Source organism: Gigantopelta aegis, chromosome 1 (genome assembly GCF_016097555.1).
Source record: "Gigantopelta aegis isolate Gae_Host chromosome 1, Gae_host_genome, whole genome shotgun sequence".
NCBI classification, from domain to species: domain Eukaryota; kingdom Metazoa; phylum Mollusca; class Gastropoda; order Neomphalida; family Peltospiridae; genus Gigantopelta; species Gigantopelta aegis.
In genome coordinates, this window is record NC_054699.1 from 36,798,724 (window position 1) to 36,859,671 (window position 60,948).

General features: G+C 37.9%; 2 protein-coding genes across 3 annotated transcripts; both read left to right on the forward strand.

Moving 5' to 3' along the window:
* The first annotated feature begins 14,594 nt into the window (after positions 1–14,594).
* LOC121374458 (leukocyte elastase inhibitor-like) lies at positions 14,595–54,696 on the forward strand. 2 transcript variants are annotated; one of them, XM_041501564.1, is made up of 5 exons: positions 14,595–15,002; positions 30,872–31,695; positions 36,278–36,430; positions 37,115–37,308; positions 54,502–54,696. In XM_041501564.1, the coding sequence occupies exons 1-5, from the start codon at positions 14,915–14,917 to the stop codon at positions 54,560–54,562; spliced, it is 1,320 nt and encodes a 439-aa protein (XP_041357498.1). In that variant the 5' UTR covers positions 14,595–14,914; the 3' UTR covers positions 54,563–54,696. The 2 variants fall into 2 exon arrangements, with proteins under 2 accessions (XP_041357498.1, XP_041357502.1); XM_041501568.1 differs by having other exon boundaries at positions 37,115–37,299.
* Positions 54,675–55,700, forward strand: LOC121378553 (leukocyte elastase inhibitor C-like). The gene has a single exon (XM_041506823.1). The coding sequence runs from the start codon at positions 54,675–54,677 to the stop codon at positions 55,698–55,700; it is 1,026 nt and encodes a 341-aa protein (XP_041362757.1).
* Positions 55,701–60,948: the final 5,248 nt, after the last annotated feature.

A 60,948-nucleotide genomic window follows, 5' to 3' on the forward strand; every position in this document is an offset into this window, starting at 1 on the left:
ATTCGTGCACCAGCGAACACGTAAATGTCGATGTTGACGTCGCAGGACGGGGCCAACATACGGTCTCCTAGCCCGTAAACCAGCTTCTCGAAGTCGGTTCCGAATGGTTTGTGCAGATACCCTTCTCAAACCAGGTATGCGTCCAGCAGTGTTCGTTGCTGTGGCAGTTCGGTGACGCAAGCGCAGAACCCGGATGTAACGCTCTTGTGCTGCAGTTGTTATGCGAGGTCTTCCACTTCTGGGCCGGTCTTCAGCTGATTGAAACTGCTGGTACCTGTCCCAGAGACGTGAAATGGTACTCTGATGGACGTTCATGTGACGTGCGACTGCTGACTGCGATTCACCTAACTGGAGGCGGCCTATTGCAATGTTTCGATTCGGCAAGTTTAGTCTTGGCATCTTGTAACTCGTCTACGTCGAAATGGAAATGAGGCATCATTGCAAGCATTGCAGCTTTAAATTCCCAACATTTCCCCAATTTTTTCCCTCCCCGAGTTTCACGTGCATTCGCCAAAATCCGACCATTTCACGCCGATTTCCTGCAATTGTCGCACAGCGTGCCACAACGTGCGTTAAATTTGTTTTAGGGTGCATTTGGGCATGCTGTTCCATTCCAGGAACATTAACAAACATAGTCGTTCAGCAACATTGTACAAAAAACGATACTTTGTAAAATAAAACACTTTTCTTCTTTCCCTATCACCTATGCGTTTCTTTCTTGACAGAGTATATTTGATTGGTTCCCGACTTGGCCATTTGGATTGCCGTGAAGCACAAAAACCAGTCAGCGGACGTTTTTCTACTCAGCCCAGGAGTGACTGTATGGATAGCAAGGAAATAAATCATATTTTACATAAAGAAAGAAAAAAATGATTTATTTAACGACGCACTCAACACATTTTATTTACGGTTATATGGTGTCAGACATATGGTTAATGACCACACAGATTTTGAGAGGAAACCCGCTGTCGCCACTACATGAGCTACTCTTTCAGATTAGCAGCAAGGGATCTTTTATTTGCGCTTCCATGGCCTTTGTTGAACCAGTTATGGATCACTGATCGGTGCAAGTGGTTTACACCTACCCATTGAGCCTTGCGGAGCACTCACTCAGGGTTTGGAGTCGGTATCTGGATTAAAAATATCATACCTCGACTGGGATCCGAACCCAGTACCTACCAGCCTGTAGACCGATGGCCTAACCACGACGCCGATCATATTTTACATAAATGCAAAACAATGGAGAATCAAATACATCATGCATGGTGGTACATTAATTAACAACCAGTCCATATTTTATGCTTTAAAGGTATCAGAACTATATTCTATAGTCCTTCCCACAGGGATCGCCTTTTTCATACTATGGAATTTACTACAAGTTATTTATTTTTGCACACAATATTTTTATTTTTATTTTTATTTTTTTCCTAATCACTTTTCTTTTTCACGTCAAACCAAACTGGTGTTATTTACGAAAACATTGTTTGTAGGATGCGATAGGCCTAGGTGTTATCAACGATAGATGTGCTCGTAATGGAAAGAAAGAAATGTTTTATTTAACGACGCACTCAACACATTTTATTTACGGTTATATGGCGTCATACATATGGTTAAGGACCACACAGATTTTGAGAGGAAACCCGCTCTCGCCACTACATGGGCAACTCTTTCCGATTAGCAGCAAGGGATCTTTTATTTGCGCTTCCCATATAACCGTAAATAAAATGTGTTGAGTGCGTCGTTAAATAAAACATTTTTCTTTTTGTAATACGAAACACTATACTCCGTTAACGTAGGCAGGCTCTGCTACACGACACCAGTCACTCGGATTACGTCAACAAGCAAATCGTAACGTGTGGCATGTCATACGATTGAATGGGCCCGAGTCACTCGTACGAGTCGAAGTTTAGAACATGTTCTGGCCTCAGACTACAATTAATTTCGCTATATGTTTCTATATAGCCTTAGTGGCTATATCATTTTTATTAATATCAGCAGGCCCGTGGATTTTTGTATGTACCCTTGCCTGCCTGGGGGACACATACCCTGAAAAGGACAACCCCTGTTGTCCAGCTCTTTCTCCCAGCATATTGGTTTAAACAAACACACCTTCTAAACCAGGCCGGAGTACACCCATTTTACACAAAAAGCACTACTTTTGCATGGGCCGGAATTACCACAAACAAGTCTTCAATGTCAACAAGTTACACATGTTTGCAAACTACATGCTCTCCCCTGTCACTCCAGTCAAATAGTTGCCACTTCGTAGCTGTCTGCCATGAAATAATCACAGTCAAACAGCAGACTACTTGCGCGGTTATATTTCCGGATTTTCGACAACCAAATGGGCAGATAACTGTAATCGGAGGCCAGTTAACGAGTCTATCGTTGACATTCAACCCACATTCTGACATTGTTTACAACTGTCGCAAATGAAAAGAATGATAATGGATGATAAAAAGAATACCCCCCTTGTGTCTTGTGATATCATAATTTATCAGCATTTCATACTTTTATCAACTCGTGCTGATAAATTATGATATCACAAGCCACTCGGAGAGTGTCCTCTATTTATGTTTAATTGTTAGCACCAGGGAGGTAGGGATGGCCTGGCCTGCTGCTTATAAAACGTTTAGAGTCTAGACTCGAGACTCTAATAGAGTCTGACACACTAATGTCATGACAACGCCCTGGTCTCGTGTAAAGACCAAGCTATGGAGATTAGTAATATTCCTTGATGACATCTGGTATGTCCACGTTACTAACATAATATGCTAAACCACAGAAGAAATGTCACATGTAAGTGAGGTTTCAATATGTTTATCTTCAAATGTTCAAATACATCACTTAGAACATCTGAGAAAGTCCATTTTTTGCGCACACACCATGTGTTGTATTTGGGGAATGTTTCCTCATATTGACAAGGAGGAGCAGCCATTACAGGTAACAGCTGGGATAGTGCAAGTCATACCTCGTGTCACCGTCACCACCCCTCGACAAGATCGCTATATTCTGAGCCAACACCCTCTAAACCGACTCCCCAGGACCACTGAGGCAGCTCATCAAACCAATGGAACCCCACAACGAGCGGTCAGTGCCGACACTGTCCTCCCAATAATCCTAAGGATTATGTAATACCGCAGCCTTTAAGGTTGCACACCACCATTCATTACGCCATGCAGTTCAATACAATTTCTATGTCAGAATATATTCTGTGAAAAATACAGCACTGTCGAGTGGGTCATGTGACTACTAATTTTAGGGAGTGACAAGTACCGTGTAAAAAATCAACATAGGTCGACCACGACATTTTTCAGTTAGCCACCCTCATGCCAAAGCCCCGCCTGTTGCTGTTATACAAGTGACACTACACCACCGGACTATACAAGTGACACTACACCACCGGACTATACAAGTGACACTACACCACCGGACTATACAAGTGACACTACACCACCGGACTATACAAGTGACACTACACCACCGGACTATACAAGTGACACTACACCACCGGACTATACAAGTGACACTACACCACCGGACTATACAAGTGACACTACACCACCGGACTTTATTAAGCTGTTACAAGTAACGACACGCCAAATGGTGGTGTGGTGCCTTGATATACCAGTCGTTACTGATGTTCCAATGATCGATTATAATCGAAAATTGATCCGTTTGGCTCTACCGATTTGATAATCAATTATAAAAATCCAAAATCGATTGTGTGGAGAAATGTTAACTGTAATTATTCCTTGAGTTGAAATGATGGAATTGATGTAAATATGTTGGGACTGGGGTTTGTATTCATGTGTACATAAAGAAGGAGGATATTAACTAGTTATTAACGGTAAAATTAGCACTTTGTAGCATCTATCCCGGTGAACGCGACAAGAGGTTCATGGTGCTTGTACTTAAAATCCTTCTTAGCGTCCTATAATTTATCCAATTGTATAATCGAAAGTGGATCGATTGGTGTAAATCGATTATAAGAAACGATTAATGATGAAATTCCAACCCATTTCCAACACTACCACTGGTTAGAACGGGAGAAAACCCGATTTACGTTTTACTTCAAAACAGAGGAAGGAAGGAAATGTTTTATTTAACGACGCACTCAACACATTTTATTTACGGTTATATGGCGTCAGACATGGTTAAGGACCACACAGATATTAAGACAGGAAACCCGCTGTCGCCACTTCATGGGCTACTCTTTTCGATTAGCAGCAAGGGATCTTTTATATGCACCTTCCCACAGACAGGATAGCACATACCACGGCCTTTGTTACACCAGTTGTGGAGCACTGGCTGGAACGAGAAATAGCCCAATGGGTCCACTTAAAACAGAGCGACAGATATACAGAGAGAGAGAGAGAGAGAGAGAGAGAGAGAGAGAGAGAGAGAGAGAGAGAGAGAGAGAGAGAGAGAGAGAGAGACATAAAAACAGACAGACAGACATTGTTGAACGACAGGACTCTATCAATAGGTAAAGACCACAGTTCTGACATCCTAAATGTCCACCTATGGTTTAAAAATAAAGAAAGATACAGGTAGTTTTAGTCTCCAGTGAACTACGAATAGGGTCATAATTATAAAGAGGACTCATTTCAAATATGTTTAGTTGAATTTTGTGTGTTATTTCCATCATAATATGCCCAAACTGCATGATTTTGAGTGCATTTTTGACAATGTTCACAGTCATACAAACCACACCCAGATTTCACGCATATATTAACTACAGTGTGGAACATGAATGGAGGACTGGTGTTTCAACGACCTGCACGGGGGTGGTAGGCAGGGCCAGTTCTAGGGTTTTGAAAAGAGGATGGGACATAAATGAAGGGAGTTGGGTTTCAAAACTTTTACGGAAAATTTGCTCACAAAACATTACCAAACTCCTCATTTGAATAAAGGTTTAGCTTGTTTAAAAATTAGCCAAATTGATCGCATCCCACTTTTGTGACCAGGAAAACCCGGTGAATGAATACCAAGCTTCATTACAGCTGAACCGTTTGAATTCCCAGTGAAAAACCAAATGTAATTTTAAAAATAACTTCTTGGCTATTACTAAGCTTTGGAATTTACTTCCTATTCTAAATAATTAGCCTTCAAACGTGGATCTGTGCAAACCCAACAAGCGAACGTTTCAATACTGCTACGTACAGCCTTACCTGAACGTCAACCAAACGAGCTCAGTGATAGGCCAATACATTAAAGTCGATTATGGCCTTACCTGAACGTCAACCAAACGAGCTCAGTGATAGGCCAATACATTGAAGTCGATTATGGGTAATAAATAGGATATTTAACTCCTACCATTTCGTACCAATAATTTGTCATCCATTTGTTAATTCTGACGCGTAGTACTCTGATGAAACCCGTTACACACCCACCCCCACCCCATCCCATTAGCAGCAAGGAATCTTTTATATGCATATTTCAACAGACAGGACAGCACATGTCATGGTCTTTAATAGACCAAACTCCGGACACTGGCTGAACAGTGTCCGCATATATGTGGTTCAATCACAGGACCTGAAGAGTTTGTTTTGTTTAATGACACCACTAGAGCACATTGATTTATTAATCATCGGCTATTGGATGTCAAACATTTGATAATTTCGACATATAGTCTTGGCGAGAAAATCCGCTACATTTTTCCATTAGTAGTAAGGGATCTTTTATATGCACCATCCCACAGACAGGATAGCACATACCAAAGCCTTTGCTATACCAGTCGTGGTCCACTGGCTGGAACTAGAAATAGCCCAATGGGCCCACCGACGGGGATCGATCCCAATACGACCGCGCATCAAGCGAGCGCTCTACCACTGGGCTATGTTCCGCCCCTGATCTGAAGAGAGACAAAAAGAGACGATGTGAAAGACAGAGTGAGACAGACAGACAGTGAGAGAGAGAGAGAGAGAGAGAGAGAGAGAGAGAGAGAGAGAGAGAGAGAGAGAGAGAGAGAGAGAGAGAGAGAGAGAGAACAATTAGCTGTGTTTTACTATTTCGGGCTATTTCACTCTCCGTAACTAGGGTATCATATGATTAGTCTCGTAACTGTGTCAAACTTCACTTATGATGTCACAATGAGATCCGGCGAGACTTGAACTCTCTCTCGAGTTCTTTGATAGGTTGCGGAAACATATTTTCGAGAACCAACAAACTAGTTCTCTCCCATCTGCGAGTGAGCACCTACTTCCGGTGTAGGGACAGTAGTTGTTCGACGCTATTGTTTGCGGCGGACATGACAGCGATCTATTGAATGAACGGAGGTCAACGTATGGCACTAGAATTAATGAGTAATGGACAATACAAGCAGTCAGAGACTACTAACCGAAACTACTTATGTGTAGATTTACCGGAAATGACCCCGGACCAACCTGTCCTAAGTTGTGGCAAAAATCGCATTCAAGTCAATCAGAGAATGGCAAAAAGTCATTACATCAGAAAGTATTATTCACGAATAGCAATTTCACTTCATGATCATTTCGGGCACTGGAGCGTCTTGGTTTAGGGTGGGATCGCAAAAAACAGACACACATTTGTTCTATATTGAATCGAATTAAAATTCATACAAAACAATGTGTTAAATTTTAAACCCGTGCCAGCTGAAATAGCAGTGTATTTTGTTGTTTATTTGTGTGGGTTTTTTTTTTTTTGGGGGGGGGGGGGTAATCAAATTACCATCAAATTGCATCTCCTCTTCTTTTTTCTTTTTCTTTTTTCTTCTTTTCTTCTGTGTACACGTTTGAAGGCAAATGGTCATGAGAAAGTGATGGAACAGCCAAAGTAAAGCGCAGTTCTGCCTGTGGATTACTGATTACTATAATCCTGTTCAATTGTTCAGACCCTAAGTTATTTTGCAAATGTTACGTTTAATTCCTATTCAATACTTGTTTTCTTTAAATAAGCATGTTTTCACCCCGACATATTTCATATACAATTCATCATCTAAAATGTACGAAATTTACTTATTTCCATTTTACAAAAATCTCTGTATGTTTCGAATGCAGGTTCTTTCTCCTATAAATAACTAAGGCTATTTGCATAAAAAGCATCACTCTATTGTGTGTTTCAAACTAATGTTCTTTTCCACCTTCCTAGGGGAATATATTGTAGTATGAACAATATTTAAGAAACAATTTAGAAACACAAGTCAATAAACAATTCAGGCGCGGATTCAGGCGAGGAGTCCAAGTGACACGCCCCTGTCTATTTTTGTCAAACAATATATATTATAGAATAAACAAAAAACTAAAAAAAAACTTATCCCATCCATCTGTTCAAAAGCAACCACGGGTTTTGGTCTCCCGCTATTAAAAAACCTCTGGATCCGCGCCTGCTATGTCATTAATGTAATGTACTGATACAAAATTAAATAAGTTTGGATACTAATGGGGATAAAACACTGTAAAGTAACTATAAGATAGGTTGATACATTATGACTGCCAGGTTGTATTTCCATGAATAATATATAATATGTATCATTTACTAATGCACGGGCAAGTGTTCATCTGAAGGCCACGTTCCCTTTTAGTGAGGGGGGTTGGGGTGAGGTCTTAATCTTGTGATGTTCATTGTGACATATTGTACACACACGTGGCCAAAATATTGTATGCTCGCAATTGGTGGAGACGTGGCCCTCTGCCCAACCCCACACCCACCTCTGGCTTCGTATGTAGGTGTATTTTATATGGTTTTATATTGATTGTCCGTGTTTTGTAATACACGTTTATATTTGTTCAGTTGATAGGTTGTTTGATAGTGACTGATAATGAATGTCATGGGAGTAAATTGTTTTCAGTGATAAAGAGTTAATACATGCATTGAACGTTATATGCTTGATGGGTAGGGAGAAGCAACTTAATCACTCACGAACTTATTTCTTCATCACTGTCATCGTTAAAGGGCCGTGTCTAGGGGATGGGCAAGTGGTGGAACCCCCGAAAAAGTCTGAACAATAGCTTTTTGATTTACAAAATTGCTTTGCGCATTAAAACAGTACATCCCCCCCCCCCCCCCCCCCCCCCAAGCACCACCATAAGTACTATAGTTTGACCACAAGGGAACTAAAGCATGTGGAAATGGGAGGGCCTACCAGACCTAACACTGTGAACTTTGTAACACCCCGGCCTTGTGTAAGCTGATGTTTGTTTGTTACTACACCCCAGCTGTGTTAGGTTAGGCACGGTATGTAACATTTATAAAATAAAATTCAAATAAATAATGTATTGGCGAAATTGATTCAATATGCTGCATGTACATGGAATTGTTACATGTATTTTTACGTATATATTTAAAGAAAAGGTTAGACAAAGCTGGTACACATTTTACATTCCAAAGCATGCATAACCTTGATTCAATGAAACGAGCTATAATGGCCTTTACGTAGCCTCCTCGTATATTAATTTTTGTTATGCAAATAGCCTTAGTTATTTATAGGAGAAAGAACCTGCATTCAAAATAGAGATTTTTGTAAAATGGAAATAAGTCAACTACGTGCATTTTAGATGATGAATTGTATACAAAACGTGTCGGGTCTTGAGTTTGTTTTCATGCAAACGTAAAGAAAACAATGATTGAATGAGAATTAAACTTAACATTTGCAAAAACCTTAGGGTGTAAACAATTGAAGAGGTCTATAGTAGCAATGCAGGTGAAAAGCGTGTTTCCCTTATTCCTACATTAATCTATAATTCATACAATTTGATGTTCATTTGTTAAGAAATCGTTTTATTGGTGTACAATTTGATGTTGATTTGTTAAGAAATCGTTTTATTGGTGTACAATTTGATGTTCATTTGTTAAGAAATCGTTTTATTGGTGTACAATTTCGGGTGTGTAAAAATGTTGTGAGAGTTGGTATGGGTTTAAATTGTAGATTTAGCATCGTTTAAATTGTAGATTTACCATCGTTTAAATTGTAGATTTACCATTGTTTAAATTGTAGATTTACCATTGTTTAAATTGTAGATTTAGCATTGTTTAAATTGTAGATTTACCATTGTTTAAATTGTAGATTTACCATTGTTTAAATTGTAGATTTAGCATTGTTTAAATTGTAGATTTACCATTGTTTAAATTGTAGATTTAGCATTGTTTACTATGCCATCGGTTCCTTTTTGTGCAAACGGACTAGTATAGCTAAAAAGTAGTTTGTTTTGTTTCATGACACCACTAAAGCACACTCATTTATTAATCATCGACTATTGGATGTCAAATATATGGTAATTTGGAGGAAACTCACTACATGTTTCCAATATCAGCAAGGGATAAATTGTATGCACTTTCTCGCAGAAAAGACAGTACATACCCTGCTCTTTGATAGACCGGTGACAGGTACATGTATATCTTTAGCAGGCGCAGTACCAGAAGTATGTGAGGGTGGAGGGGTTGGGGTGGGCGAACATGGTAAGAGGTGTTTGAACAGACTTTCATTATTGTTTTGATTTACGTTTCGACAAAAAGGGGACACGGTCCATTGGCGTCTGCCCCGAGTCCCCGCCTGTTTAGTATATATCAATAGTTAAATTACCATGGACGTGAGACGCTTTAAGTTAAATATGTGTCATTTAACGACACACTGGAGCACATTGCGGTATTAATCATTGCTTTATTGGATGTCAAACATTTGGTCATTTGTACAATCTGATTAAAATTAGCTCTACTGGGTCTACCAATAGATCTAACAGCATTGCGTGGACTCCCATGTCCAGGTGACATTTCATCTATAAATAACAATTTTAATATCGACCAATTACACTTCGCCTTTTATAGCATTATTCGGGAGCATACAAATTCTAAAAATATCGGGCGAGACTATTTATACAATAGGCGAACGTGTTGGCTATTTCAACATTGAAAAAAACAGGGGGAAAAGCGCAGTAATAAACTCTGGATTGTATACTAGTCTAAACAGATTGTATGGCTATACCATCACGTTTTTTTTTTTCCGTCTTGATGATGATGATGATAACTAGTTTAACGTGCCCATATACCACTAGGGTTTCGAACACGCCCATCCCGAGTCCGACCTCCGATAAGATCGGTGGCCTGACTCGGAAATGGGCAGAATTTTGAAAATAGCAATTAGTAAAAAAGTTAATAGAATAAATAAAAAAAAGACAAAGTTACAAGCCAAAAATAAAAAGAATTGACTGCTCGGCCGAATATTTATATAATTTGGAGCATTTTAGAACAGTCCAAAATTAAATAAGAGAAAGAAGAGAAGATCGGATTATTTAATAATATTTTTTTAAAAGGAGTAATTTCGACATAAAATTTTGAACGCAGATCTAAAAGTTTAAAGTCCGATCGATATGTCCACGTGAGTGGCCTCGTTAAGGCCGTTTGGGTGCACAGCTTATAGGGACGAGATAGGTTGCATCCCGTCAAGAAAACCCCTAGATTGACAGTCGATAGACGTTGAAGATGTAGTGCTGTGCTGAAATACAGATCTTGAGAAGCCGGATCCGTCTGAACGAGAAGTCAACGAAAGGTCAACTGGACATGAGCTCCAACGGGCTGCTGTTAGATCCACATGTAATAATGGTGCTAATTTTAATTAGATTGTCATTTGTATCACGTTGTCTTTAGGAAACACGCTACATTTTTTCATTAGCAGAAAGGGCTTTTTTATATGCACTTTCCCACAGAAAGGACAGCATATACCACAGCCTCTGTGGGGCAGTGGGTGGAACGGAGGAAAACCAATCAGTGAATGGGTCCCACTGAAGTTGTTCCATATTGTTTATACTTCTTTTTTTGGTTACCGGGATACGAACTCGGTACCTACCAGCATTGCGTCCGGTGACTTAACCACTACACCACCTAGGCCGGTGGTCCGATGAACATGTATGTTCTTATCAACCAAATAAGCCATTCAAATATTACGTAATTTTTTTTTAAATTATTATTATTATTTTTTATTCACAGATTCCCTGTTATACTGTGCTTACCCCCATCCAGGGTAAAAAAGGGCAGGTGGTCAACATGACCCAGGAATTGTTTTTAACATTTAAAAAAAATCAGTGATTTTTAAAATTGTTTTTTAACTCAACTTTCACTCACATATTCACACGACATCCAAGTCTATTATATCTGTACATGTAATGTATGGCAACTGTACAGTTATTGTAAAAAGTTGAAAAAATATACAAATAAAAGTTTGGTTGTTGTTTTGTTAAAATATTACGTAATGCTCGAGGGTATATGTGGGTGTTACAGTGTAGGTTCAAATGGCGTTGGGAGGGGGTGGTGGGTGGAACTGATCAGCGATACGTAACGTAATATAGTTTTTACTCAAATAATTCTCTCTCTCTCTCTCTCTCTCTCTCTCTCTCTCTCTCTCTCTCTCTCTCTCTCTCTCTCTCTCTCTCTCTCTCTCTCTCCCCCCTACGGTGAAGATAATTATATATACAATATCGATTATAAATCGTGTTGAATACGTATCTTCATTATATGTATATTATTATATTATGTATGTATGTATGTATGTATTGATGTATGTATGTATTGATGTATGTATTGATGTATGAATATCTATATATTGTATGTATGTCGAGGTTGACTGTTACATACATAGATATTAATGCACTGGCGCAGGGGATAATTAAATCCTTTCTGGCCTCAAAAATTGTCCCGTGCCGTTGCTGGGACTCGAACCTATGGCACCGAATCGCCCGCAACTTTGCAGACATGCCACGATAACTTTTGAGCTATTGAGTCATACGTTATGTATGTAGGTAGGTAGGTATGTAGGCAGGCAGGCAGGCAGGCAGACAGGCAGGCAGGCAGGCAGGCAGGCAGATAGACAGACAGACAGATATAGAGATAGAGAGATATAGATATACATACAGATACATACATGTGTGTGTGTGTGTGTGTGTGTGTGTGTATGGGTGTGTGTGTGTGTGGTGTGAGTGTATGTGTGTGTGTATGTGTGGGTGGGTGTATATGTGTGTGAGTGTGTGGTGTGTGTGTGTGGTGTGTGTGTGTATGGTGTGTGGTGTGTGTATATGTGCGTGTCGTGTGTGTGTGTGTGGTGTGTGTGTCTGGTGTGTGTGTGTGTGTATGTGTGTCCGATATGCACTGATGACCGAGAAACAAAGGACAAGCACAAAGTGTATGTTTTTACAGTTGAAACGTGTACATGTTCCAGTAACTGAAATATGTGTATTTATTATGATTAAACGTGCATGTGTTTGTCATACAATGGTGACTTTTATTATAAAAACTAATATGCATCTATTATTGAAAAGGTCGTAGTATGTATCTACTGTGGATCACATATAGAGGATATCAGTTTTTATCAAAATTTCGTCCCGAGGGAAATACGTTTAACATGACAAGAGCTTTAGGCTGCCTTTCCATTGGTGCGGTTCTAACCGTGTGGCAAAAAATAGTCGATCATGTATCGATTTTTTGCCAGCCGTGCGGCTCGAACCGCATGGGGAATCCATAAAATGACGTCATTTTGGGGGTATTACCCATGATTACCCCTCTCCCGCACTTGTGTGTTTTATAGTGTTATTTAATTTTTAAATTTTAGGAGAAGGCATTTTTAGCATTCTTCATGCAATGGGTGAGGAAAATTCACATGTGAGCAAATTGAATATAAGTACCAGATCTGAACTAACAATTGGTGGACGAAGATCGCAAAAAATTCAACGTCCAAGACAACAAGTGCAATAATAATAACAATAATAATAATAATAATAATAATAATAATAATAATAATATGCTATTATTATACAAGCATATCAATGGAAAGTTGATAATGAATTAAAATAATATTAGGTTCACTAAACTACGTCTACACAATATCGGTGATGGATCCGGAAATTTCGCAATGTTTTAATTTTGAAAGATTTGAATTTTGTCAATTTAAAAATTATTTATTGAGAAAAAAAAAAAAAGTGATTAAAGCGAATCCGGACCCCCATATCTCCCTCCTGTATCCGCTTATGTTAACATCCTTTATTCTTGTTTAATAATGAAGAAAAGCCGTACCGGTGCTACAATAACATGAAGTGAGTTCAAATAATTTACAACACACCCTTCGTGTAACTGTGGATACAGATTAGAAAACAATATCCATTTTTTCTTTCAGTGTAAAAAATATGAACAACAGAGACAGATTCTATGTAATTCCTTACAGGATTTTCAACCAATAGATTTACAATTACTGTTATATGGTCGAAGCACATTAAACGATGCTAATAACAAAGAAATATTTACTTATGTTCAAATATATATTTTAAAAACCTAATCGTTTTGATTAATAACGTATTATTTAAATTACCATAAGGTTTATTTGTAAATGTGATAGCGAGTTTAACTGCACGTGGTGTACTATTTATGTAATCTTTTGCATAATTTTTTCTCTTTCACATTCTTTTGTATATAATACATTTCCTTCCACCGGTTATCCTTGAATGTATACATGAGGTTTATATTTACAGCTATGTAATATAGTCGCCGAGTATATTGTATGAATATAGAAGAAGGCCTCGTAAGTTGTCAAACTTGTGCCCGATTCTTTTGTTCTTTGTACAATAAAATATGTTTGCAATCAAACTGATGTGCATGCTCACTAACTTCTTACTAACAATACTATTTACCTTGTTCACTTTAGTAACAAAGAATAAAAAGACCTTTTCTAGCAAGAATTAGTGTTATTTTAGGAGGTAAACTATTGTGTTTGTAAAGTAATTTTTACGATACAGTGGGTTGTTCGGTCCCTCTTACCCATCTCTGCCTACGGACCTGTGGTGTCAGTAGAACATAATCAGTTGCTCATTATTTTATGTTCCCAAAATATGTGTATCGTTTTACATGTGTTAGCTCTCGTATCTAATAGTCCGTCCCATCCTACAAAAGTGTGTTGATGTTCGTTGTTGTTGTTTGTTTGTTTGTTTGTTTTTTGTTGTTGTTGTGGGTTTTTTTTTTTGGGGGGGGGGGGTTGAGGGGGTGGGGGTGTAATTACTTTCAGTTTGGTTGGATGTAAGAAGAAAAGTAGGCCTAAGTGTTTTGGAATAGGCCTATAACAAAAAAAAACCCTACTATTTTTGTGTCCAATTTAGAAAACAATCGTCTCAGAAATAAATAATAGTTCAAATTTCGATTTAATCAAATGTTTCTCTTTCTGTAGAAATTTCATTAGTAATGGATCTTCCTCGTTTAAGAATGACATGTTTCAATTTTCATATAGCCGCTTAATTAATGAATGACGTCACATGGAACGCTTCAATGGAAATGTGCTAGCCGCGCGGGTTGAAGCGATACGTGGCTAGCCGTGCGGCGATAACAGCACTAATGGAAAGGCAGCCTTAGCGAGTCACAAATGCGCACACACACGCGCACACACATGCGCACACACACACACACACACACACACACACACAAATAAAATTTGCAAAAACATCAGCTTAACGGTTTGTGTATTAATTTATGCGTGTTCTCACCCCTACGTTACACAATAGACTAACTGGTAACAAAATGCCGGAAATGAAAGAAGGTAGGAAAAAATGTTTTATTTAACGGCATTCAACACATTTTCTGTTCACGGTTATTGTGGCGTCACACATGTAGTTGAGGGCCACATATAACGACAGAACAATAAACTGCCGTCACGCTATAGGCTACTCTATTGTAATATATGCACCATCCCACTGACAGGATCACCCATACCACGGGCTTTCTCACACTAGTTGTGGAGCGCTAGCTGGAACAAGAAATAACCCAAAGTCGACATTACGCAAATGCAGGACTAGTTACATCAGACGAGTGCTTTACCACCAGGCTACATCATACCGGAAATGAATGCTTGTATTTACTACAAAAACCGGGTTTACGTCGGATGTAAACATCCAGTGCTCAATTTCTCATTTTGCAAGACGATATCATGAATGGTGCGCAGAGACACAGGATGGGAAATACTACACTCACAACGATTTTGTCGTCTGTTGTCTTACTGGCCAGTGTAACGATAGGTTGGTAACACATAATATTTATATATATGTTATTACTAGAGTGTTTTCGGTATCGTCAGTATCATATATTAGGAATAAAAATTGTATTATGCGAGCCTCTGGCTAATATTATTCTTAATATATGATATCTGACTATACCGAAACACTCGAGGATAAAAATCTCTTTATCATATAATCTCAAGCATAATACAACGTGTCTTTGTAAACTGTACACGCAACTTTAATTCCAGTCCGCCATTACTAGATATTCAAATGACGTAAGAATATGTGGCGCGGTGTCTTTTTGAATGGATGTCCTTACATCAGAATAAACTAGTGTATAACGGGGGTGGTTTTCGTGTTTTTTTCTGAACGTTGGACAGTTTTTAGTGTAAAATTGCTATTGAAATGTTTTTATTTGTTGACTATGAATGCATACGTCAATTATGGAGTATCACCCTAGTACGTTTGCTTAAATGTCAGTAAACCTAGTGCCGTGACCTCGATTCATTTGATTTTATTTCCTGCCAGGGCGCAAATTTTTGGGGCAGGATGTAGCCCAGTGGTAAAGCGCTCGCTTGATGTGCGGTCGGTTTGGGATCGATCCCCGTCAGTGGGCCCATTGGGCTATTTCTCGCTCCAGCCAGTGCACCACGACTGGTGCAACAAAGACCGTGGTATGTGCTATCCTGTCTATGGGATGGTGCATATAAAAGATCCCTTGCTGCTAATCGAAAAGAGTAGGTCATGAAGTGGCGACAGCGGGTTTCCTCTCTCAATATCTGTGTGGTCCTTAACCATATGTCCGACGCCATATAACCGTAAATAAAATGTGTTGAGTGCGTCGTTAATTAAACCATTTCCTTCTTCTTCTTCGATTAATTTACATCTAATTTGCAAAGTAATCAAATTCTTAAAGTATATGGTCTGAAAAATATCACATACTTTGACTGCACTGAAAATGTAAAGATATTATATGACAGGGGCGTACCCAGCCATTTTTGATGTGGATTCCAAATTTACAGTCGAGCACCGAAGGTGCGAGTGTTGAAGGGGTGTCTGGGGGTATCCCCCCCCCCCCAAAAAAAAAAAACACAACAAAAAAAACACACAAAAAAACACATAGACGTCATATGGTGCACTCTGGCGACTTTGAGAACTAATTTTATACCTATAAATAAACTTGGAAATCGCAAGTTTTAATGCGGCAATTTGTTAAATGTCTATAGATAGCATCAGTGCATCGTCTGAGTTGCATCTCACTTTAAAATATCTTTAGCTGAGTCCAGGTATGAAAAGGAGTACATCTACATGTAGATCTACCTGTGTCTTTACTTGTGCCTTTACTTGCAAATAACTGGTTAGTACTGGGGGTTGCCAGGAACACTTAGGTTAACTGAAATACTGTTGAAAAATGGCGTTAAACCCAAACTCAATCAATCAAAACCTGTGCCTTGTCAGCAACTGCACATGCATATAGATCTACGTTGTATATCTATTTAGTGGATCATTAATGTACTGGTAAATAGAAGAGTTGAGATGTTAGTCCTTAGACCTACATAAATATAGAACACCATAACACATCGACATTGTCAGGGCTTGATGTTACGAACCATTTTTCTTATTCAACTCCGCTGAGCATAACAAAATAAATGGCATCGTAGAGCCAAGTTAATAACATAAGTAATGCATCTTGTGTGACATCATCATGTAGATATGCTGGCTGCTAAACACGAATTTATGACCATTTGCTCTTTAACACAAATAATTTCTACGCTCAGCATGAAAATAGTTTTGTAACCTCGGGCCCTGGTCATCTACTAGTAGTATCTCATCTGAAAATCAACACAGTCACGTGAATTCACTACTCAAATGATAGCTCCACCAATACCAATACACTAAGTAGTTATTTAGTAACTAAGTAGCTTCTTTGATTTTTATTATTAGTTTGTCTAAGTACTCTCATATGAGGCTTGTGGGAGTACTTAGACCAAACTAATAATAAAAACCAAAGAACCTACTTAGTGTATTACATTTTGGTATTGGCTAACCGAATGATTCTTTTTAAACAGATTTAAACCAAAACAAAATTGGGGAGGGGGGGGGGGGGGCGGAGGGAATGATGTGGACGTCACTGCGTACTTGCGTACAGGCAGGTACGCGCCTGTATGATAAATAAATAAATAAATAAATAAATAAATATCTTTAGAGGTGCTATCTCAATTATTTGTTAACTTTTTCTTTGAAATGTAAGTATTCTCTCTTCAACTATATGCCTATAAAACATACAACAATTTTTTTTTTTTTAATAATTTAAATTTACTAGTGTAAAAAATATATTTCTTACACACACGTTGGTGAGAACATCATGCGTCATTTTTGAAAACACATGGGTTATTTACACACGTACATGTGTTAACAATTTCAAGAAATACGACTAGGTCACCAGTGCCATGCTTCCAGTGAAAACCAACACGGTGGAAATGGGTCATTCTACAGAAAGGGTCACTTTTATGTCCCTGCACAATTTCTTTTTTATTTATATTTAGAAAACTAAATTTGTTGTCTGTAACGATACCTTATTAATAATATCATCCTGTCATAGTATTTTTTTTTCTCTGGTAATCAGCTTTGATAGAAAGAAAGAAAGAAATGTTTTATTTAACGACGCACTCAACACATTTTATTTACGGTAATATGACGTCACACAAATGGTTAAGGACCACACAGATTTGAGAGGAAACCCGCTGTCGCCACTACATGGGCTACTCTTTCTGATTAGCAGCAATGGATCTTTTATTTGCGCTTCCCACAGGCAGGATAGCACAAACCATGGCCTTTGTTGAACCAGTTATGGATCACTGGTCGGTGCAAGTGGTTTACACCTACCCATTGAGCCTTGCGGAGCACTCACTCAGGGTTTGGAGTCGGTATCTGGATTAAAAATCCCATGCCTCGACTGGGATCCAAACCCAGTACTTACCAGCATGTAGACCGATGGCCTAACCACGACGCTACCGAGGCCGGTCAGCTTTGATAGAGATTTTATTCGAGATTAGTGTAAAATGTCATTGGTGTTACCTGTCCCAAGCACAACACTATGCATAACATGCACTATTAAAATATATAACAGAAGACATAACACTGAATACCTTTAATGTAATAAGTACTGATGGCTGACTTACTCACTAAAGAAGGAATCTTGTAAATATTTTCCGTATTCAAAAGATGGTGGGCAATATAAGCTTGTCCCTTGAGTTTTATGTCATTGGTGTTACTGTATATACTTATGAGAAAACAAAAGAAACTAAATGCTCTCTGGATGGAACATTCCACCGGTAGATATCGGCCATCGAACTTATTTGTCAAAAACATCAGACATATGAACAGTTGTGAATAGTTTTCTTTAAATGTCATAAATGTGTTGTTAAAGTATAAAAGTAGGTTTATTCACTGTCACTGGTGTTACGATCGTATTTATATAATGAATAATAATTTTAGGAAACTTTGTGTATGTTATTGTAGTCATCGTATGTCTGCTGCAACATTTTTCAGTTTTCTCGACCGTTTCTTTAAAGAGCATGAATTAATTATGCACGTATTTGTCATTGGTGTTACCTGTCATTGGTGTTACCAGGTACCGAGTAACACCAATGGCCATTAGTAACACCAATGACAATGCGTTTGAATAAGATGCCGTTTTCCTCGTTTTGCATATTTTTGAAGATTATTTGAAAATTAAAGGGACTTGTGCAGCATCATAGTTGCATAATGGCACTTTGGGTAAAATAAATGTTTTGCTGGAATGTAAAGAGTATATTTTCAACGTCCCTAACTGCGTTATGCTTGGTTCGCGCAATTAAGATCCGATTTGTTGTCGTCTGCTTGTCGTTCATTTCTGAGGTTTTTCTTCACAGTTAGTGAAGATTTCCATGAACAATAAAGTTCAGACAAGTAAGTATCTAAATACAAAACTTTACAAACCTCTAAAACCATTAAGCTTATAGGCTACTATAGTCCGTCCCATCCTTCTACAATTTAAGTGTTGGGGTTGGGTTTTTTGTTGTTGTTGTTTGTATTTTTTGGGGCAGGGGGGTGTTTTGGGTTTGTTTGTGGGGTGGGTTTTTTTTTTGGGGGGGGGGGGAGGAGGCTTTTTGTTAATATTTCCAGTTTGATTTGACGTAAGAAAACAAGTAAAAGTGTTTTGGAAATAAAAAATAAATACTATTTTTGTGTCCAATTTATAAAACAATCGGCTCAGAAATAAATAGCATGTAGTAAATTTCATAGTATGAAGAAGAAAAAAGGTGTTCCCTGTGAACTGTTGGTGAAACGCGCACCGGTCCGGAACGCTGGACAAACTAATTTTTTTCCTTTAATTTTTTTTTTGTAAATTAAACAGTGTTCGTCCATTGTGCACAGTTCAGAAATATATATTTTATCATATAGTTATTTTTAAAAATTGAAAATGTCGAACGGCGCATGCGCGAAAATGTTATTTTTCCAAATGTTAAACGCAGTTAGAAACTACTAACCTTTCCTGTTTAAGAGGTTAACTTTATCATAAAGAAAGTTAAATTCATACCGAAAATATATTACCAAGTTGTAATCAAATATCGAAAAATTACATTACGTATGTTTTAATTTCCAATAAAGGCTATTTAAATTTTATTTTTAAAAATATTGAATATCCTGCATTAAAATAGCTTTTTAGTTAAAAGGAAATCGTTGACTCTTTTGAATAATGACGCAGTTCTTATGATTTATTTCTTGAATAGTGACATAATTTGCTTGATTTGTATGTACTGAAAACATTAGAATGACAGATCACGTATTTATAAGGCGTCCTCTTTTTCTGAAAATATTTGGAACATTTAATGTAGAGTTTTGCAGCGCTTGCGTAAAAGCAAAGGTAGGAGTACAACATTTTACTCGTTATTGGGAATACAAGTATACAGTAAAATAGATTTTGAGCCTTAATATAAACACGAAAATAACTACATAAATGAATAAATCTTTAATTTAATATATAAACAAAATTAAAATTCTGTATCTTAGTTTAGTATATTTTTTAAACTGTCTGACTGGCCGTATCTTATCAATACAGAAACACACAATTATTCTAATAGGCCTTTAATAGTTGTAGGCTAAAGAAGAAAAAACAGAAGAAAAAAGAAACATTCAAGCAAATATTAATTACATCATTTTGCTAACAAGTAGTGTAGTGGTAGTCTCAAGAATAATAGTATTTCCACGATAATCTTGAATGACACTGATTGGTGTTACGCAAGAATATTTTAGCTGTCAATTATCAAGAAACTTTATTTTTTAAATTTAAATTGTTTATTTAGAAAATCATACCTTCTACCTTTATGACTTTGATTAAATTTATTTTGAAGGACTCCATATTTTTTAATAATTAAAATTGCCACAGTGTATAATTTAAGTCACATACAGAATATTCGTGTGGAAATGCACAATTACACCCTCGGATAATTTTTAATTCTAAAGTTATTCCATATATGTTATTAGGGACACCCAAATAACACATCCATTAGATCACACTGCTGAACTACCCCACTTGTCCGGTAACACCAGTGACATAATGAACGTGTTCATAGAGCAACATGTGTCTGCACGTGCAGGCCGATTATAGTTCTGCGTGGCCAGATATAATTTTATGTTTCTTTGTTCATCTATTTTCCAAAAGTTAACAATAAATATTTATATCTTTTAATTGTTTTATCTTGAATTTATATTTTGAAAAGTGACGCTTTCTGTAGAATGACCCAATTATATATTACACTGTGACGTATAATCTAGTTTTTGAGGATATGTAAGAAATAGAATAATACATTCGTGTCCGTTAGAAATCATTTATATCACAATTCGTTGTTTAAAAACGTATCAAACTCGCTTTCGCTCGTTAGATACATTTTAAAACAACTCGTTGTGAGATAACTGGTATCTAACGCCCACTCATGTATTATTCTCTATATATAAAAAAAATCTTCAGGAGCATTGTATTGGGCGCGTTCAGTTAGATGAGGCGAACACTCCATAACGGTAAAGGTTAAAGTATTTTTTACGAATCTTAACGTCCAACTTAATCCATTATACATTAAAACAAATTACGTGACTGCTAAATTAACTACTATTTTATCTTTTTAATGCAAATATTGGTTGAAATGACAAATATTTACAAAACTAATAACCCAAAACCATAGGATCCTTTCGGACCTAATCTGAACGGTTCGGTAATGAAATCCTCAGCAGTGGATAGTTGGCACTGAGCGTGATGCACGTGCTAAACGTGTAACCTCTGATTTCCGATTTTGTTACCCACAATCTTTTCTGTGGCCAGAATATATTACTATCTCTAGTATCAGGTTTATGAGACTTAAATTACGTATTTATTACACACCAGTGAAAGATATTGCTCATGTCATAACAATTACTCAATATCTAAGGAGTGTAATATTGACGTGACGTGAGCGTGACGTAGATCACTTGCTGACCCAATTCTGAGAAAAATAACGTGTAGTAGGTCCCGACATCTGCTTGCTTAGACTGCATTGCGGGTTGTTTGCAATAAATACAATACCTAACTAGTTTGCCTGTTATATTATTTTTATGAAACTCGTTAACAGTGTTGGTATCAGACTCGCTTTCGCTCGTCATATACCAAAACTGTTAACTTATTTCATAAAAATGGTATGACAGGCAAGCTGTTTATTATTCTATATTTATTTGATGATGCAGATGTTTGGGTTCGTGGGCTAAAGCGTTGTACTTGTTTACAAGGAATAAGTTCTGTCAGTAGTGGGTTCGAATCCGAATCCGAACGCATAAAAATTGCATTGGTTCACAGGTGTTCGAGCGGTGAAGGTCGCGGGCTGCCAAATGCCGTGCGAACCGGTGCAGTAGGTTCGAATCCTGCCAACTGACATTTTATGTTTATAAATTTTACAATACACGTGATTCCGTAAACTGAAGAGGAAAGAATAGAACTATTTAATAAATTGTGCAAATATAAAGGTGTAGATCTATTAGAAACACCAGGATGATCAGAAACACTTCGCGTGTATGGGAATAGATACTCTAAACAATAACATCTATGTACTGTCCGATTTTGATTATTAAAAAAACCGACTCTAATAGTGAAAACTGGGGTCTGGCACTTTAAAGCCGCACACCCTAGTTCCCTCCAGCGAAAATAAATTATAATTTGGTTAATCTACAAACCTGTAACACACTTAGATCACATTTTTATCAAATGGAGTGAAAAAGCAGGTTTTATATCGATAAATACCATGGGAATCCCCATGTCCCAATTGCTTGAAATAATTTTGAAAGTTAATATTCTGATGTCACTGGTAGATGTCGCTCAAAGCACAACAATGCCTACGTCACGACAAATTTCACAGACTTGGGTGCGTTTCTTTCACCTCTCCTGGACATGTTCCAACTGTTCTGTCCTGGTTGTATCCCCTCTCCAAATATCGTAAGACTTAGCAAAATTATTGGTTTTAAGGGTTTGTAACGTTTTGTATTGAGACACTTACTTGTCTGAACTTTATTGTTACTGAAAATGTTCACGAATTGTGAAGAAAAATCTCACAAATGAACAACAACAAATCGGATGTTAATTGCGCGAAACGTGCACGAGAAAATAAACCGAACCAAAATGATAACGGTCACGTGATATACCAACGTCTGTGACATTGAAATGGAAATATCCCCTCTAAAAATAGATTAGACCTTGTCTGCTCAACGGTTTTTTCTCAGACGTGCGTGCGATTTATGAAATACGAAAAATGCATTTTGTGGTATTACAAAAACCAGGATTACAAAAAAACACTTCAGGTGAATGGAAATGTATATTCTAAATAATAAACGGTAAGTAAAGTGCAATTTTATTTGTGAAAAAAATGGGTTTAATAGCGAAAAACAACGCCGTAATGGTTAACAACTAGCCGTAACTAGGGTGTGTCCCTTTAAGTCCCTTGTCAAAACGAATTAGGCTAAAAGCGCAGAGAGACTGATAAAGACCAGGGGCCTTATTCATAAAGGTCTCTTAGGCTCTGCTAGACAACAAAGCATCCTCTTTGCAAGTCTTTTAGCAGTGTACTGCGAGATCGCAAAGTTGCGAGAGTTTAGTGAATAAAATCAATACTATAACATCAGTGGTATAATAAGATCTATAATATAACATCAGTGATATATCATCAAGGATATAATAAAATAAATGATATGACATAAATGATATAATAACATAAATAATATAACATCAATGATATAATAACATCAATAATACAATGACACCGTTGACATAATAATATAAATGACATAACATCAGTGCTATTACATCAGTGATAAATAACATTAATGATATAAAATCAATGATATGATATAATAATATAACTGATATAATAGCATCAGTGATATAATAACATCAATGATATAATAACGCCAATAACATATAAGACGTTTTGCTATTGGTAAATTTTCGTGATAAATCGGACGATAGATGTACGCTGTCATTGGAACCAGGATTTATCACGATGACAAAATTCCGAAAAATCCTCCGATATGCTCTCACTTGGCCTTACCCACCCTCCCAGGGTAAGGTCCGGTCCGTGATCGATCGCAACAGTCAATTCGATCATGTGTCTTATTGCCTGCTATTCTAGTCTGTGTTCCCAAAATGGCACAAGCAGGTTCAGCAGAAATAATTGTATCACAATCTAAAGTACACCATTTTTGTTTAGAACATACTTTTTGGGACAATAAACTTGATAAAGAAGACAAAATGGAATGAATATTGATTTTGTAAACAAAATTTTAAACAACAGTAACTGCTTTAAAATATCGCAACATTTTGAAAAACTCACGAAAATAATGCTTACGTAAATGAATATTATATTATTTTACGTATTTATAAACAAAAAGTGAAAATATGTTAGTAAAAGTTATAAATTTGTAGATCTAGCCCTCAACGTGGTTCTTGGTCAAAATTAATCCAGGCGAATTCCTCGAAATAACTGAATACGAGATTAAAACACAACTTCACAAATGTAAATTCCAATCATATGCATACGTTTTGCAACACAAAATAACAGCGAACGAAAAAATATTTTTAGTGTATCCTGTATTACAAGAAATCATGTTCAAAATAGATTACAATACTAATAAATTTGCCTTTGCTTCGCTTCTAAGTCAGTGACGTCATGTCAAAAGAAAGAAAAAATATATTACGTCATAATTTTACTTACTACAAGCGTTTTCGTTGAATATCGGAAGTAAGGAGAATAGATAATTAGGTTTTTAAAATTTGTGTGATTTCTTTAATAAAAATACAATAAAATTACTTACATATACTCCTAATAAGTGTAGCATTAGAATAGGGATAATATCACTGTGTTTCGTTGTTAACTATAAGGATTTATCACAAATGTTTTGGATTTAGGGACTCGACTTCGTATCGTCCCTAAATCCAAATTTTGTGATAAATCCTTATAATTAACAACGAAACACAGTGATATTATCCCCTAAATAACATAAATGACATAATAACAATTATATTATAATAATATCAATAATATAATATGTCTAATATAATAACATAAATGATATAGTAATGTCAATAATACAATAACATCAATGATATAATAACATCAGTGATACAGTAACATCACTGATATAATTATGTAAATGATATAATAACATCAATGATAGGATAACATCAAGTATATAACTTCAAGTATATAATAACATAATATAACATCAATGATATAACATCAATAACATCAGTGATACAATAATATCACAGATATAATAACATCAATGATATAACATCAATGATATAATAACATCAATGATATAACATCAATGATATAATAACATCAATAATACAATAACATCAATGATGTAATAACATAACTGGTATAATGACAAATTGACAAAGGAAAATTGGCTAATTGGAATTATAAAACCTATATTTAAAAAACAAGGAGACGATACTAATCCAGAAAATTACCGACCTCTGACTTTATTGAGCTGTTTTGGGAAATTACTTACCTCGGTTAGAAACCTTAGGCTTACAAAATATATTGAAGAAAATAAAATTCTTAATAAGGTGCAAGCGGGATTTCGAAAAGGTTATTCAACAGTAGACAATATGTTTGTGTTACATAGCATAATTGATATTTTAAAATCGTCAAAGAAAAAATAGTTTTGTTGTTTTATTGATTTTAGAAAAGCATTTGATAATGTTTGGCGAATTGGACTCTGGCAAAAATTGATCACTTATGGAATAACTGGTAAAATAATGACATTAATTATAAATATGTATAGTAATATTAAATCATGTATTGCTCATAATAATACAACATCTGGATTTTTCCCATGTGAAAAAGGTGTTAGACAAGGTGAAAATTTGTCGCCATTATTATTTTCTTTGTTTTTGAATGACTTAGAGACCTGGTTACAATATAATAATTGTCAAGGAATTACGGTAATGGATGTGCGATCTGATGTAGTGCTCCAAAATGGTTTAAAGTTATTGTTGTTATTGTATGCAGATGATACAGTTCTTTTTCTGATAATGATATTGATTTACAATATATATTGAATTGTTTTCAAAAATATTGTGAAGACTGGCATTTAGAGGTTAATTACAAAAAGACTAAAGTATTAATTTTTGGTTCAGGATATACAAAACAAAAGAAATTTCAATTTAATATTAATAATATTGTTATTGACATAGTTGATAGTTATATGTACCTTGGAATTAAGTTCAATAAAAATAGAAAGTATACCCAAGCTATAAAACATTTAAGTGAACAGGCTTCTAAAGCAACTTTTTCCTTATTAAGAAAATCTAGAAATATCAGTTTGCCATTAGATTGCATTTTTAAAGCTTATGATCATATGATTATACCAATTATGACATATGGTTCTGAAATTTGGGGATATAGTAATATTGATATTCTTGAACGCTTACAAAGTAATTTTATTAAAATTTGTTTAAAATTAAAGAAAAACACACCTAATTATATGTTGTATGGAGAAACAGGTAAAATGCCGATTCGTTTACAAATATATAAAAGGATAATATCATATTGGTGTAAAATTATTTTGGATAAGGATAATAATTTAATCTCTATTTTATATAAGAATTTATTATATAAATATTGTAACGGATATATGTCTCCTTGGTTAGATAATGTTAAACGTATTTTAGATAATTGTGGGCTGAGTTTTGTGTGACAACAACAAGGTTTCTCAAGTAAGGGATGGTTGATATCTTTAATAGAAACAAGACTTAAAGATCAATTTCGCCAGTAATGGAATAGTAATAAGTTAAATACCTCAAAAGGTAAAATTTATAATTGTATAAAACGGGAATTTAATCAAGAATTTTACATATTTCTGCCAAAAACTGTATCACTTCCGTTGCTTAAATTTCGAACTGGTAACCACTGGTAACCACCTGTAGAACGAGGTCGTTGGAGTAACATCCCTTACTTGGAAAAATATTGTACATTATGCCAGAATGAGTGTGTAGGAGATGAATATCATGCTTTGTTTGAATGTCCTGCATTTTTGACAGAAAGAAAATTATTTTTAAAAAAAGAATTTATAACACGACCAAACTTCTGTAAGTTTTCTATGTTGTTGCAAGAGAAACGGCTGTCAAGATTACGAAAACTTAGTAAATTTGTTAGTCTTATAATGACAAAATTTAGAGATCAACAGTAATTAAGTTTATTATTTGTAGCAGTATATATTATATGTATGTACAGTATGTTATACATGTATATTGCCACCATCCACCTCGGCACGTGTCCCACCGTTGGTGGTCTTTATGTGAATAAAGAAGTTGAAGTTGAAGACATGAATGCTATGAAGCCAATGATATAATACCATCAATGATATAATACCATCAATGATATAATACCATCAATGATATAATAACATCAGTGATACAATAACATCAGTGATACGATACAATCAGTGATATAATAACATCACTGGTATAATACCATCAATGATATAATAACATCATTAATACAATACCATCATTCGTGTAATAACATGAACTGGAACAGGCGAAGCTGACGATCCAAGGGTCTACAGTTAGATTGTAGCCTGGTATTTTTTCAAGAAAAACCAAATATACAGTTAGTTCCGTAGAAAAACGATTCAGTTTACAATGGACATAACCATATGGAGTTTTTAGAGTTGCGAGTGTTATTGTCTATTTGATCTCGCAAATGTTTCATTTTTACCTCAGGCTTTGGTCAAAAATGACATTTACTGGATAAAATAGACAATAACACCGCAAATCTAAAAACTCCATATGGTTATCTTCTAAATAACATAAATGATATAATATCAATAACATCAAAGATATAATAACATCAACGAGATAATAACATCAATGATATAATAATATAAATGATATAACATTAATACTAAAATAACAATTGATCTAATAACATCAATGAATGAATAACAGTATTGATGTAATAACATCAATGATATGATAACATCAATGATATGATAACATTATTGATATGATAACATCAATGATATGATAACATCAATGATACGATAACATTATTGATATGATAACATCAATGATATGAAGCCAATGATATAACATAAACTATATAATATCAATGACATAGTAATATCAATGATATAATATCAATAACATCAAGGATATAACATCAATGATATAATAACTAGGGGTGTAACGAATACACATGGTGGCGAATATGATACATATCACGAATATAAGTAATGAATACGAATATGTATTCACGTCCATGAATACAAAATGTTAAAAGGTTTTGCAGAAAGGAAGAACAGAATACTAGTATTTTAAAAATAAAACACTGAATAATCATGAGTGTTTCTTTGGAGAAGCGAAATCAAGGTACACGTAGGGTACCAGTCCAATGAGTTGAAATCAAGGTACACGTAGGGTACCAGTCCAATGAGTTGAAATCAAGGTACACGTAGGGTACCAGTCCAATTAGTCGAAATCAAGGTACCAGTCCAATTAGTTGAATTTTAAAAAAAGAAGATCTGTTCCCTTTATCTACTACACAACCAGTCCGAACATTATCAAAACAATTGGTATTACGTTTTGGTAAGTGAATTAGAAACATAAATGGTATAGTTAGAATTACATATATGTATTCGCGTATTCGGTTTATCTAGTGACCAATACAATGAATGAATGAATGTTTATCGACACCCCAGTACGAAAAATACATCGGCTATTGGGTGTCAAACTATGGTAATGCAAACAAATAAAGTAATGATCAACATCAATATAAAAATTCAAGATTTAAATAAAAACAGTGTAAAGAACTGTGCAAAAATACAAATATCACAGATACTGACCGTTACTCAAAATTTTAATTTGTGCTGTATTGGCCATTCTCAAAGAGAATGTTACACCCCTGCACCACGGTGAGGTTACAGCACGCGCAGGGGTGATCAAAGAGAATGTTACACCCCTGCACCACGGTGAGGTTACAGCACGCGCAGGGGTGATCAATACAAATGCAACTATGATACAGATCGCTGTTCGGTGCACCAAATATTCGAGTATATCGTTACACCCCTAATAATAACATCAATAATATAATAACATCATTGATATAATAACATAAATGATATATTAACATGAATAATATAGCATCTATGACAATAATATAAATGAGATAAATGACATAATAACATTACTATTATAATAATATCAATAATATAATATAAATGATATAATAACATCGAAGATATAGTAATATAAATGATATATTAATAACATAACATCAATAACAATAACATAAATGATACAATAAGATAAATGACATAATAACATTACTATTATATCAATAATATAACATCAATGACATAATACCATCAATGACATAATACCATCAATGATACAATAACATCAATGATATAATAACATAAATGATATAACATCAGTAGCATAATAACATCAATAATACAATAATATCATTGATATAATAAAATCAATGATATAATAACATAAATGATATAACATCAGTAGCATAATAATATCTATAACACAACATCAATGATATATCATCAAGAATATAATAACATAAATGATATAATAACATAAATAATATAACATCAATGATATAATGACACTAATGATACAATAACATCATTGACAATAATATAATGATATAATAACATAAATGATATAATAACATTAATGTTATGTCGTCAGTGATAAAATAATATCAATGATATAATAACATCGATTGATAATATAGCACCAATGACAATAGCATAAATGATAAATGACATAATAATACATTTATTATAATAATATCAATAATATAACATTAATGATAAGATAACATAAATGGTATACTAGCATCTATACTATATTAACACCATTGATATACTAGCATCTATATATGTATATATGTATATCAGAGATGGGGTAATGGTAATCGGTAATCGTAATCTATACTATATTAACACCATTGATATAATAGCATCTATATATGTATATATGTATATCAGAGATGGGGTAATGGTAATCGGTAATCTATACTATATTAACACCATTGATATAATAGCATCTATATATGTGTATATATGTATATCAGAGATGGGGTAATGGTAATCGGTAATCGTAATCTATACTATATTAACACCACTGATATAATAGCATCTATATATGTATATATGTATATCAGAGATGGGGTAATGGTAATCGTAATCTATACTATATTAACACCATTGATATAATAGCATCTATATGTGTATATATGTATATCAGAGATGGGGTAATGGTAATCGGTAATCGTAATCTATACTATATTAACACCACTGATATAATAGCATCTATATATGTATATATGTATATCAGAGATGGGGTAATGGTAATCGTAATCTATACTATATTAACACCATTGATATAATAGCATCTATATATGTATATATGTATATCAGAGATGGGGTAATGGTAATCGTAATCTATACTATATTAACACCACTGATATAATAGCATCTATATGTGTATATATGTATATCAGAGATGGGGTAATGGTAATCGGTAATCGTAATCTATACTATATTAACACCACTGATATAATAGCATCTATATGTGTATATATGTATATCAGAGATGGGGTAATGGTAATCGTAATCTATACTATATTAACACCATTGATATAATAGCATCTATATGTGTATATATGTATATCAGAGATGGGGTAATGGTAATCGTAATCTATACTATATTAACACCACTGATATAATAGCATCTATATGTGTATATATGTATATCAGAGATGGGGTAATGGTAATCGGTAATCGTAATCGACTGCAATCGATTACATATGTTCGTGTAATCGCCATCGTTGCTAATGTAATCGTAATCAGCGATTACTTTCATGATTACTCCTAATTTACTAAACTTAGATATGTTTAGCGTCAACTCCAGTAAGAGTGTCTTTAGTTAGTAGCAGTACTGGTCAGTCAGACAAAAGAACTGATCTTCATTGTTTACTACTCTAATAGTGTATTAGAACTATCATTTGCCTTGAGAAACAGGATCATAATGACTGGATCATCAAATGAATGTAACCCAGGGGATGAAGCCACACATTCACATAATGGCATCTATCTTGTTTACGCTTACTATAAAATCACTTCGCAATCGTAATGGTAATCGACCCCGCTTACTCTCTCTCTCTCTCTCTCTCTCTCTCTCTCTCTCTCTCTCTCTCTCTCTCTCTCTCTCTCTCTCTCTCTCTCGACCAACTGTTGATATCACAATATGATAGTCTGAGGTGTGGCTAAAGAAATATCTCTTTCGATTACAGCTGCAGACAATGGCAACAGTCCACCTGGATTCCACTTGACGATGTTGTCGCGGGCGTGCGACCACTTCGCAATCAAAGTCTACAAACTCCTGGCGGGAAATGACGACAACGTCCTGTTTTCTCCACTGAGCGTCTTGTCCGCTCTGTCTATGACGTATATGGGTGGCAACCAGAAAACGGCCAGCCAATTAAAACACGCGTTACAAATGAAGCTTATGCATCGCAATGAAATACTGCAAAGCTTCAAACAACTTGAGCGGGAAATTCAAAGCGACAAGAACGTTAACGTTTCACAGGAAAACGGCATCTTTGCCAGTAAAGAATTCCCGTTTGAACAAAAAACTATGAAAGAAATTACAGAAAGTTTTGGTGCGCGTATCAGAAACTTGGATTTTCGGAACGGGCAAGGTGCAGAATGGGAGATAAACAACTTTGTGAAGAACCTGACCAGAGGTCGCATACCCGAACTTCTTCCGCCGAATTCCGTGACGTCATCAAACGCTCTGTATCTCGTGAACGCTTTGTATTTTAAAGCCTCGTGGCTTCACACGTTTTCGTTGACAGCCACACGTATCATGGACTTTTACGTCACTCCTACGACTACGAAAAAGACAGAGATGATGAACCAAAACGGTGAATTCCGCTGTGTAACGGTTCTGAATTTGAAGTCCACGATACTGGAGTTACCTTTTCTTGGCGATAGGTTCGCATTATACATTTTACTTCCGGATGCGATGGACGGCCTGACAGAACTGAAAAAGCGACTGACGTACCAACGTCTAGAAAGTCTTTTCCGCAGACTTCAACACCCATATCCAGTAGACGTGAGTTCGTACTTTAAAAGTAAACTTGGGTCTCACTACACAGATGTTATCTGCCATTGAAACCCATGTTAAATTGGCCAACTTCAAACGAAGATTGCCAATAGAACGGGTTCTCGTTGGCACTAACAACATACCACCATTGCTAACATACATTATATAAGCATTTATTTTCACTCCAAAATTGAGAACATTTCCGTCTCAGTTTTTTGCTATATGACCGCATCTGGCTGTAGTACCGGTCCGAACAGGTGGTTCATTAACCGATTCACTCCGGCTGTCAATTGCGCTATATACCCATGTCCCAAAAGGTCGATGCACAATATTACAAAATAACATGGTCAAAATACAGCCAGAAGGCTTACCATTAAACATACATATTGTTTTAATTCTTCACCATTTCCTAGAAGTGAATATGTGAACCATAAGATGTGTCACAATTAGGAACTATAGTGGACAGTGATGAATGAACTCTCACCCGGAAGTGATCTGTGTAGTGAGACCTTGCTGATCATAGTGTTATATTATTGTGGTTTGTGCGTGGTGTGTAGTGTGTGTGTGTGTGTGTGCGCGCGCGCGCGTGTGTGTATGTGTGTGTGGTGTGTGTGTGTGGGTGACTGGTGTGTGTGTGTGTGGGTGTGCTGTGTGTGTGTGCGTGCGTGCGTGCGTGCGTGCGTGCGTGTGTGTGTGTGTATGGAATAGACCTTAGTTGTAATGGCACTGGCTAAACCAGGGAATATGTGTGTGTCCCTAGAACAACATACTACACTGTCTATGAGTCATATTATTGTCTACGAGTCATGTTATTGTCTATGAGTCGTTATTGTCTATGAGTCATGTTATGTGGTGACAGGAAAATACATGACGTCTTTGGGGAAAGAGGTGTGATGATGGCGGGGGGGGGGCATTACCCCTATGTCCCTCCCCCTCCAGCTACGACAGTGGCTACTCATAACAATAAAACAAGGGATCTTTTGAATTCACTTCCCAATAAGCAGGATAATACATACCAACGACTTTTGGTGTACCAGTCTTGAGGGCACTTGTTGGGATAGGCAAAAATCCGAGTCCACTGAGGGCGACCGATCTTGCGAGTCACGGCATCTTAGGGGCGAGCCACGGCACCTCGGGGGCGAGTCACGGCACCTCGGGGGCAAGTCACGGCACATCGGGGCGAGCCACGGCACCTTAGGGGCGAGTCACGGCACCTTAGGGGCGAGCCATGGCACCTCGGGCCAGTCACGGCACCTCGGGGCGAGTCACGGCTCCTTGGGGGCGAGTCACGGCATCTCGGGGGCGAGTCACTGCACCTCGGGAACGAGTCACGGCACCCCGGGGACGAGTCACGGCATCTCAGGGGCGGGTCACGGAACCTCGGGAGCGAGTCACGGCACCCCGGGGACGAGTCACGGCACCTCAGGGGCGAGCGCTCTACAGCTGCGTTCACACTTACACTTTAAACTAGTTTAAAAAGTAATGCCCGGCGCAGACGAGCGTTTTTTAACGCATGCGTCTTGCGTTAAAAAAACGCATCCGTACGAACGCAATAAAAACGCATCGTGTGCGACTTCCTCTGCGTTGCGTTTTTTAGCGCTGCGTTGATTTTTCAAATATCAAACATGTTTGATGTTAGACGCACAAACGCATCTGTCTGCGTTGCGTTCACATTTTTATATTGACCAATCATCTGTCTATTCAGTAACATGCCTTTCATGTTATCTACGGTGGCTGCCTTTCTGGACATGTCAAACGAAGTGTTATTCCAAATTCACTTTCTATGAAGTTAGGGTATTTATAGCCATATATTATGAAAGCATATTGTGAAAATAGTGATCCAGTAAAATCACGGTATTTCGTGCATACCACCGTAGGAAATGTATTGCAATTTATGCAAAAAAAACCAACAAGCCAATGTTATATATCAGTGTGAAACACCATATAACGAAATTAACAATTATTGGTTTCAGTGATGAATAGAACTGTGAAAACAGACCCGAACATTAAAAATGACTAACATGTAAATGTTTCAACACAAATAATTTCCAACTGCTCATCTTTGAAACAAAGACTAGGCATGTGTAATTAATGACATTTCTAAATAGATCAAATTAAAAAATATAAATTATTGCATTCATTGTACTATGCCCAATAATAATAATTAAAACAAACAATTGTGAAATAAGAAAGATGTATATCGTAATAGTATATTGTACATAATGTTTTAAATAAAGTTTATTATGTTTTAAAATGTATTAATAAATTACATTTAATCTTTATTTTTTCTAGAGTAAAGTATATATAAATTAATTAATAAAAGAAATCGTCAGTGGATCGCAGGAACGCATCGCAGGTAGGCGCACACGAGACGCATCCGTCTGCGTTGAGTCTGCGTTTGTTAACGCAGACGCATGCGTTAAAAAACGCTCGTCTGCGCTGGGCATTAGAGTTGCACAGCAAAGAAAAGTCGCATGGATTAATTGACTTAAAACACACTGTGTGTACGTTCTTCTACAGCTAATGCTCTCCACCAAAAACTGTTTTAGAAACATTTTCAAACAGCTCGCGTTATCTAAAAAGGAACGAATATCGAAGTTACTTTTTCTTATTTATAGCTACGTTGACATATTTGAATTATATACCGAAATATGAATACAAATGGGAGCAATAAAAAGTACTTTTCAAACGTGCGTTGTTTACTCATACTCGTGCGATCGCACCCGCGCGCCTTAAAAACGAGCCCACCAACGGGGGATCGATCATAGACCGACCGCGGATCAGGTGAGAGTTGTACCACTGCTCCACAAAAACCTTATACGTAGAGTTTTGGTCGTAGGTAAGCTAGACGCGGCTTTTTTAACCTACTAGGTTATTGTCCTATTTTAATGATGTGCAGTTAATCAATTAACTCTAATTTAGAGAATAACTAACGAGCTACGAGGAATTACGGATTATCTGTCCCGAGTGAATTAATGTTTTACAGCATTAATTCACGAGGGACAGATAATCCGTAATTCCTCGTAGTGAGTTGGTTATTCTCATTATTACCCATTGTCAATCTTTAACGATTTTAAAAGTATATTTACGTTCTCGCTGCTGTAACAACTAACAAGCTCTACCAGCCATAACAATATATTCATACGCGCCGTTACCGGTGCACACCCAACAGTATCCACCAAAGAATAGTTCCAAGAAAACCCAGCCAAAATAATAAAATAAAAACATTTTTAAACATTTGTACATATATTTTGATTTTTAATTCCGTAAATGTTTGTATCGTAAAAAAATATTTGAAGTTCGTAGTAATAGTTTGACCGATGAATGGAATCATGAATGAACAAAAAGTAGTCCCGGCAGTATGTAATTGCCAATCAAATCTTGTCTTTTTAAAGCCAGCCAATCAGTGACTGTAGACGCAATCTGCACACTATGCAGAGATCGAAAAAATATTACCCCGTATATTTGAGCCCATATGGGTAATAAATAATGATACAACACAAGTAAGGCGTGTTGTAAAGTTTCACAGCATCTAAATCCCACGATGATACTGTTTTCCTTGCTTACTCTGAATGTGTTAAACATGACTGGCTAGCCATTATCATCACAGGGTACAATCGGTCACGCGACATTGCAAAAATAGAGAGTTGCAACCTCTCTATTATTGACAATTCTACGCTTTACACGTGACATTGCCGAGACTCGTAACCTCTCTGTTTTTGATAATTCTACGCTTTACACGTGACATTGCCGAGACTCGTAACCTCTCTGTTATTGACAATTCTACGCTTTACACGTGACATTGCCGAGACTCGTAACCTCTCTGTTATTGGTAATTATGTTTTACAGCTGACACTGTCGAGACTCGTAACCTCTCTGTTACTGGTAATTATGTTTTACAGCTGACTCTGTCGAGACTCGTAACCTCTCTGTTAGTGGTAATTATGTTTTACAGCTGACTCTGTCGAGACTCGTAACCTATCTGTTATTGGTAATTATGTTTTACAGCTGACTCTGTCGAGACTCGTAACCTCTCTGTTACTGGTAATTATGTTTTACAGCTGACTCTGTCGAGACTCGTAACCTCTCTGTTACTGGTAATTATGTTTTACAGCTGACTGTCGAGACTCGTAACCTCTCTGTTAGTGGTAATTATGTTTTACAGCTGACTCTGTCGAGACTCGTAACCTATCTGTTAGTGGTAATTATGTTTTACAGCTAACACTGTCGACCACTCGTAACCTCTCTGTTACTGGTAATTATGTTTTACAGCTGACACTGTCGACCACTCGTAACCTCTCTGTTACTGGTAATTATGTTTTACAGCTGACACTGTCGAGACTCGTAACCTCTCTGTTACTGGTAATTATGTTTTACAGCTGACACTGTCGAGACTCGTAACCTCTCTGTTACTGGTAATTATGTTTTACAGCTGACACTGTCGAGACTCGTAACCTATCTGTTACTGGTAATTATGTTTTACAGCTAACACTGTCGAGACTCGTAACCTATCTGTTATTGGTAATTATGTTTTACAGGTGACACTACCGAGACTCGTAACCTCTCTGTTATTGGTAATTATGTTTTACAGGTGACACTACCGAGGTTCAGTTTGACGAGAACCATGGACATGAAGTCTGTGTTGCGGAGACTCGGGCTGAAGGATATGTTCAGCAAACGGAGAGCGGATTTCTCGAGGCTCGACAAAACTCGCTCTCTGTTCGTCGATAAACTACAGCAGCAGGTTTGTCGAGCAAAGTTATTAAGTTGAGAAACTTATGTTCTTGATAATGATGGTGGTGCTGATGATGATAGTAATAATTATGATGATGATCGTGGTGATGATGATGATTATCATGATAGTGGTCATGATGATAGTAATGATGGTGACAATGATTATGATGGTGGTGATGATGATAGTGTTTGTGGTGGGGGTGATGATGATGATTATGATGATAGTGACGATGGTGATGTTGATGATGATGGTGGTTGTGGTGATGGTGATGACGATGATGATCATAATTATTATGATGATGGTGGTTATGATGGTAGTGATTGTGGTGGTGATGATGATGATGATGATGATGATGGTGGTGGTTGTGGTGATGATGATGACGATGATCATGCTGATGGAAATGGTGTTGGTGATATCGGTGGTGATTTATTTTCTGTTCGTCTTTATATTCAACTACGCTATCCTGGGTATCTCCGATACTTTGAGCCTTCTGTGTTGTTATTTATGTTATTATTTGTGTTGTTACTTGTATTATTTGTTTTCTTATTTGTGTTATTTATTGTGTTGTTAGTTCTGTATTTCCTGTATTTGTGTTATTTGTTCTTATGTGTTTATGTGTGGTTCATGTGTGGTTCATGTGTGGTTAATGTTATTTGTGTTGTTATTTATGTTCTTATTTGTGTTGTTCGACAGGCTGTCCTCACGATAGACGAACTGGGTGCAGAGGGCGCTGCGGCCACGGCGGTCGGCTTTATGTCAAGGTCACGACCTGAGATCTTCACCGCCGACCACCCGTTCATTTTTATCCTGCGCGACACACGAGTCGGCGTCTCACTGTTCATGGGACAGTACATGCGACCGGAACCAGTTCTCGACCGGTCAGACAGGTTATAGTGATGTCCAATGATTAGAGATACAAACAGATACAGCTATGTTATATTAATGTTTAATTATCAGAGATACAAACAGACGCAGTTATGTTATAGTAATGTTTAATTATTAGAGATACAAACAGATACAAACGGACGCAGCTATGTTAAAGTAATGTTTAATTACTAGAGATTCAAATAGATACAGCTATGATATAGTAATGTTTAATTATTAGATACAAACATACATAGTTATGTTATAGTGATGTCGAATTATTAGCGATACAAACAGGCATTGTTATGTTATAGCGATGTCGAATTATTAGAAATACATACAGTTATGTTATAGTGATGTTTAATTAAAGGGACATACCCTAGTTTTTAAACATTAAGGCATATGTTTGACTATTAGAGCCGTTTTTGATAACTGAAATCAAAATTTACTTACATTTTATGGATGAGATTATCAATTTCCGTACATTCGAAGTGTTTTTGGTCATCCAGATATTTTTAATATCACAAAATGCATTTCTCATATTTTTAAAAATGCACGTGCGTCTGAGAAGTAACAGTTATGGAGTCACCATTTCAAAGTCATGTTTCTCTCAGTTGTAACTTTATCCAAATGTGTTACAGGTTTGTAGATTAACTAAACGTAGTGTTAATTTTCACGGGTTAAAACTAGGGTCTGTCCTTTTAATTATTAGAGATACAAACAGACACAGTTTTTGCTAAAGGTCGCGACAAGTGAAAATTATTTCGCTCGGGACACAAATTTATACACTGTTGTTATTATCCTGTATTTGTTCTACAACGAAAAATACCCCACGTAATCAGAAATATGCGTGCGTGCGTCGATGTTGCTATGCGTGCGTGCGTCGATGTTGCTACCTGCCTTACCTCAGGTTGGCGTGGTTTTATGTCAGAGCAGTCTGCGCGGTTTTTGTGTACTATAGCTGCTTATCAGGTCGTAATATTTTGTGATGATGGACTGTATCATTATTAAATAGTAAAATACTCGTGGGTGGTGTGTGTGCAATATATCACATCCTGACGTTTATGGAATATACTATCATACTGTTTACAGTTTACAGTTTAACACACCCCCCCCCCCCCACCCCCCACCGAGTAGGTCAGTCGGTTGGTCGATCGGTTGGTCTCTCTCTCTCTCTCTCTCTCTCTCTCTCTCTCTCTCTCTCTCTCTCTCTCTCTCTCTCTCTCTGTAATTAATACCATTTTAATGTACTCATAAACGTTTACGAGCGCACACTTAACGGTATATTTTGCTATATGTACAACTTCCATAATACATGTTACAACTCTAATTATTACTCCAACACACCAGTGACAAGTATTTTAGTAACTGACAAACACATTCAAAGAGATATGGATGAAAAATAAAATTCAAGATGGCTGTCATTTTCCAAAATGGCTACTAACATTCCTCTAAAGGTAGTACTAAACCAAATAACATCCACCTGGGTCAAAGTTTGACGTGCACCGAACGTTTGATAGAGCAGTTAATACTACAAGTCCTGCCATTGTTGATAAATGTGACTGTGTTTGTTGCCAAAAAAACAAATCAGTTTTATTTGGGCAATAAATGTATGCAATTTAAGTTCATCTAGTAGTCTTGTGCTTAAAACATGTATGGGGTACCTGTAAAAAAACGAAACTAGGGTGTTGTAAAAACATACGGTTATATCGAGAAAGGTACCATTATTTTCAGTGAATAATTTGAGATAGGGGTTGTAGTATTGATATTTATGGATCATAGTTTGGTTGATAATAACATAATGCATATAGTGTTTTAAACACAAATCGTGGGTGGAGAATTACAAGGTTCTATGTGCGCAAAACCTCATTTTGAGAAATCGCCACTTGAAGTTTGGAGCTGCCATATCTGATTCACAGAGAGGTCTTTGCAATAGTTTTAATATACCACCTGTGTCTTAAAATACCATATTCTAGGACTGTTTACTGTGTAGATAATTTATTTTTTATCAAATAGAATGGATAACTCATTTTTGGAAAAATTGCAGATAGAACCTTGTAATTCTCAGTCCACGAAATGTTAACATGATCGCCTATAGTATTTTATAATGTGGTATAGTACGACCTATAATCGCACGTAATCAACCGGCGACCGTGTACTTTTGCATGTTCTTTGTTAGTGTTACTGATATTCTTAAATAAAAAGCCTGGATATATAATACGATTATTTAGTTACAGTCGTGACATAAGTGATATAATATATATTCATCCAGTTTCTTAATTGTGGACTCGACTGACTGATGGACTCGGCGGTTCTCACGACTGTTTAGATGATGAGAGAGACCGCTTCCTTTCACAGCGGATGTTATATCCGATTAAAAACGTAAATTTGCCGCAAAAATTGTCTGTAGTATGCACGTAATCCGCACAGTTCTCCCGACTACAGTTGACAGTATATACGTCGTTGTTGTACAAACCTATTGCGTGGACATTCCGTCTAGCTCTCTTACCGTCCGAGTACTCTGGCTAGCGTGTATTATACTAAAAGGCAAAAGTTATTGTGACACACAAAAGACAAAGATAACTGATGATACGTTTTTACTGCCGTGTATGAAAGGTTATAATATGGAAAGAAAATGTCCGAAGGTATGGAAACGAGCAATTGTTCATGAAAAGGGCGCACCTGCCATGTGCAAATGAGCCACATCACTAGAGGGGGTCCAGAGCGAAGTTCACACAGTCAGTAGCGAGTGTGTCCACTTTGAGCATTGATACAGGCCTGGCACCGTCGTCTCATTGAGGCCACTAAACGCTGGAGAATGTTCCTGGGAATGTCTGTTTCGCAGATGCGTGGTTAGGATCCATGTGTCTTGGCGAGGGGTTGTCACGGATGGTCGGCCGCTACGGGGACGGTCCCTGACCTGGTTGTTTTGTTGATGTCTTTGTCATAAGTGCCCTATGGTGTTTATGTGGACGTTGAATTGACGTGCGACGTCACGCTGCAAGGTCCCAGATTCAAGTATCCCTATGACTCGCGATATGTCATTTTCACTGAGGCGTGGCATGAAGAAATTGTATCAAACAGTTCACTAATGGTGTTTTTCTTATTTCTGGACTTCTGAAGGCTGCACAGAGAGGCAATGATTTGCGACTGAATGTCTGGCCTTTTATGGTGAACACAGGACAGGATTTCTCCCGAATATTCCATGTTTCTTGCACAAAGCATGCAATCGCTACAACAACTGCTTGGTTGCATTTCTTCGAGCTGTTTCATGCACATTTTCTCTGGTTTACATTCATAAATCCATTCACAAATTTATTACTCCAAACAATCCATGTCACAATAACGTTTGTCTTTTAATATATACTAGTATAGCATTCATGTGCACATATGTGAGACAGGGTCGGAGCATAGCCCTGTGGTAAAGCTCTCGCCTGGTGCGTGGTCGGACTAGCATCGATTGCCGTCCGTGGGCCCATTGGGCTATTTCTAGTTCCAGCAATAAATCAATGTGCTCTAGTGATGTCATCAAACAAAACAAACTTTAACTTTTAACATTCATGTACACGTATGGGACCCTCCCCCCCCCCCCCCCCCCCCCCCATTGTATACCATTTCTACGTAGGACACATATCCACCCGTTACAGCCGCACCCCCGCATTCTATATATATAACTATTACGTTCGGAGTGGATATCTGACATCGGGGAATACATCCAATTAAAAAACAGCACGATCGAAATCGATTATACTGTGACGTATACTTGACATGACAATCATTTGTCTGTGACGTGTAAGTTAGCTTCAAGCGAAAGGGCTGTAAACAACTTTTAGTCGAAAAAGATGTTAAAATGTGCTTAAAACCTGGTTTTTGAGGATATGTAAGTAATAGCTTTCGCTCGTTAGATACATTTTAAAACAACTCGTTGTAAGATAAATGGTATCTAACGGCCATTTATGTAGTATTATCTATATGGCACTTATGTTGATACAATAATCTATGTGTATGATCATCTGAAAACATGCAGTAGCTTCCGATATTTGAACAATAAAATATCTGCAAACACACCATGAACAAAATTGAATGCGAATATAGTTTTTCCTTAATTGCCTTAATTGATGATTATTAAAACTCATAACGTGGTAAATTATATGCTGGTTAGCAATTTAACCATGTTGACTTCATTTTGTATGTGTATAATAATAATAATAATAACTGACGTCATACTTGTTTATTTATTAGGCCTGTAGGAACGATATCTGCAGTTGGAGGAGGGTGTGTGTGTGTGACAGAAGCCACACTTTCATCTGTGTTTATATAGAGCAGGCCCGTAGGACGGTTTTCAAAGTGTGTGTGTGTGTGGGGGGGGGGGGGGGGGCTTATCTTTATGGTTGTATAAAATGTGTTGTGCGAAACCGCGAGCGCCGCAGGCGCAAAGCCCCAAAGCCTCTTAAGAAACAATTAAAAATATTAATCCCCTTCATAGCGATTCTGGCTTGTTTACCTGATAGATTTTTGACCATATTTTTAAACATTAGATGGCGTGAAATAAGTTTTCCTGTAGAGTAGGACAAAACCCATTCCTACGGGCTTGTATATAATGTATATCTTTGGATGTAAACATCTCTTTTCATCGAAATGTAATATAAAGCAACATTTTATAATTACAGTTGCAATATATATAGTTTGTTTACTTTTTGTTTAGCACTACTAACGCACATTGATTTATTAATCATTGTTTTAGTTTTAGAGAGGAAACCCGCTACATTTTTCCATTAGTAGCATGAAATCTTTTTATAGACAATCCTGCAGACAGGATAGCATATATCACGGCCTTTGATATCCCAGTCATGGAGAACTGGCTGGAACGAGAAATAGCCCAATGAGCCCACCGACGTGAATTGATCCCCGACTGGGCCATTGGGCTACGTCTCGCACTCAATTATATAATTGCATTTTATTTTGTTAATTTGAGCCATTTGAAAAGATATATGCATAGGCTTATGGGCTTCCATTTTTGTAGGTGGGGGAAGGGGCAGGCTGATTTTGGCCCGAATTAAACAAAAGTGCCCGAGTTTGGATTACATTGTTTATTCATATTAGCATTTAAGAGCTTACTGCCAAACAAATATATAGGGTTGTAAACGAATCGCCACGCAATTTTACATGGATTACAACTACTATTGTGGGTAGAATAGTGAAAATACCAGGGCCGTAGCTATGATGTTTTGTTTGGGGGGGGGGGGGGGGGGGGGGCAGTCCCCTGTCTCGTACGCTTATGGATATATGAGTGCTGCGAGTATATTGGTGGGCATGTTTTGGAGTTTCCAGGAGAAATAAATAAACAGTTATGAAATTTTACGAGAAAATAATTAACCAAACCAGGCGCAGAGGGTACTGGGTGCACACTGGATGTTCAAAGTGCCCCACAAATGCAATGTGTTTAGTGGGAAATATGTAAAAGTTACAGTTAAAGTTTGTTTTGTTTAACGACACCACTAGAACTAGACCACATTGATTTAATTATTAATCATCGGCTATTGGATGTCAAACATTTGGTAATTTCGACATACAGTCTTAGAGAGGAAACCCGCTACGTATTTCCATTAGTAACAAGGGATTTTTATATGCACCATCCCACATATACCACAGCCTTTCATATACCAGTCGGGGTGCACTGGCTGGAACGAGAAATAGCCCAGTAGGCCCACAGTCGGTGATCGGTCCTAGACCGACCACGCAGCAAGCGAGCGCTTTACCATTAAACTACGTCCCGCCCCCTCGCCTTGAATGCTGTAGGTGTCCTTTTTAAACTATGCACCTTGCTGAACACTGTACGTGTCCTTTTTAAAGGTTACACCAACTTAAAAAAAAAAAATTATGTTTGCCCCTGACACTAGAAACAGATAACACTATTGTTTAACTTATAAATATTAAATATATTTCACTAAGATATATAATAAAATATAATAAATACATCGACCTGTCTTGGTGATATCCACACTGTAGAACATTCCAGAAATAGCAGCTAACCTTTGTGACAGCTTCGCCATCTTGAATATATTATAAGTACATACTTTTAATATGACTTCTTGTACACGTTAAATATGCACATAGACATTAATTTTCACATAATTCTAAATTTAAGTTAAATTCAAACTAAATTTATGTAGAGCATCTTTGATGTCCATAATCATTTAAAACGTCATCGTATTGTTGACGTCATAATTATTTTTCCGACAACGTCCGTAATATACGGAACCTATCGAAGTGTCATTCAAAGTTGTGCTTTTGGTTTTTTAGTTTCAATAAGAAACGAAAAGATAAACTACCCATGGGCCTACACCTCTAGTTTTACATATTAATTATTAATTAAAACAGAAATGACCTGATACCGCTATAGGCTATAAATTATCACAACAGTTAAGTTAGTCCAGAAAACCTATTCAAAAATGCATACAAAATTTTGGGCAACGCTTTTCGATCTCTTAGTTCAAAATACACGACAGAGTTGTTGATATGCAGACTGTATATTTAACAGTAAACTAGCATTGATCTTGGTCCTAACATTACTTGACCTTTGGCCTTTGGTCGTTCACAGTATCAACCAACCTAAAGTTGTTTTTGTTGGGGTATTTTTAATTCATTTTTCGTTCTTTCTGGGCTTTTTTCTCTTCTTTCTGGGGGGTGAAGGGTGGGGAAGTAGCCCAGTGGTATAGCGCTTGCCTGATACGCGGTCGGTCAAGGAACAATCCGTGTCGGTGGACCCATTGAGCTATTATTGACTGGCATATCAAAGACTGTGGCATGTGCTATCCTGTCTGGAATGGTGCCTATAACAGATCCATTGCTACTAATGGAAACATGTTGCGGGTTTCCTCTCTAAGAATATATATCAGAATTACCTAAATGTTTGACATCCAATAGCCGATGATTAATAAATCAATGTGTTCCAGTGTTGTCGTTAAACAAAACATTTTTTACTTTATGTATGTGTGTATTATTATTACTTTATTTATTTATTGTTTTTGTGTGGGTTATTATTTGTGTGGATTTTTGTTTAGTGACACCACTAGAGGACACTGATAATCAGTCGGCGACAACTGGATGCCAAACATTTAGTAATGCTGTCATATAGTTTTAGAGTAAACCCACGTCAGTTAGCTGTAAGCGATTTTTTATATGCATGTTTTCACAGACAAGACAACACATACCATTACCAGTCGTGGAGCACTGGTTGGGGCGGAGAAAAACACAATCAGAGAATGAGTCTACTAACTGGGTTCGATCATAGGCTGTACGAACTGAGCTATAAAAAAAAGTTAGTTTGTTTTGTTTAACGACACTACTAGAACACATTGATTTATTTATCATCGGCTATTGTATGTCAAACATTTTGTAATGCCGTCATAGAATGATCTTAGGAAACCAGCTACATTTTGTTCCTTTAGTAGCAAGATACCCTTTTATATACAATATCTCACAGACAGGACAGCACGTACCACGGCCTTTGATATATACCAGTTGTGCGGACTGAGCTAGATCCCGCTCCATGGTCCCACGGCTTAACCACTGGGGTAGATTTTATATTGGGGACGGGCCAACCCACACTGTGTGTATGTATGATTTTATTTTAAAAAATAATACAGTAAAAAAAAAGTTTGATTTGGGGGGGGGGGGGGGGGGGGTGGGGGGGGGGGGGGGGGGGGGGGGGGGGGTCTTAACCTATAACCACTCTACCAAGGAGGCTAATGTGTAGTTTTATTGGAAAATTATCTCGGCCAGTAGTGTCTATTAGAGTGGCTGTTACGAGCGCCCATCACCGCGCTGTCAGCAGGTCTGGCAATCAAGGCTCGCGAGTTACCACTAACAGTCAAGAATTATCTTTACGACGTCTTTACATAATCAGAGTTTGACCTCGTTTTCGTTTACCTTCGTATTACATACACCTGTTGACCACAGGAGAATTACCTACTAGTTTGGTGTGTTCAAAATACCATACCTGAAAAAATTAATTATGATGTACTTGACAGATTTGTAAAAAAAAAATTCTTACTTCTATTTTACGTATTTAGTAATAAAATTTCAAAACAAAACAAAAAGTAATATCAAAATATAAATTTGTAAAAGTTTTAGACAATTTTTTTCCTCACGGTTTGAAAGTACATGTATCAGAAAACGGAATGCCGAAATAATAGCAAACAATAGCAGACGAGCAAACAGACTTTGCTAATTTAACTATATCCTAATGCTAATAAAATAAATACCTTCATCTTTGTATTGTATTGTACTTTCTCCATAGCTCTTTACTTTACACTGGTTTTACAAAATTATATAATAATTTTTATTTTTAATTAAAAATAATTATATTCATGCACTTACCTTTCTTTGACATCCAGTAGCCGATGTGGGATTTTTTTTGTGGGATTTTTTGTGTGTGCGGGTTTTTTTTGTGTGGGTTTTTTTTTTTTTTTTGGGGGGGGGGGGGGGGGGGGTGGTGCAGGGATATCGTTAAACATCCATTCATTCGTTTATTCATTCATAAAATAAATATATAATATCAATAAATAAATTCATAATATTAATAACAATAATTACAACAAAAAAACGTTAAAAAAAAAACAAAACAAAAAACGACATCAACTAAACAAAAGGTAATATTAACACAAAAATAAATAAATAAAATAAATAAATAAATAAACGAACATTATGTTTTAATTATTGGCAAACATTTGATAATTCTGACATTAAGTCGTCAATTAAAGTTTATTTTGTTTAGCAACTCCTCTAGATAGAGCACACTGATTTACTGATCATGGGCTATTGGATGTTAAACAACACCTCTAGATAGAGCACACTGATTTTTTGACCATGGGCTATTGGATGTTAAACAACACCTCTAGATAGAGCACACTGATTTACTGATCATGGGCTATTGGATGTTAAACAACACCTCTAGATAGAGCACACTGATTTATTGACCATGGGCTATTGGATGTTAAACAACACTTCTAGATAGAGCACACTGATTTTTTGACCATGGGCTATTGGATGTTAAACAACACCTCTAGATAGAGCACACTGATTTTTGACCATGGGCTATTGGATGTTAAACAACACCTCTAGATAGAGCACACTGATTTATTGACCATGGGCTATTGGATGTTAAACAACACCTCTAGATAGAGCACACTGATTTTTTGACCATGGGCTATTGGATGTTAAACAACACCTCTAGATAGAGCACACTGATTTATTGACCATGGGCTATTGGATGTTAAACAACACCTCTAGATAGAGCACACTGATTTATTGACCATGGGCTATTCGATGTTAAACAACTCCTCTAGATAGTGCACACTGATTTATTGACCTCACTACATTTTTTTCTATTAGCAGAAAGGGATCTTTTTATGCACTTTCCCAGTCAGGACAGCACATACCACGGCCTGTTATATACCAGTCGTGGGGCTCTGGGTGAGACGTTAAAAAAACCCAATAGGTCCGCCAAAACGTGTCTACCCTTTGATGAAAACACCTTAGGCGAGGTGGATCCAATAGGGTTCCCCACCCACTTCAAATATAGTCGAGTGTCTTGTTTCTGTTTTTATTTTTATTTCATTTATTTTTAAATGGCATTGGGTTGCCTCATGTCCCCTTTTCCTTAGTCCCCCTCCCAATATTTCCTGGATCCGGCCCTACGTAGGCGAGCTAGATTTCACCATGCGGTTCGTGAAAATATACCACTACCCACTGACTGCACAATGCACACCAAGTTAAGATGTCGCCCACCGTAGTAGGGGAGTGGTAAAGAACTTTTATGAATATACTTGGAGATTATGCTGAGAAAAATATATGCTTATCGGGTCTCGATAATCCGATACATGGTTTCAAGAACACGTTCGTGCAGACAGGTGCCGGTTCATTGAACCGTAAACACTAAGCTAAACGTACTCTGTAGCCTTTAGTCAGTCACGATAGTTTGATACTGTTTACAAGTTTTCGTGTGTTCTGGGATATCGATCTCCGACAATGACTAAAATATCAAAGACAGTTTGTGTTTTCCTATTAGTAGTACTGTTGTTGAGGGATGGTGAGTATGGATGTTTGTAGTTATGTATCTGTATATGTAGATAGTGTATGAAGTTAACTTCTTAGTGACATAGGCGTACGGGCTCTCATTTTGCAAGGGGGGAGCAAGCTGGTTTTTACCCGAATTAAACGAAAATGCCCGAATCTGTATAGTAACATTTGTTCATATTAGCATTACTAGCATTACTACTAAACAGCTATGTGGGGTTGCAAACGAATCGCTATGCATTTTTACAAGGAGGGTAGAATGATGGAAATACATGGTAAAAAGGTCTCAGATTAACCATTCTGATTAAAATTAGCTCTACTGGGTCTACCAGTAGATCTAACAGCATTGCGTGTCCCATGTCCAGGTGATATTTCACCTATAAATAACAATTTAAAGTTGCAGTCCCTGGAATATTTTTATTATTTAATCATTTAGAATGGATGATTCTGTTCTGTTTGGTACATATAAGGTCCACCACATCGCTATAGTTTCGCAATGCTCGCTTATCTAAATGATCTAGGTCAACTATAAACACAATGGCCATCTTTGTTTATCTTCATTTAGCGGGAACCCAGTAGAACTGGGACTTTACATGATTTGCGCAGGCGCTGAGCTTCTCACGTGATTTTTTACAAATTTGACTGTCTTGATTGAGGGGTCGTCTCATATCTCCAAAACATCTTTATATCCATAGCAGATGATTATTAAATCAATATGCTCTAACATTGATATTGTTAAACAAAACAAACTAACTTTACCCTTTCCAAACGAAAGAATAGTTATTTGAATTTGTCGATTTTAACATACGTAAAATTAAGAAGTGAAAACGTTAATTGTCTACTTTAGTATATTTTATTAAAAAATATATACATGATCAATGTGTTACTAGTATACAAACTAAACTTGGAAAGTTCTACTAACACTTTATAAAATATTAATTCTGAAATAGGAAGGTACGACTGTCGATAATACGTTGTCAAGATCAAACCGGTTTTATCCTCAACCGAACGTTCTTCGTACAGCGCAAGATTTCTCATTTAATTTTTTTGAGACGAAACCTACAATTTCAAATCCGCAAACGCACGTGTTAACTGAAACTGACAACAGACTGTCGTTTGTGCTTTGCCGAGCAATGGCGACGCAGGCGACGAATCGAGCGTATACTTTTTACGATCTCCGTTCATAGCGAACACACACGCGTTTTTTAAAAGTGCATTTGAGCTTGTATTTCATATTTGTACATTGTGTTATAATATGGTAACCAGAGACTGTAACTTTAAATATCGACCAATTACACTTCGCCGTTTACAAGGACACCCTTGTTTTATAGCGTTAATGGAGAGCATACAAATTCAAAAAATATCGGGCGAAACTCTTCATGCAATAGGCGAACTTGTTGGGCTGTTTCAACATTGAAAAAACAGGGAGAAAATGTGCAGTAATAAACTCTGGATTGTATACTATTGTCCTGTTCAATTATTTAGACCCAAAGTTTTTTGCAAATGTTACGTTTATTTCCTATTCAATATTTGTTTTCTTTGCATTTACATGAAAACAAACCCAAACCCCGACAGGTTTTATATACAAATCATCATATAAAATGCACGAAGTTGACTTAATTCCACTTTTTAAAAATCTCTGTGTGTTCGGAATGCACGTTATTTCTCCTATAAATAACTAAGGTCATTTGCATATCAAAAGCATCATTGTATAGTGAGTTTCAAACTAATGTTCGGTTCTATCGTCCTATCCGCACAAATCGTAGTATGACCTATATTTAAGAAAATATCTATAAACATGAAGCAGGCGCGGATTCAGGTGGGGATTTCGAGTGACAAAACCTCAGTTTGAAAAAAAAATATGTATCAAATATTATAATTATATTGTGGAATACACAAGCGCGCGCGCTGAAGGGAGACAGACAGACAGACAGAGAGAGAGAGAGAGAGAGAGAGAGAGAGAGAGAGAGAGAGAGAGAGAGAGAGAGAGAGAGAGAGAGAGAGAGAGACGTGATTTATGTAACGACGCACTCAACATATTTTAATCTATGGTTATATGGTTATAGGGAGAGGGAGAGAGAGAGAGAGAGAGAGAGAGAGAGAGAGAGAGAGAGAGAGAGAGAGAGAGAGAGAGAGAGAGAAGAATATGGTATGCAATGCATGCGATTGGTGGAGGTGTGACCCTCTGCACAACCCCAACCCCACTTAAGGCTTCTTTTGTATATGGAGCGGGACGTAGCTCAGAGGTAAAGCGTTCGCTCATGGTAGGTCGACTGATCAATCGCACATGGTGGACCCATTGGGTTGTGTCTAGTTCCAGCCTGTGCACCACAACTGATGTATAAAGGCTGTGATATGTGCTATTCTGTCTATGGGATGGTGCATATAAAACGTCCCTTATTGCTTATCAAAATTGCTTATCGGAAACAGTGGGCCATGTGGCGGTAGCGAGTTTCTTTCTCACTGTCATAATGGTCCTTAACCGTTTTGTCTGACGCCACATAAACGTATATCAAATGCGTTGAGTGTGTCGTTAAATAAACATTTCTCTCGTATGTATGTGTAGTCTATATGCATTTCTAGTCGATTAGTTTATAGGTTGTTAGGTTGTTTGATAGTGAATGATATGGAAATAAATTGTTTTTGGTGTTAAAGAGTTCATGCATACATTAAAGTAATACTCCTGATGGGTATGGAGAAATAACTTAATCAGTCGACGAACTCATTTCTTCATCACTATCTTCGTTAAGGGGGACTATCACAGGAGGTATTTTATTTCTTATAAAACTATCTTGTTTTCTAAAATCTTCTTCGATCTTTATTACATGTTTAACTGCGTCAGAGAAGTGTGTAGGTGTGACAGAGTTCAATGCATGTGCAAGTTCTCTCCGCACCGTGCTCATTTTACCATCATTATGACGAGCTATGTGCCCTTTGACTTGACTCCAGATCAGTTCTATCGGATTGAGTTCAGAATGTCTTGGCGGCAGTCTTAGACACAAGTGCCCATGACGTTCAGCAATATCATCAGTAACAAATTGCTGTGCACATTTGTTACTTTTCACAAGTTCATAAAGAACTGGCTTTGTCATGTTACTCTCAAAAGGTATATTTTTGTTTCGTAGCCACGACTGAATTTCTTCCTTTTTAGCGTTTAGTGCAGGACATCGTGTAATCTCAGTTAATTTGTTGTGGTAGCTTGCGTTATCCATGACGATAACAGAAGGTTCTGGTAGAGAAGGCATAAGTTGTTCTTCAAACCATTTGATGAAATTGTCATGATTCATCTCACCATGATAGTATCCGTCTGTTTTTTTAGCCTCAAAGATCAATTCACAGCCATCTATCTATCCATATTTATCACAGCCAGCATGACAAATAATAAGTCTTTTTCCCTTCCCAGTCACCGAACAGAGTTTAGGAACTCGACCAGCAGCGTCTGATTTCGGCAGGTGATTGGCGGTACTTGTGCCCGGGTGGATATCTGTCCAGTGGTGGGATGTTGTGTGGTTGACATTCACCCAGGTCTCATCTTGATACACTATTAAATACCCCTGTTCTCGTAAACTGGATATTTCATGGAGATAGGACAGTCTCCTGTCTGATATATTGGCGTCCTCAAAAATCACTTTTCCGGTTGTAGACATATGTTGGTATTTAAAATCGAGGTCATGGAGTGTTCTTCGTAAAGTTGATATGGATATGTTGATTCCACATTCCTCCCTTAAAGCCAAGTTAATCTTATGTAATGTAGGTAATTCGCCCTCTCTATAAAATCTGTATACTCGTTGTCTAATAACATCTTTATCAAATAAATCGATGAGTTTTCGGTAGCGTTTTTTAACAGTGATTTCTGTGCTCGGATTCGTAGAGCTTAGATTTTTCACAGTTCTTTTTACTGTTGAAACCGAAACTTTAAGTGCAACGGCAACTCGATCGACAATTCGATAAGAAGCATACCTAGGTCTACCGCGCTGATATTCATCTTCAAAATAATCGAAAACGTTCTTAATACACGATTTTACATCAACTGAAGTGTTTTTCGATTTACCCATATTTTTCCTCAAATAACAATAACAAGAATGTCGACTAATACATTTTCAATGAATTTATATACCCTACCTAACTTGTATTTTACGTGGTTTACACATTGCTACAATAGCACGTGCAGTCATAGATCGAAATGATGATGTTATTGACCAAACAATGCTATCGTATTTTGAACATTCAGGGCTGTGTCTGCGGGATGAAAAAGTGATTGAACCCATACGAGTCCGAACAATAGCCCTTTGGTTTTTTCGCATTACAAATGTAACACCCCACCCCCAAACCCCAGCCCCTAGCACCACCCTAAATACTATATATATATATATATATATATATATATATATATATATATATATATATATATACGTATGAGTTCCCAATTTAGAGGCAAATTAAATAACATTTTTATTATTATTTGATGTTGGTGGCCTTTGACATTTTATTCCCCCCCCCCCCCTCTGGTCTTCTGGGTCCGGCCCTGCATTAAATTTATTTATAAATTTGGAAAGCACATTCCTGCGGTCTGTGTGGTGATTTGTGTTTATTACTGTGCTACACCTCAGCTGTGTTAGGTTAGGTATAGTATGCTAATATAGAATTGATATAATAAAATAAAAATACATAATACATTAGCTAAATTGATTAAATATAATGTACCTACAAGAAAGGGTTACATGTTCTGTTTGTGTACATCTATGTTTAACGGAAAGATAGACAATGCTGTTACACACTGCTGCTGTTACACACTGCAAAACAATAATAACCTTGATTTAGTGAAACAAGCTATAATGGCCTTCACGTAGCCTCAGATCCAAATGTTTTGATATGCAAATGACCTTAGTTATTTATAGGAGAAATAACGTGCATTCCGAACACACAGAGATTTTTAAAAAGTGGAATTAAGTCAACTTCGTGCATTTTATATGATGATAAGGTCGGTGGCCTGACTCGGGATGGAGGGGGGGGGGGGGGGGGGTGAAAATGGGCAGAATTTTGAAAATAGCAATTAGTAAAAAAGTTAATAGAATAAAAAAAAAAATTAAAAGGTTACAAGCCAAAAATAAAAAGAATTGACTGCTCGGCCGAATATTTATATAATTTGGAGCATTTTAGAAGGACAGTCCAAAATTAAATACGAGAAAGAAGAGAGGATCGGACTATTTAATAATAATAATAAAAAAAAAAAAAGTAATTTCGACATAAAATTTTGAACGCAGATCTAAAAGTTTAAAGTCCGATCGATATGTCCACGCGAGTGGCCTCGTTAAGGCCGTTTGGGTGCACAGCATCTACGGGGAGGTGATGATGTTCCTCTCCTCAAAGTGAGTCACCAGTCTCCTGTAGCTGTGGGTGCTAAGGTAGTGGACCATCTGTGGGTACTGGGCGCCGGTGACGATCTTCATGATTCTGTGGATGGTGTTGTTATCCATGTCATGGCTGAGGAATCCCTGTCGGTAAAGACTTCCACTCCTCGTAGTTTGACCGTGTGGATGGCGACCTGGTGGCCATCGGGAAACGTCTTGAAGTTTTCCTCGTAGACCCCGCCTGGCAGTCTGTCGGGGTCCGTGACGTCTCCCACCAAGTACTTAGAGTACTGGCCTTTGATCTTCCGCGCTGCCACTCTCCAGTCACCCGAAGAGGAAGTAGAAGGCCGCGTCTTGGCTGGTTGGTCCCCCGGCGGGGTCACGGCCTTCCTCTTGACAGCCCCAACATCCAGAGTCGCCGTCGCGGAGTCCCCCGTGGGTGGGGGTCTCGACGCAGACGAACGACGAGCGGGAACAGGTGACGCTGGTCGCGGTGCACTGGTTGGCTGCTCCACTTCCCGCATCTGCACAGTCGGTGCGGCTGGTTGGCGAGTCGCCTCCTGTCGCTCCGTCCGGATTGGTCGTGGTGGGGGCGGCGACGCAGACGGGACCGCCGCTGGCGGTTAAGCCGCCAGTTTTGTCCCCGCCTGAGCCGCCCCTGGCGCACGTTTCCTCTTCCTTGTTCTCTTCCTCTTGGCTGTAGCCGCGTCCCCATATACCAAAGTCACGGTTGCCCGTGATCCGGTGTACGCGACGCGGTACTCTAGCAGCAAGCCATAGCTAGCCATCAAGCCCCCCAGGTGGGGGGGGGGGGGGGGGGGTAAGTCGAGAGCGCACGAAATTACGTCCAACTTCATTGCTAGTTCGACTGAGAGTCTGCTGATGGTGTCTGAACAAATACGCCTACACGCTGGTCAGGTCATACGAATAAAGTGTATGCGAGTAATTTCGATATAAAATTTTGAATACGGATCTAAGTTTAAAGTCCGATCGATATGTCCTCGTTAAGGCCGTTTGGGTGCACAGCTTAAAGGGACGAGATGGGTTGCATCCCGTCAAGAAAACCCTTAGATTGACAGTCGATAGACGTTGAAGGTGTAGTGCTGTGCTGAAATACAGATCTTGAGAAGCCAGGATCCGTCTGAACGAGAGAGAGTATCAGACTAGGGTATAGTCCAGTCGTCATGGGTTGGTATAGTGGTGCGGACGGGCCCGATTCCAGAGGATACGAGATGGTATCACTATAAAGTAAGGTAAAGTCTAGAAAAAGAGTAGTAGGGGCCGACCCCGCTTCCTATTTCTTCTTAGAGTGGGGCGGTCAATCTTCCAGTGCAGCTAGTACAGGCTCGGACATGTAGAGACTAAACGCGAACAACTGTGGCGTTCTGCAGAATGGCCGTCATACAAGTCACGAAAAAAACAACAAGTCGACAGTCAGACGGAGAAATGATGTGGAGGCAAGGAATCTCGCTAAAAAGTTGAAAATGGGCAGAATTTTGAAAATAGCAATTAGTAAAAACGTTAATACAATAAATAAAAAATAAAAAAAGCGTCACAAGCCAAATATAAAAAGAATTGACTGCTCGGCCGAATATTTATATACTTTGGAGCATTTTAGAAGGACAGTCCAAAAATAAATAAGAGAAAGAAGAGAGGGTCGGGCTATTTAATAATATTTCGACATAAATTTTTTAACGAAATAATCGTTTTGTTAAACCCCAAAGAGCCGTAGTTTGAAATATGCTGAGGTCTCGCTAAAGAAACACTGTCTCCATTTCATTTCAGGTTGCGACGCCAGACATACTCGGAAGAATCGGCGGCGAAGGACAAAACCTCGTTTAACTGAGCTCCAGCTCAAAAATCTATTGTCTGCGGCAGCCGGCAACTTTTCTCTGAACTTGTACAAAGCATTATCACCCGACTACAGCAACTTCGTCTTTTCTCCTATCGGCGTCCAGATGGCGCTCTCTATGGCGTATCTATCGGCGCGTGCGTCCACAGCACGTGAGCTGCAGACGACTCTCTATTTGACGCAGTTAAAGACGCAGAGAAATGTGCACACGGCTTTCCGCCGTCTGACCGATTCACTGAGACACGAAGTGGAGAATGCCACTTTAAGACTCGTCAACGCAATGTACGTCCGCAGGTCCGTCAGTCTCAGAAACCGATTTGTGCGCAAGATGAGACGCTTTTACAAGGCCCGGATCAAAACATTCACTTTCAGGCAACTGGGCGGTCCGGAAGCGAATATAAATAAATGGATTCAAAAGCGGAGCAGGAAAAAGATCAAGGATTTCCTTCCACCAGAGTCTGTTAACTCTCAAACGCTGTTGATGCTTATGAACGCAGTGTTCTTCAGAGGGAGTTGGTTGTCTCCCTTCAACAAAAAGGACACTGCGAAATTTTCTTTCAGATTAAACAGAGTTCAGAGCATCAGTGTGGAAATGATGAACGTCAACGCTAACTTCCGGTCCAAGTACAGTTCTACGTTGGGATGCAGATCCTTAGAGCTGCCATACGCTGGGGACAGGTTCAGTTTGTTCGTCATCCTGCCGAATCGTGTTGAAAACCTGCAACAGTTGGAAAGACAATTAACAGTTCACCATCTGGAAGATCTGCTAAACATTACAAATCAGCCAGTCAGACTGAGAGTTCGCATCCCAAAGTTCAAACTGGAAACGTCCTTCCGGCTTAAACGTGCCTTGCAGCATCTTGGAATCGAAGAGGTCTTTAAGACCGGCAGTGCAGACCTCACGGGAATTAACGGAAAGAGACGAAGCCTCCACGTGAATGACGTGGCTCACAAATCATGTGTCGAGGTTGACGAGGGAGGAACGAAGGGATTAAGTGACCAATTACCAGTGAAAGAATCCGTCTCAAAACCGCCATCGTTTTACGTGGATCGTCCATTTCTCTTTATTATCAGAGACAAGATATTTCGAATAAATTTATTAATGGGAAAGATAGTGGAACCTTCAGTCTGAAGTAGTTTGGTTTAACTGGAAAATCGTGACATAATGAAACATTGGATTCATCACTGAAACCAGTGACGTGCTCGGGGATTGGAGGGGGGAGGGGGGAGGGGTATTCGCGAACAATTTGACTGGTTTCTAGCATATGCTATCCTATCACATGTATTTAACGTTAAGCGCAAATACAAGTCTAGTGTGTGACGCTCAGCATCCTCTGGTGTATTCAGGAAGCCGAATGCTCGCGAACAATTTGACCGGTACAATCGTCAGTTATCGTATCACATCCATCCAACCGCAAGCGCAAACTGTAGTCTTTTGTGCGACCGCGACAAGAACATCCTATAGAAGTGACCTCAAGATACGTATATGTAGCTACATGCAAACATCGTAAACCAAGGACTGTTCAAGTTCGATCGTCTAAAAACACGTAAAACCTGAGACAGAATAGCAACGAGCGAGTTCGTCCCAGGTATCTCCCCACTAGGTTTTTTTTCTTCACAAAGACAAACATACAGACATCATTGGCGTAGCCAGGGATTAATATTGGAAGGGGGTGGCTGGTAACGCACATTTGGGGTGGGTTGGCACCAACACTGTCTTTTTACAAGTGTTATTGGGCAAATATAAAAGGTGGTGGAGGAAAGAGGTGTGATTGGGAGGCATGACCACTTCTGACACCATGTTACAAACAAGAATGACACTGCGAGCTCTTTAAAATACAACGTATTTACATTTCAGGGCTCGGCGGCTCCGACGATAATTGCCGTTGTTGTAATAGAAATTGACGTACGGCGTAGGTTGGGAGCGTCACCAACGGTATGTTTGTGCTACTTAAAGGCATACTGTCACGCATTTATGGACCTTATTTTTCGAAAAATGGATAATAAATAAAAATTACATTAATTGTTGGAAACCAAATCTAGCCATCGCATCACCTTAACTGAACCATAATGGAGTGAAATCCATGTCAACCTTCTCGGCAGTTTTAGTTTTTGAATTATGGACCATTGCCATAATTCAATTATTTTCATAAAATATCATTAATAAATGGTGTATGGTGGTTATGAAGATGTTTAAATAAAGTACATTTAGGGACAAATCAAATTATTTTTGTTCAGGTAATACTTTGTTAGACCATTAAATAGGTCAGTAGGCTGTGACAGTATGCCTTTAATAAAAATTTCTGCCATCGATAATGACCGCGACAACTGGTGTACATTATCTTTCCTTACTTAACAATATAATATGCACAATGACGCGTTCTGTTTTGTGGTCGGATATAGACTGTTATAAATATGTTCTTGTTTAACTGCGCGAAAAAAACGTAACATGTTGTCCAGTGTTTCTTACTGCAGGCATGGTGGAGCAGGGGGTGGGCTGGGAGTAGTAAATCTTAAGGCAGAGATGAATTTTATTTGTAGAATGCAGTAAATTGCATTTCAGGACATCTAGTTTTCAAAATTTCATCGGAAAGCATACCCCCGAACCCCCTAGAATCTTTGTTTTACGCCCTCGATCTCAGTCCGCATCCCCCCCCCCCCTCCACGTATACTTGCTTCCGCCGTGCCAGTACTAATCGCGTAGTTCCGCTACCAGTCACGTGGTCCACATCGCATGCATGACTGATCACTTGTCACGTGGTCCACATTGCATGCATGACTGATCACTTGTCACGTGGTCCACATCGCATGCATGACTGATCACTTGTCAAAACCGTCTGGCAAAGAAGCCCTAACTTGACATCTTTTAACTAATGTATATACATTTATTAAAATATCCAAGTTTTATTATTGGACATGTACACATTTTACAAATAAATTAGTTATCTTTGTGGTGTTTGCCCTGTTTGTATTTTGTTGAGTGCAGCAATGGTTATAATAATGTGTTTTGAGAATCAAAGCTGTGACCACACTATGTCACAAAGGAGCACCTTACAGGTGGTAGCTGGCAATTATATAACACTCTAGGTGTGATGTTGCCCCACCTCCATCCCCACCTCCATCCCCACCTCCATCCCCATTCAGTAAAAACGATGGGGACGTTAGGGTAAAACGAGCTGGCCTGAAACCTTTCACCATTATGTCCATCTTTTCTCAATATTAATTATAATCCATGTGAAGATGCGTAGTGATTCGTTTGGAACTATATATAGCTGTTTGGTAGAAACACAAATATGAATAAACATTTTTATCCAGATTTAGAAATTTTTGTTTAATTCGGTCAAACACTAAGTACAGAAATGGGAGCCAGTTCGCCTGTGTCTTGGGGTCCCTCACACAACGTGGTAGGGTTGTTACATATCTTGTATGTATTTATTTAAAAAATAAAATAAAATAATAATGTTCACGTCGAGGTGTGGCGGAGTAACATTACGCAAGTTCAAGGGGGGGGGGGGGGGGGGGCTAGACCATGGTTTTTATCAGCTTTATTATTCTTTGCAAAATTAAAATACAATTCACAAAGCAAAATAACCACTGAGTTAAGTTTATATGCTGCACAAATCACTTTAACAAATGTAGATGGGCTGAAAATTGCCATCGGTGGGCCGTTTCAGCCCCTGCATTCCAGTTGTCATGGAAACTGCTCTCAGGGTTAATGCCATGTAGAATGAACCTCAGTCGATTTTCAACGTGTTTTTGCCAATCTGTTGAGTAACGGGGGCCTTTCTGCTTGATACACAGAATTCGAAATCTTTCTTCTTATTCGTATGACGGCCTTCTGGAATGTGTGTGTCTAAATTATAACCAATGAACTCGGAAAGTGTTGCGTACAAATTTAATTCCTTTCCTCTCTCTCTCTCTCTCTCTCTCTCTCTCACACACACATACACAAAATACTCACATTTCATCATTCTTTTCCATTCTATGCAAGACGTACATAAATATTTAAAATATGCAAAGAAAACAGAAAATAATAGAACTATATTAATAATGCACAGGCCTGTTCAAAGAGAATTTTGTTGCTAGATTCACAAACCACGAACGAAAGCAATACATCACAATTCCCGTGTCCTGGCTGTTATTGTGGCAGCCATCTTGAATTTAAATTGTGTTGTAACGTCTTGATTAGATGAGGGTAGTTCAAAATGAATTCCACGACCCCTAAAACACTGTCATAGACATTACGTTTTGTTAAAGGTAATAACGTATCCGAGTTATTGACTGTTCAGTGTTGTGGCAGCCATATTGGACGCCATCTTGAATATTTAAACATGTGGTGGAATAACAGAAACATTACGTAAGTTTAGAGGGGGGCCCTAGACCAAGGAGTGGTCTTAACCTCTCGTTAAAACGTTTTTGGTTTTTTTAGCTTTATTACTCCTTGCAAAATTGAAATACAACACTCAAAGCAAAATAACCACTGAGTTAAGTTTATATCCTGCACAAGTCACTTTAACAATTGTCGTAGACAGGCTGAAAATTGCCATCGGTGGGCCGTTTTAGCCCCTGCATTCCAGTTGTCATGGAAACTGCTCTGAGGGTTAATGCCATGTAAAATGAACCTCACTCGATTTTCAACGTGTTTTTGCCAATCTGTCATATATCTCACTAACGAAAGGCGTGATCTTATTAGTCCACCACTGATCAAACTAGAGGGGACTATAGATTTCGTCTCAGACTGTCTGTCTGTCCGTCCCACATATAGTTTTCCGAACTTTGTTTTTCGCAATACCTCAAGATGTTGAGCTGAAATTGTGCGAACATCTTTCACTGGCGTAGGAAGCAGCGATGTTTTTTATCATGTACAGTTACATGGCGATTTATTCATTTGTGAAAAGTATGAACCTTGAACTTAGGAAACACGAGCACTTGTTGGGCCCAGTAGGGGAGGTGTATTGTTGCACAGTACCCTCAGAACACCTGTTGGACCCAGTCGGGGATGTGTATTGTTGCGCAGTACTATCAGAACACTTGTTGGGCCCAGTAGGGGATGTGTATTGTTTTGCTGTACTCTCAGAACACCTGTTGGGCCCAGAAGGAGAGGTGTATTGTTGTGCAGTACTCTCAGAACACCTGTTGGGCCCAGTAGGTGAGGTGTATTGTTGTGCAGTACTCTCAGAACACTAGTTGAGACCAGTAGGGGAGGTGTATTGTTGCGCTATACTCTCAGAACACCTGTTGAGCCTGTGCAGTACTCTCAGAACACCTGTTGAGCCCAGTAGGTGATGTGTATTGTTGTGCAGTACTCTCAGAACACTTGTTGAGCCCAGTAGGTGATGTGTATTGTTGTGCAGTACTCTCAGAACACTTGTTGAACCCAGTAGGGGATGTGTATTGTTTTGCAGTACTCTCAGAACACCTGTTGAGCCCAGTAGGGGATGTGTATAGGGGATGTGTATTGTTTTGCAGTACTCTCAGAACACTTGTTGGGCCCAGTAGGTGAGGTGTATTGTTGTGCAGTACTCTCAGAACACCTGTTGGGCCCAGTAGGTGAGGTGTATTGTTGTGCAGTACTCTCAGAACACCTGTTGGGCCCAGAAGGGGAGGTGTATTGTTGTGCAGTACTCTCAGAACACCTGTTGGGCCCAGTAGGTGAGGTGTATTGTTGTGCAGTACTCTCAGAACACTTGTTGAGCCCAGTAGGGGAGGTGTATTGTTGCACAATACTCTCAGAACACTTGTTGAGCCCAGTAGGGGATGTGTATTGTTGTGCAGTACTCTCAGAACACCTGTTGGGCCCAGTAGGGGATGTGTATTGTTGTGCAATACTCTCAGAACACCTGTTGAGCCCAGTAGGTGATGTGTATTGTTTTGCAGTACTCTCAGAACACTTGTTGAACCCAGTAGGGGATGTGTATTGTTGTGCAATACTCTCAGAACACCTGTTGAGACCAGTAGGGGATGTGTATTGTTGTGCAGTACTCTCAGAACACCTGTTGAGCCCAGTAGGTGATGTGTATTTTGTGCAGTACTCTCAGAACACCTGTTGAGCCCAGTAGGTGATGTGTATTGTTGTGCAGTACTCTCAGAACACCTGTTGAGCCCAGTAGGTGATGTGTATTGTTTTGCAGTACTCTCAGAACACTTGTTGAACCCAGTAGGGGATGTGTATTGTTTTGCAGTACTCTCAGAACACCTGTTGAGCCCAGTAGGGGATGTGTATAGGGGATGTGTATTGTTTTGCAGTACTCTCAGAACACTTGTTGAGCCCAGTAGGTGAGGTGTATTGTTGTGCAGTACTCTCAGAACACCTGTTGGGCCCAGTAGGTGAGGTGTATTGTTGTGCAGTACTCTCAGAACACCTGTTGGGCCCAGTAGGG

What these genes read in the sequence shown, in the direction of transcription:
- LOC121374458 (XM_041501564.1), top strand. Translation starts at nt 14,915, where the DNA reads ATGAATGGTGCGCAGAGACACAGGATGGGAAATACTACACTCACAACG. An exon ending in AACACCCATATCCAGTAGAC is followed by an intron (nt 31,696 to 36,277) that starts GTGAGTTCGTAC and finishes TATGTTTTACAG; the next exon opens with GTGACACTACCGAGGTTCAG. An exon ending in TCGATAAACTACAGCAGCAG is followed by an intron (nt 36,431 to 37,114) that starts GTTTGTCGAGCA and finishes GTTGTTCGACAG; the next exon opens with GCTGTCCTCACGATAGACGA.
- LOC121378553 (XM_041506823.1), top strand. Translation starts at nt 54,675, where the DNA reads ATGGCGCTCTCTATGGCGTATCTATCGGCGCGTGCGTCCACAGCACGT.